At 37.9% G+C, this 72,089-nt stretch overlaps 5 protein-coding genes across 6 annotated transcripts in view; 3 read left to right on the top strand and 2 right to left on the bottom strand.

The window, feature by feature from the left end:
- Positions 1-11,198, top strand: part of LOC105055360 (uncharacterized) — an 11,800-nt gene extending 602 nt beyond the window's left edge. Inside the window, exons 1-4 of one of the 2 annotated variants that reach the window (XR_012138678.1) lie at positions 1-418; positions 1,173-1,461; positions 6,538-6,632; positions 10,695-11,198. The exon at positions 1-418 is cut by the window's left edge and continues 602 nt beyond it. Coding sequence is in view for 1 of the 2 variants with exons in the window: in XM_019848413.3 (XP_019703972.1) it covers positions 1-418; positions 1,173-1,461; positions 10,695-10,729 (742 nt within the window). In the remaining variant the exon portion in view is untranslated. The remainder of the gene's footprint in view (positions 419-1,172; positions 1,462-6,537; positions 6,633-10,694) is intronic. The other variant, XM_019848413.3, reaches the window with a different exon arrangement.
- Positions 11,199-13,585: 2,387 nt separating this feature from the next.
- On the top strand, positions 13,586-18,916 carry LOC109506286 (uncharacterized). Its single transcript, XM_073251176.1, has 3 exons — positions 13,586-14,166; positions 18,207-18,503; positions 18,752-18,916. The coding sequence occupies exons 1-3, from the start codon at positions 13,606-13,608 to the stop codon at positions 18,914-18,916; spliced, it is 1,023 nt and encodes a 340-aa protein (XP_073107277.1). The 5' UTR covers positions 13,586-13,605.
- Positions 18,917-39,583: 20,667 nt separating this feature from the next.
- LOC105055368 (LEAF RUST 10 DISEASE-RESISTANCE LOCUS RECEPTOR-LIKE PROTEIN KINASE-like 1.5) lies at positions 39,584-42,596 on the top strand. The gene has a single exon (XM_010937140.4). It carries the CDS (start codon positions 39,982-39,984, stop codon positions 41,836-41,838), a length of 1,857 nt encoding a protein of 618 aa, XP_010935442.1. The 5' UTR covers positions 39,584-39,981; the 3' UTR covers positions 41,839-42,596.
- A 12,049-nt stretch (positions 42,597-54,645) lies between these two features.
- On the bottom strand, positions 54,646-57,138 carry LOC105055372 (LOB domain-containing protein 22-like). The gene is made up of 3 exons (XM_010937154.3): positions 56,504-57,138; positions 56,336-56,409; positions 54,646-54,767 (listed from the first exon to the last, which is right to left on the bottom strand). The coding sequence occupies exons 1-3, from the start codon at positions 57,136-57,138 to the stop codon at positions 54,646-54,648; spliced, it is 831 nt and encodes a 276-aa protein (XP_010935456.2).
- A 3,597-nt stretch (positions 57,139-60,735) lies between these two features.
- Positions 60,736-71,478, bottom strand: LOC105054133 (uncharacterized). Its single transcript, XM_010935577.4, has 13 exons — positions 71,079-71,478; positions 70,890-70,988; positions 68,401-68,502; positions 68,024-68,167; positions 66,416-66,510; positions 66,180-66,309; positions 66,008-66,112; positions 64,862-64,968; positions 64,727-64,778; positions 62,498-62,587; positions 62,276-62,360; positions 62,132-62,196; positions 60,736-61,027 (listed from the first exon to the last, which is right to left on the bottom strand). Exons 1-13 carry the CDS (start codon positions 71,346-71,348, stop codon positions 60,941-60,943), a joined length of 1,431 nt encoding a protein of 476 aa, XP_010933879.1. The 5' UTR covers positions 71,349-71,478; the 3' UTR covers positions 60,736-60,940.
- Positions 71,479-72,089: the final 611 nt, after the last annotated feature.

Raw genomic sequence — 72,089 nt, 5'->3', positions numbered from 1 at the left:
GGAGATCGTGGACGGGCCCGCCCCGGTTCTGCGCCTCAAGAGCTGCTACGACCGCTACCTCACCGCCTCGAACGAGCCCTTCCTCCTCGGCGTCACCGGCCGCAAGGTCCTCCAGACCGTGCCCCCCCGCCTCGACTCCTCCGTCGAGTGGGAGCCCATCCGCGATGGCGTCCAGGTCAAGCTCAAGACCCGCTACGGCCACTTCCTCCGTGGCAATGGCGGCCTCCCGCCGTGGCGCAACTCCATCACCCATGACATTCCTCATCGCACCGCCACCCAGGATTGGATTCTGTGGGATGTCGATGTCGTCGACATACTCCCGAGCCCCTCTGCCTCGCCGGCCGCGCCGTATCTGCCGGCCGAGCATCACGGAGCTTCCGAGCCTCCAAACATGTCCCCGAAACTGTCCAAGATGGAGGTCTGCTGTCTTCTTCTTTTTTCTTTTTCCTCCTTACAACATCAGATGTATTTGTTTTTTATATATGTATATGTACTTTTCACAATTCTTGGTCGTTCTTGAAATTGCATCCGTTTTAATTGTCCTCAAATTTGCATTCTCTGATGCTGTTTTAAATGGTGATTGGTCTTGAATTTGTATATGTTCTTTTTGTTTTTGCACCTTAACTGTTCTTCATATTGCCTGACTCTCGCATTCTGTCATGTTGTTTTGGTCTTAGTTGGAGTTTTTATCCATCTATTTTTTCTTTTTTCACATCATCGATGCTCTTAAAGCGTTTATTGTATTATTCTAGATGTGGAAATTTGTTCCATTGTTTTTTCTGTCTTAATACTTAGAATGTTATTAAATAGGTATTATTCATCCAGTTTTAACTGTTTGTCATATTGGTTGAATTCACATTCTGACATGTTGTTTTAGTCTTAGTTGGAGTTGAATTCATATTGGTTGTCCATTTTTTCCTTTTTCACATCATTGTTGCTCTTGAAATGCATTTTTTTTAATCTTGCTCTAGATCTGGAAATTTGTTGAGTTCCATTGTTTTTTCTGTTTTAATCTTTAAAATGTTCTTAAATAGGTGTCAAGCTGTCAATTGTCCTCTTTTAAATGTTGGATGTGCTTTAATGGCATTTTTGCGGTGATTGTACCATTTTCAATCATTAATGTTCTCGTGTTTGAAGTATATAGTAACTTTTGAATGCTTTTGTTCTGGCAGTCATCGTCTTCTTTCTCTGGGTCGCTCCACAAAGTGGAGGGTCGGACTATTCACTATACCGTTGCAGACAATGATGGCTCTGTGGACGAGAGCTTTGGGGAGTCTTCCTTCATTTTCAATGGGCTGAGCGTGGAGGAGCTGACTCACAAATTGGAGGAGGAAACAAATCTCAGCGATATAATTGTGTGCTACCGAAATCCAGTGAATGACAAGCTCTGTCCCCTCCATCTGACGCTCCCACCTAACAACATGACGATGCATGTTGTGGTAGTCCAGGCCTCATCCAAAGGTGAAGAGTTGGGCTGCAAATGTTTGTTATAAACTCATGAATCCTTTATTTCTGGGCATAATTATAGACATGGACCTTGGTTAGAAGCTCTGTTTTCATTTACAATTTTTCCCCTTTTAATTGAAAGTCTTGTTACTTTCAAAACATGGGAATCACTTTCTGCTTTACATGTGAAACTAAATTTCAGGTGCTCCTTTTTTACTTATTTCAGCACATTTGGCAGATTATGATTGAATCCAATAATTTTTACCTAAAGCTTATATATCTTAGCTTTGGCAGTTCCTTTGATCATTCGTATTGATGTTCATGTCTGCTTGATTAGATACAGATTTTGAGTAAAATCTGTACTCTGTTATTTCCATCTAGCTTATAGAATATGTAGACTGTTATTAAGTTGATCTTGAGCATGTCTCAATTAATGTCAAGGTTGAGCTGTTCATGAAAAACTTTCTAAGAACTTAGATGTCTTTGATTGTATGTGCGGCTAAACTGGATCTTTAGATCTTAGATTAGCTGATGAAATGCTTTTGAATACTAAACACTTAATTCATTAGATTCATATTTTTTCCTTTTATTTTTTCTGCAAGAGAACATTAGATTGATATCTTGAGGACATACATTCGAATCATAGGTTATATATATATATGTGCTAGGTTCATTAAGCTTCATATGACTGAGCTAAGCAATTCTCAAGCTCAAGAAGCCATCACTTTTTGAACCAATTATTGAGGCTACATGAGCTGCTCAATCATTTGACCGCCAAAGGTTAACATTTAGTTAAGCAGATAAGTATTGAGCTATGCCCTTTTCACAATTTTATGATTGTTCATATCCTTCTAATTGAAAGAACAATGCCTTATGAAGCAGATGGACCAGAATAATTCTAAGTTTGGAAATAGCAGATAAAGATGGTACAAAGGAAGATTATCTCAACCGGGTGACCATCTCTCCTTCGTGACTCTGTTTTTGATTTGGGCTGCTCATTTATCATAAGATGTTCTCCATGGGAAACTCTAATGTGTAATTCTACTTCTCTATAGCATTCATTAGGGTTTTCATTCTCATTATTTGATTAGTTGTTGTGGTCCTCTACTTATCTCCTCTAAGGTGCCCCTCTCTCTTCAATCTTCAAGAGATATTTTCAAGCCTTTCTGTTTGTTGTTCTGTACTTAGACAAATGTTCTGGATATTTGCAAAAGCCAATACTTGGTAGAGGAAAATCCACAGGCAAGGAATGAATTGGAATGATAGCATTCTCTATGACAGTCCAACCTCGCCCCTGCACCGCCCCCCACCCTCCCCCCCTCCTCAACCCACTTTACCTCCCCTCTTTCTATTAATAATTCAAAGTCAAAAATTTACTTTCCTGAATAAACGTTGTCCGTTATTACAAGTAGAAAAAAAATTACTGGTTACATTTAATCAAAAACTCAGCTCTACGTTATGCTTATGTTTCTTCTTTCCATCATACTATTTTAATCAAATTTTTATTTGGTTATTTACTGTTTATTTTTGTCATACTATAATGCACTTTTTTTTATTAGTGAAAGATGGACTTCTTTAAGCAGATTGACCTTTTTTTAAAATTTTTGTAGAGTTGTTTATTTTTTTTCATTATTGTTTTGAGGCACTTTGAATCTTTTTGTTGTTCTAGAATTCCATTTGCTACATGAGAAGTGCTTCCTATTCTTAAATTCCCACATTGACATGTGAGATAAAGTCTGCAAGATGCAATTTGAGTGGGAACATAAGTGAATTGTTGCAGAAGTATAAAACATGCTGCACACTTTTTTTCTAATTTTAAAAATTTGACATATTCTCTATAAAATTTTGAGATGATTTTCAAATATTCGTAAATTTGTTATGTGTAACATGTTTGTATCTTTTTTAGGTTTAATACCTTGATACATTGTCATTATTTTTTATTTTTTGGGACATTCTTTTTGACTCATTGAGTTATGACTAAAATGTTTTCATGGAACATTTAATCTAGAGCTCAATTTTGTTGTATGATGTTTTCACATTTAGGAATGATGTATTTTTCTTTTAATTTTATTTGATTTATATCTTAGTTTCTCCAATGTTATACCCTGACATTCTGCGGTCCTGTCTAGCTAAGCTTTTGGAGTACTAGAAAGTACTTTCTGGCCCTCCAAAAGTAATTTCAGATTGTACGGTGATGTTTGGTAAAAAATCGGAAAGCTGTCTTAGCTTTATCAGAAGCTGAAAAGGTCTACTTGGGAAAAGCTCCATTTTGAAGTTTTTCCAAAAATACTTTCTGGCTAATATCGGAATATTGTTTTGATTTAAACGAAATTTTTTAATGACCAAAATGTCCACTAACAAATTTCATAAATACATCATATATCATGTCATATTATATTAATATACTATAAGTATAATATAATAATAAATTAACATTATAATATATTATAAACATATATATAACATAATGTATTATGATATTATTATATTATAAAAATATAATTTGATATAACAATATTCAATAATAATATAATATCATTATATTATAATAATATAATATAATCCATTATGCTATAATTTATTATTAGATTAGATTATAATCCATTATATTATATTATATTACATTATATATTACATCATAATTATAATAATATTATATTATAGTATTATATTATATTATATGATAATAATATTATACAATAAAATAATATGTTAAAATATAATAATATTTACGTTATAAACATACAATATAATCTATTATGATATTATTATATTATAATAACATAATATATTATAATCTATTATTTGATTAGATTATAACTGATATATTATATTACATTATAAATTATATTATAATTATAACAATATATATTATAATATTATGTTACATTATATGATAATAATATTATATAATATAATAATATTTTAATATATAATAATATATAATATTATATTATATTATTCTCCACTATATAATACTATGCAATGTCCTTTATTGTCTTTTTATCATACCAAAAGCATTTTTTATTTTGATTACCAAATATATGTTAAAGTTGCAAAGCACTTTATAAATATAGTTACTAAACAGCAAATAGATTTTTGTAAAAACTCTACTTTCAAAATCTTTACTTTTCAAAAGCTTTATTTCCAAAAGCTCTACCATCCACATCAGTCCCAAACAGGGCCTTCCACTTATATAAACCAGCAATTTGCTAAGAGCGGGATTTCTTTTCATCCAGTATCTTATAAGGCTTGTGTTTTCTCTAGATGAGTCTCTGACTTGAATCTCCTATTTCTTTAATTGTAACTCAGCTCAAAGAAACTTCCCTTATAAAAATATTATGACAGGATAAAGCTTTTAATAGATTATCATATGGAACTTTGCTAGCTGTGTAATTAAACGAGATTCTGCTAGCCAACTGGCCCTATGGAACTATCCAAATCCTTCACAGTTATTGCATGTTTTCTTCAATTTTTTGCATTATATCATCACTTCTTCCTACTGTTGCTTGAGGGCAATACTCTTTTCAATTGCTTGTCCCAACAGGAGCTCCATAAGTGTATAATATTACTTCTTTATGAAAATGATGAATCTTTGGTCACTACATAGTCCTACGTATGCGAGCTATAACGATTTTTGAATTGTGAAATGGGTGCAGTGTATATGTAAAAGTTACCATTGGTGCTAAGTTGCTGGTTTTATTTCTGGCATTTGGTAGTCTGCCATAAAATCACTTATGGTGATTCTTGCATATGGTTCATCATAAGAAGTTGCCATATAGTGCTGAACGACACATGTCCAATATCATAGTGTCGTGTACTCAATGAAAATGACTAGTCCCAGCCCTGTCTTCTTCTCAGAAAGAAGTATTGTTATATATTTTTTTGTCCTTAAAAGGAGCCATTTATAAACAGTCAGCGACCCAGTATACTATGTCCTGTTAATATGATTTCAGTTTGTGAAGTTTAGATTATGTTATTCTGCATGGGTTCAAACACCACTGATGCAAAACTGTAGCAATATGGGTGCAAGGACATTGAAACCAGCTATGTCAGTATGTACTAGCTGTTCCAGTTTGTACTGGTGCATATTGACATTAATATACTGACCGTACAGGTGGTACCTTACCAATTGTACCAGTTGGTACTGATGGTTTTTCTGTTTTTTTTGAAGCTGTCAGTTTTGATACATACCATCATGACCACTAACATATTGGTATTTTGTCGTTCTGATGAAAAAACAGTACATTATTCAGTACTGGTATTTAAAACCTTGTCATTTGTATGTCAAAATGAAATTTTTAAGACAATAAACTTCAATCAGACATCTATGTGAATTGGACCTAATATCATGATGAGGAAGAATCACGAAGAACAAAGTTAGAAAATTGGCTTCTTAAAATGAGCTAATTCAACTACATCCACGATCTGCCTATTGTAACTGCCTTGACAATTAGGATTCTATATTTTTGTCAAAAAATGCATGCTCCCATTTGGACAACTTCACATAGCCTGTTCGATCGATTATGATTGGAAGAGAGAATAGAAATGATTAAGCGGTTAGTTACAAATGTAAACTCTAGACATATCTGGCTTCCTTGCATTGCTGTTAAGTCATGCTATATTTAGTGCTTGCACAGATAGTTCTGAGCCAAGAAGGCTTGTAATGCTCTGCTGATGATATGCTATAATAGAAAATATGTTGAGCTTAGAATAAGTGCAAGTTTTTAAGTTTCATTGTGAAGGACTGGAAAATATATTAGTTTTTAAGCAGTGGAGCTTTTACACCACCAGTCATTTTTGAATTTGTAAGGTCGGGATGAGATAAATGTCTATAGTGAAGTTAATCATGTTTTAAGTGTTATGAATTTTAAGCTCAGATGTGAATTGACAGTAAGAAATTTTCTAGGTACATGGTTAATGTTTGATTATTTTTGAGTTAAGTAAGAGCTTGCTGAAAGGCTATGTGTGGACAACATGGATGATAACCAAGTTTGTGGTACATTTTTCTCTGTGGCATTTACAGCAAAAGTCCTGTTTTCAATTGAGGGCCACATATATTTGATCATGATTGTTCTCTACGATTTGTAGATGGAGACAAAAGTACCTATTTTTATTGAGGTAGCTCAAAACTATCTGCTGCAATTTCATAAACTTAGAAGTTCCGAGCTAAATGAAAGAAAAATGTAAGTCTTACCAAATAAACAATGCCTCATGCAAGTTTTTTAAAGTGACATATTTGCTTGTACTTTGGTGGGTGTGCGTGCATGTGCCTTTATGTGTGCTTGTGCACATCATACCTGACATGCTGGAGATCTGCTGTGCTCACACATTACATAATTATTGGACTTCTCTGAGCAGTAGAATGCTTCATTACTTTTTCACTGGTTTTAAAAAAGAAAAACTCATACGATGTGACATATGCAGTTAAGAAATTGGCATACGTCAATTTATGTACAAGGATGTCTAAGATTTGCCTTCATATTTGAAGAATTAAAAAACAGTAGCAAGTACCGGCCAATGTTTTACATTATGCAAAGTGGATACTTAAGTACCAATAGTATGGTGGGGCATCCTACCTTCCCGAGTTTGGAGATGGTGGCACCATCCTAAGTTTTAGGACTGGACTGGGATGAGGCATTCACCATCCCAGATGTTGAGATGCATTGTGCCTCCACCCATGAAAAATCTTGAGGATGACCCCATGGATTTCTATGGCTGCAGTCAGTCCTCTTATTAAAGTCATGATGTTAATCAAGGATTAGGACCCTTTGCATTTGGCATTATATGATGTTTCAGAGAATAATGAAATTGCTTGCTGAGATACCGAGCTTAGCAAATCATCAAGTGGACAGTGACAAAGACACGACCTAATGGATTCTGAAGTTTGAAATAATTATAATAAAGGTAGCATTGACACTTAAAAGAGGATATGGAACCTAACCTATATACATACATACATATATATATGTATACATATATACATACATACATATATATATGTATACATACATACATACATATATATATGTATACATATATACATACATATATATATGTATACATATCTACATACATACATATATATATGTATACATATACATATAGATACAGATATGTATACATATACATATACATACAGATATGTATACATACATACATATATATATGTATACATATCTACATACATACATATATATATGTATACATATCTATATATACATACATACATATATATATATATGTATACATATATATACATACACACACACACACATACACACACACATACATACATATATATATATAGATGTATGTATGTGTGTATGTATGTATGTATCTGTGTATGTATGTATGTATGTATCTGTCTGTGTGTGTGTGTACATGTGTATATATATGTATATATATATGTACATGTGTATATATATGTGTGTGTGTGTGTGAGATCATATACAAATGGTACTTCGAACTTGGAACGAGAATGAAGAAATTAATGATACTTCTTTATCTTTTGAGTTGTTCTGTCAGATCGGTCACTCAAGATCTTTAGTCTTCACCCAAATCCAATGAAAAAAACTATATATATATGCATGCATGCATGTATGATGCATGCATGTATGTTTGTATGTATGTATGTATGCATGTATACATACTAGCATACGTGCATATTTATCTACATACATGCATGCATGCATTCATGCATACATAAATGTATGCGTAGTGTACCTGTGTGAGCATCATTGTGGCAGGCTTGCCATGATACAAGGATATGGGCTATGCAGATAGTATATGCATGTTTCCTGTAGCAATTTAGTCATGCATTTAGGTTGCATGTGTCTCATGGAGGACTCCAGTTTGTGTGAAGTGATTGGACATAAAGGGTGTTTCCTCAAAGACCTTTTTAAAAGTTGTGAAATATCTGATGTTGGTGCAAATAGATGACATGATGACCTCATAAAGTTTACCCTAGTATATGGAATAAAGTATTGTTAGCTATAGAACTTATTGTAATCTCAAAGTAGTGACAACAATGCACCGCAGGCTGAAGAGCACCCCCATGTAGTCATTCAATAGTTAGAACTGGATTCAATGTCATTGTTTGCTTTTTTCTTGCATGTTTTAGCAAAATCCAGGATCTTGAGTTGGGAGGAATATGAACTGTTAGATAAGATGAACATCAGACATATCACCTTCGCGAAATTCCTGTGCTCTTGTGACTATTTGTTGATATTCATTCTGCAAGTATTATCAGCAAGATATGGCGCAATAGTATTCCAAAATAACCAATTTTTGCTGATTAACCTGTTATCAGAAAAACCATGGCATGGAAATTATTTATTCTCTTTACAAACTAGATTAGACCTGATAACATCGCTTCCATGCAGTCACCTCTTGAGATGTTTAGTTACTATATTGAGATGCATATGTTTTGCTTGTGTTTACCATAGAGGCTGGACATATGATCAACAAAGATCTTTTCCAATTATCTCAGAGGTTTTGCCAGATCAGTCTATAGAAAACATGTTAGCAGATTATTTTCTCCTTTCAAACCCATATTTGATGTGAGGGTTACTACAGATACCAAAGCAACTGCACCTCTTGGAAAATATCAAATGGTAATTAGATGCAAAGGATATCTTGTTGCGGAATTTGGCCTTTATTGTTGCCATTGATGTGTTTGTTGTCCAGATTTTTTTGGTAAAAGATTGGGATTGATGTGTTAATTATGATTTTTTTGGCCATTGTTCTGGAGACCATTTTTGGCAGTAGTTATGATTTACTCATTATATGGTCTAGACATGCTCTGCATATCCCATCAGGCTATCTGCTTTGATTTGCGTTAATGTGTGCATTTATCTAAAAAATTGGCTTTTGGTTGTGCTTTAAAGCAATGCTGCTGCTTTCCTTTCTTGGTATTATAATTAAAATTCACTTTCATACTTGAATCCTTTGAGACCAACAGCAAGCAGTGTTTTATATTACATGGAGTATGGTGGAGGTCGTACCTTTAGGCCTCTGTTTTAAGTCGTGACATTAATAGAGAATTAGGAACCTTCAGCATTTTGTGGAATTCAGAAGCATGTGAACCTTCTGGCTACCATCCCTTAAATGAAAGGACGAACAGTGTAAACAGTAAGGAATTGTACAGTGACAGGGAAATGGGGCTTAATAACACCCAAGTTTGAAATAAGTTGACCAACGTAAGCATCTGCACTCATAGATGGCAGTGATATGTAACCAATCACTAAGGATAAAGTTATGTGGAAGGGAAAGTTGGCAAGAATTGGAAAAGAGCATGGCGTTGATTAGTGTGATAGCGTATATATATTTATATCACTGTGTACATGCTATGAACACCATGGTGGCAGGCAAACTGCTATACAAGGACAGAGGAAATGAGTTTGTATATTCACACTATAACAGTTCTAGCAGTGCATTAAAGGCTGCACATACCCAATAAGGGAAAACTCCAATTAGGGAAATCTGGTGGGACAATAAAAGGGGATAACCAAAGAACTTTTTGGTCATTGTGAATTAGGATCTGAGATTTGTATCATTGTATGGGCAGACCGTAAGCTCATAAAGATGATTGTGGCATGTGGAATAATGTTTTTTTTGGGTACAGCAAAGATTGTAGGGAGCTACGACAACCAGATAGCTGAATGCTGCAGACTAGAGAACCACCCCCATTAGTCACCAATAGTTATGCTTAGATGCCATGTTTTTCATGCGCTTCTTGCTGATAAATTTCTTGCCATTATAAGATTAACCCAAACATGTGCCTTTGTGACTGTTTATTGTTCTGCAATGTGCATTTGCTATCTGGAATATTTGTATGTTAATATGCATGCATGCATGGCCTGATTGTTAATTATAAGATTGAAGCCAACAGATTCATTAGGGTTTGTTATCCTCTTGACAACCTGACTCCACCTGGTTACAGAACTTTCATGCAACATTGCAGATAGCCTGTTGAAACGTTTATATGTTATGTTGAAATGTATGTCAGTTGATTAGTCCTCTTGTGCTTCAATCTAGTGTTGATAGTGTGCAACAGATGAAATACCCTTTATAAATTTGATCCATAGATTCTTGGAATTGAATGGTTGTTGCTTGCATATGTTTTAGGTGACTAGTTGCTGCATTCTTTTCTTTCTTCATCATCTGATTCTCCAATGTTAATTTGAATCTTTGATGTTGCATTTCTATTAATATTGTTAACATACTTGCTTCTGACCCCCTTTCAGTGGCAAAGACTTTCCCTTGGCCGCTTGCTGGATGAATTTATACATTCGAAATCATATCCAGTGGATCTGTACATTTTGCGATTGCTTTCACATACGGGGGCCTGCAGAATACTATTTTTAGTCATTCTTTGGCATGGATCTTAATCACAGTTTATTCTCTTTTGCTGTTGAATATTTGCTGCCGATGAGGCTGGACATGATATCAGCAAAGATATTTTTCAAATGTGCTGGAGGTTTTGTTGGATCAGTCTTCCAATAATGTTGAAGGATAATGTTCTCCTTGCTGATCCATACTACATGATGTCTCACTCAAGACCAAAACAAACATTGTAGAGTTTTGTTTGTAGTTACAATGTGAAAAGATCTCATGTTTTGATACTAGGTATTTATCTTTGCTATTGATGCACTTGTGGTGCAAACTTATTTGGTGAAAGTTTGGAAAAGCTTGTGGATTAAATTTTGGAAAATTAAGAACTCTAAACTGTGGAAGGTGCTGAGGGTGAAGGCTTCGTGTTTGACATGGGTTATGCTCTTTATTATGCATCTCTGGTCAATCATGTCCCCATCTTTTATAAGATTAGCCTGGAGACCACTTCTACCAATAATCATGACATTCTGTGCAACTCCCTTCAAAGTTTAGGCCCTCAGATTTACTGATGGGAATTGACACTTCTGGGCCCTATACCATGAGTGATTTTATCTTCTAATGTTGGCTACTTGGTTCTTGTGTATGAACGTTGTCAGAATGGACCAATCAAAGCATTTATTGATCCAATGAAGTGGGGTCAGGTGGTAGGTTGTGCTGAAAAGCTTCATTGCGATTATATTCACAACAGGTCATGATTTAAATAAGTGAGATTGACCTCATCATCAAGCATTTCAACTTTGGTGATATTTAAAAGGAGGATGCTCTGGTATTCACGAATGTTTATTACATAACTTGAGATGCCCTAGTATTCATGAATGTTTATTTCATAAGATGGATTATCCTCCTTTTACACACATACATATTGATGTATCTGTTTGTGTGTGTGTATCTGTGTGTGTGTGTGTGTGTGTGTGTGTGAATGTTTGGCTTGCACAAAGTTCTGTATCTGCCATATAGGTGCAAGTATTAATGACCAAATACTAATGTGTTTGGCTATTATTAAGATTTATTGTTTAATTTGCAACAAATTTGGTAATCAAAGCTTTATATTTATTAATTTCTATTATAGAATAATATTTTCTAAGAATAACTTGTACAAAAAAAAAGGGACTGTGCTTCAAATATTGTGCGGAGGCAAGTATCATTGATGCCGGTATAAATGATAGGAGTTTTTGCATAAGGATATTGAGCTTCATCCACCATGTGGATATAGGTGGTATGATGTTTTACTTGACTGTTGTTAAAGTTTATTAATTAATATGGCCCAGTTTGTGCAGAATTCGTCATTCACTACATATTAATTAATATGTCTGTACTAATGATCAGAATTTTGTCATAAGGGCTCTGCATGTGCAGAGTTTTTTATTTATCATATAAATATTATTATTAATAATAAAAAATTTTGCCTGATCAATATTAAAGTTCATTACTCAATATGTAATTAAAAGAGCCTTCTATTTATTATAATCTTTTATATTATTACAATATATTTTAAAAATAATTGAAATAATAAAAAAATATTATACCTTGTATATTGTATAAGGATTGATATTTATGATCATTATAAAATTTAACTATTAAAACTTTTATTTATTATAATTTATTATTTTATTATATTATATTTTAAGAGTTGTTAAGAAAAAAATTATATCTTATGCATTATATGAGATATATGCTAGTTTTGATAGGAACTCTTTTAAGGAACCGCGTACGAGGTACTTGTCATTCTCCATAACTGAATTTTTCATCCCACTTTCAAGACCATATTCGTGATATAGCTGAGTATTATTTTTTTTTTTTTGGGTAAAGGCGTGATACAGCTGAGTTGTTAAGATGTGTGACCATTAGCTAGGTTCCAAAAACCGCTCATGTAATATTTTCTAATAGTACGGTATCGTAGATTTGAATTTATTCGTTTAATATTTTATTTATTTAAATAAAACTTATCTTTCTTTGAAAAATAATTATATGCATTATATCTATGGTATTCCAATCTTTTTTCTGCTATCTCAAAAATACATGTCCGAGCCCCTGGAAAGCGGGTCTCCGTCCCCACCCCCACCCCACCCAACCTTTCCCCTAAAGCACGTGCAAGGTCTTGCTATTTGTAATTCCACGTGACCCCTTCCCTCCCTCACACACAGCCTGCCTTTCCCGCGTTTCCCACCATCCGCATTCTTCGCCTACCGGATTCGGTCACCGCCATCTCCCTCCATCACCGATCGGAACCCATGTCTCCTCACAGCCTCTTCTCACCGGCGAGCCTCCCTGCTGCCCTGCCCCATGCACTCACCGCCCTTCTCCCTCCCCTTCTCTTCCTCACGCGGGTTCGGTCACCTGTCTTCCAGATCCGCTGCTCCTTCCCTGCTCCCTTATCTCCATCCACTTCTTCCCCTTCCTCGTTCTCGACCTTCGCCCCTACTCCCTTCCTCTCTCCTCTTCTCATTGACTCTCTCTTCCCGCCGCCCCTATTGATCTCTCCGGCTCCCCTTCCCGCTTCTCGCCAGACACTTGCTTCCACCTCTCCTCCCTCCGCTCCTGCCCCTTCGCCGCCTCCGCCACCGGTGGCAACTCCCCCGGTGATGGCGCTGCTTTTTCTCTGAACCAAATCAGTCTCCAGGTATTCATGCCACCCCTTATCTCTTCTTACTTCTTCAAATTTTCTTACTTCTCTTACCCTAACCATTTTCTTGGCTTCTTTCCAACCCTTTTGATCAAAAATTCAGATCTTGGAGCCCAACGTTGTTCTATCTTTTGGACGAGATGGATCTGTTCCACAGGGCGAGGCTGGTCCGGCTCCGCAGCCACCTCGACAAGTACTTGATGGCGGACGAGGACGAGAAGCACGTGTTCCAGGACCGCCAAGGCGCCTGCTACAACGTCCGGTGGGCGGTGGAGCTCGTGGAGGGGCGCCACCCCTGGGTGCGCCTCAAGAGCCGGCACGACCTCTACCTCACCGCCTCCAACGAGCCCTTCCTCCTCGGCATCGCCGGCCGCAAGGTCATCCAGGCCGCGCCCACCCGCCTCGACTCTTCCGTCGAGTGGGAGCCCATCCGCGAGGGCTTCCAGGTCATGCTCAAGACCCGCGCCGGCCGCTTCCTCCGCGCCAACGGCGGCCTCCCACCGTGGCGCAACTCGGTCACCCACTACACCCCTCACCGCTCCATCGCCCCGACCTGGATCCTGTGGGACGTCCACATCCTTGATATAACACTCCCCTCGCCCTCCACTTCTCCCACCGTAGCGTTGGATCCGCCGCCGGAGCCTGACAGGGTTTCCCAGTCTTCACCCTCCGATGTGTCCCTGGGACTGTCCAAAACAGAGGTATTGTAATTTTCTTAATTCTTAGTCGTTCTCGAAATTACATTTGAAATTCGTATTTTACACCTTAATCGTGATGGTATTTTGATTTGTAACCGTTCTTGAATTTGCACTGCCTCCCCTTTTTTTTTTGGCACCCTAACTGTTCTTGAATTGACATTCATCATGCTGTTTTATTCTTAATCGTAGTTGAATTCACAACATTCATGTTCTTGAATTGCATTTTGTTGGGTGGATGTCTGGCCAGGACACCACCTCCCAAGATCCTTTCAGTACCATGCGATGCAGCAGGAAGAAAGAATAAACAAAATAAAAAAAAAACAATCAAAATACGTGGATCAGCCACAAAAGGGCTCGCCTCCACGGGGCATGCAAACTTCACTATGAAAAAAAAATTTTACAAGAGGAAACCTCACCCTCAACCTTGTACACCCAATTCTTTCCATTGTGGTAGCCCAAACGGCGGATTCACCTGCTACATTACAATACCTCGCTCCTTATACGGGAGCGGCTCTGGCTGAATATTTTATGTACCGTAAAAAACATACTTTAATAATTTATGATGATCTCTCCAAGCAGGCACAAGCTTATCGACAAATGTCTCTTCTATTAAGAAGGCCCCCTGGTCGTGAAGCTTATCCAGGAGATGTTTTTTATTTGCATTCGCGCCTTTTGGAAAGAGCCGCTAAATCAAATTCTCGTTTAGGTGAAGGGAGTATGACTGCTTTACCAATAATTGAGACTTAATCTGGGGACGTGAAATTTCCCTCACAAAAGCTCTCTATCTCTTGGAGACCCCCCTGAACCCCTGAAGAGCCTGGCGACCGCTGTCCAGGAGCCTCCTGCTCCTTCTCTCACAGCCTCTCGCCTCTCTCTCTCTTCTCGAATTCGTACGGCGCAAGAAAACCAACCCTCCGCCTCTCTGTTTCGTCACAGGAGCTTTTTATAGACCTTAATCACGACTTAGATCATGATTAAGACTCCTTAATCAACCCAAATCACATCCTAGACCGTCGGATCAAGACCGGGAGCCACCCATGCCGTCGGATCGCGCTCCGGTCCACGGAATAGTACCGTGGACCGCGAGAAACGCATCGGAAATACCCACGCGGTCCACAGGCCCCGCCGTGGACCGCCTGGTCCACGGTGGACCGGGGCAAAAGGCCAGCAGGGCCTGGGTCGGCCCGCGCGCGCGGGCCTGGGTCGGCCCGCGCCTGCGTGCGGGCCTGGGCCGCGCTTGCGCGCGGGCCTGCGCCCGGCTGGGCTGCGCGCCCGCCTGGGCCGCACGCCCGCCTGAGCCGCGGGCCTGGGTCGCGCGTCCCACGCGCCGCCGCCTGCGGCTGCGCCACTGCCGCCCGCCGCCGGTCGCCGGCGGTCCTCCGCCGCCTCGAATGTCGTGCCGACTTCAAAAGCTCGTATCTCCTCCATTCGAGCTCCGTTTCGGATGATCTTGGTCTCGTTAGACTCTGTTTTTCGCCGCGAACCTCGCTGTGGGCTCAATATGGACTGAATCTCGAGGCGTCAAATCCTAACAATCTCCATCTCGACTCGATATTCGGCCTCCTCCAAACTCTGAGAGCTTCTGGATCTCCTCGCCCCCATGTCCTGGGGCAATCGCCTGCTGATCATGGATGGGCAAACATGGGAGTCGAGCCAGGCTGCTCGATCCCATCTCCGTCGTATGCTGTGCTCCTCCTGACCTGAGACCTGCTCGGGGCATCGTCATGCGGCAATAGGAATCTCACCTTGCAACGTCGCCTCTCGTCCTCCCGAGTCTCCTGTCTCGTGCCCGATCCACCTCCTGGAGCTCCACCTCGCTCTGGGCTCCGCCTGACTCCCGAAGCTCCACCTCGCACTGGGCTCCCTGCGAGGTAATAATGTCCTCTGCTCCTCTTCTTCCCCTCCAGTACAATCCTATCGTCGCATAGCACCCTCAGGATTCCTCCACCAGCTACCGTCCTGTAGCCTCTCAAATCCAGTCTGCTAAGTAAGATAAGATTCCGTCTGAAATCGGGTATGTATCGGACCTCCCCCAATCTCCTCACTGCACCGTCATGTGTCCTCCAACTGACCGTCCCAATGCCTCTGATCGCACAGCTCGATCCATCCGGCAGATATACAGTGCCCTCACTGTTCTCCAGGGAGTCAAACTGCTCCTCTCTACAACACACATGATAGGGGCATACAGAATCCAATATCCACTGCTGGGAACAAGTAGATACCTCATCAGATATCTTCAAGACATCTCCATCTGAATCGCTGCCGGCCGTCGCTACAGCAGCCACCGTCCAATTTTTAAGTTGAGGGCAATCTCTGGCTAGATGCCCCAACTCCTCACACCGATAACACCTGGTTTTGCTCAAGTCCCTCCTGGACTTGGACCGCCCTCGTTGCGATCTCCTGTCGCTCCGTCTACCGCCTCCTGCACCTTTAGAAGCCACCAAAACTGAGCTACCGCCATCTGAGCTCGAAGCTGGATTCTCCCTCCTGAGAACCTCGTTCTGGAGTATCGCCGCGGTGACCTCATCCATCTTGATAGTGCTCTTCCCCACTAGAAGAGCAGTTACCAAGGACTCGTACGAAGGGGGAAGCGACGCCAGCAAAACCAGCGCCCTGGTCTTTTCCTCAACGTTCTTGCCAACGCTGAGAAGGTCGGTGAGGATCTTCTGGAAGTGGCTGAGATGCTCCTGCACGCTCTGTCCCTCGGTCATCCGCAGTTGGTAAAACTGCCTCCAGAGGAAAAGAGTGTTGGTGAGAGACTTCGCCATGTACAACTCCTCGAGCTTCGACCACAGTACCGTCGGAAAAGTCTCGCTCAGCATATGGATCACCACCTCATCCGCCAGGTACATGCGGATGGTACTCACCGCCTGCATCTGTAGCCGTTTCCAATCCCGCACCTCCATGGTGGTCGGCTTTTCATCGCACAAGAGAGCATCGATCAACCCCTGTTGGATGAGCACGTCCTTCACTCTTGCCTGCCACAAGGAGAAATTACTCTTACCATCGAACTTGTTGATCTCCATCTTAATTGTTCCTGTTTTCTCCATCTTCAGTCTTGCTCAGCCACAAAAGGGCTCGCCTCCACGGAGCATGCAAACTTCACTATGAAAAAGAAATTTTACAAGAGGAGACCTCACTCTCAACCCTTGTACACCCAATTCTCTCTCACTAGAAGTTCCCCACACAAAAGCTCTCTATCTCTTGGAGACCCCCCTGAACCCCTGAAGAGCCTGGCGACCGCTGTCCAGGAACCTCCTGCTCCTTCTCTCACAGCGCTCTCGCCTCTCTCTCTTCTCGGATTCGTACGGCGCGAGAAAACCAACCCTCCGCCTCTCTGTTTCGTCACAGGAGCCTTTTATAGACCTTAATCACGACTTAGATCATGATTAGGACTCCTTAATCAACTCAAATCACGTCCCAGACCGTCGGATCAAGATCGGGAGCCACCCATGCCATCGGATCGCGCTCCAGTCCACGGAATAGTACCGTAGACCACGAGAAACGCGTGGGAAACGCCCACGCGGTCCACAGGCCCCGCCGTGGACCGGGGCAAAAGGCCAGCAGGGCCTGGGCCGACCCGCGCGCGTGGGCCTGGGCCGCGCGTCCCGCACGCTGCCGCCTGCGGCCGCGCCGTTGCCGCCGCCGCCCGCCGCCGGTCGCCAGCGCTCCTCCGCTGCCTCGAATGTCGTGCCGACTTCAAAAGCTCGTATCTCCTTCATCCGAGCTCCGTTTCGGGTGATCTTGGTCTCGTTGGACTCCGTTTTTCACCGCGAACCTCGCTGTGGGCTCAATGTGCGCTGAATCTCGAGGTGTCAAATCCTAACACATTTCTCGTCTTGTTCTGGGTCTTGAAATTTCTTGAATTCCATCAATTATTCTATTTTATTCTTTAGAATGTTCTTAAAAAAGGCATTAATTATCCACTTTTAGATCTTGAATGTCCTTTCATGGTCTTGATTTTGCCTCATGATTATATGATACTTATATCATTGATGTTCTGCTGTTTGGGGTCTCTAATCTGTAGACTGTTATGCTGGCAGTCATCCTCTTCTTTTTCCGGCTCACTGCACATGGTGGAGGGACGAACCATCCACTACACTGTTGCAGATGATAATGGCCACTTGGACGAGAGCGTCGAGGGGTCTTCTTTTATTTTTAATGACCTGAGTGTCAAGCAATTAACGCAAAAATTGGAGGAGGAAACAAATCTCAGTGATATAATTGTCTGCCACCGGAATTCTGCAAATGGGGAGCTTTTTCCTCTTCATCTGGCGCTGCCACCTAACAATGCAGCAATGCATGTTGTGGTCGTCCGGGCATCATCAACAGGTGAATCTGTTCATGACTTGATTTGGTCAGTGCTGCATATGGCCATACCCTTTCTTTTGACCGTTCTTTTTTGTTCCCTAAACTGTAGAATTAAAATTTAATCATTATGAATGCTCTCCAGCTTCTTTAGATTATTGAGATTGTTAAAAATTGGGTTGCACATGCCTATTATAACCATAAGAACACACTTGAAGCTTTTTATTCATATGCAATTTTTCCCTGTAAAATGGAAATTTTGTTGACTTTCAGAACATAGGAATCTTTATCTGCTTCACATGGAACACTCAATTTGAGATACTGTATTTGTTGGTTATTTTGCCACCTAGTCTCAGTACCTTTTATCATTTGCAATGGAGTTAATGTCCACTTGATACATATTTTGAACCCATACTTTGTTATTTCCATCTGGCATAAAGAATAAGTAGAATTGTAATTAATCTGATCTTGAGCATTGCTCAGGTAAATTTGAGGCAAAGTTGAGATGTTCATGAGAACTGTTTTCAGAACCTGAGATATTTGATTACATTTGCAGCTAAAACACAATCTTTATATCCTAATTTAAGTGCAGAAATTCTTATTGGTTACTAAAAATTCAGTTCATTAGATTGATATGTTTATTTTCTTCCTGAGAGAATACTAGATTGATATCTTGGGGAAATACATTTAAATAATACATTTCATTAGGATGTATATGTATGTGTGTGTATATAAAATCCTAGGTTATTCAAGCTAAACATGAGTGAGCCAAGGAATTGTCAAGCTTGATTCATTTACTGTTTGAGCAACCCCTTCTTGTGTCAAATATTGAGCTTAACGTGCGCTCACTCATTTGACAGCCCAAAGATTGAGTTAAGCAGATAAGTATTGAGCTGTACCCTTCTCAGAATTTTTATGATCTCTTTCAACTGAAAGAACAATGCCTGGCCAAGCATATACGCCAGATTAATATAAATTCAGAAATAGCAGATAATGATGATACAGATGAAGATTCTGTTACCTGTCTGATTGTGTCCTTCTCCTTACTAACGCTTTTATTGATTGGTGCTGCTCATTTGTCACAAGATGACCTTATATGTCTGTTTCCAGTGGCGAGATTTTGATTCTGATTGTTCGACGAACTCTTTTTGTCTTCTACTTATCCCCTCCAAGGAGCCCCCTCTCTTCAATCTTCAAGAGACCTTAGAAGAACCAAAAGTTTCCGGTTTGTTTTTCTGTACTTAACAGTTGCATTAGGACGTAAACATTTTGGATATCTACAAAATACTTGCTAGAAGAAACTCACAGGCTAGCAATAGATTCCAATAGCCTCCTCTATGACAGACCACTCTCATGCGCTCTCTTTTCATTACTAAGTCAAAGCTAAAACTTACTTCTAGGCAACATAAACTATGAAGGAAAATAAATTTTCTCGAGTGAACAGTCTCCTGATTTGAATGATCTCCTTCATTAGCCGCAAACAAACCAATCACTGGTACCATTTAATATTTAAAATCAGTTTCAGCTATATGGCTATATGTGATGCTTATTTTTTAACTTTCCATCAGTATGGTTAAACCAAAATCTTGTGGTTCCTTGTTATTTTGGTCACACTGCAGTGTCCCTTTACATTACATTAGTAAAGGACCTTTGAATAGGTTGGCCTTCTTCTAAAAAAATAGCGTTTTTCACATTATTTCTCTGAGACATTTTGAGCCTTTCTGTTGTTTAGAACTACTTGCATTTGCTAAATGAGAAGAACTTCTATTCTTAAATGTCCACATTTATCATTGAGATGAAATCTATGCCATGGAGTTCTGAGCGTAGGACATAAATGAATTGTAGCAGAATTGTGAACATACTCGCACTCATTTCATCTAATTCTGAAAAATTATCTTGTTTTCTATGAATTTGGAATGACTTTCAACGTATTCATAAATTTGTTATTCAGAAACTCTTTGTGCCTTTTTTCTGTGCCTTTTCTATTTATTTTCATTCTTTTTCTGGACAATTTTCTTGACTTCATTGAATTGTGTCCCAAACATTTCTGTTAAAGATTTATTCCTGAGCTTGATTTTTTTAAATGATGTTCAACATTTAGGATTGATACATGTTTCTTTTAATTTTATTTGGTTTGACTTTCATCTTGATCTCTCCAGTGTTGTGCCTGACATTCTCGACTTAGATAGACTAGAAATTGGCTTAGGAGCAGGACCTTTTCTATTGCCCTGCTATAAAGTAAATTTTGTATTTAGTGCATTGGCTGGATAGTTCAAAAGCCAAGAATGTCTTGCAATGCTGGTGATGATATGCTGTAGTAGAAAGTATGTTGCATTTGGACTAAGAGCAGGCTTAAAAGTGTCATTTTGGATGATAAGAAAATAGAAGCTCGTAATCAAACTAGAAAAGTTTTACACCACCAGTCATTTTCAAATTTGTAATGTTGGGATGGGATGAGCAAATTTTTTGATAGAGTTGTTAAAGTATCTTGCCTCTACATGAAAGGAGAGGCCACCTATAAGTCAACCCAAAGTGGGAGCAAGCAATCTGAAGGTCAAGGCTGCTCGTCAAGTCAGTGCAGCAAGGGAAAAGACAATAAATCTTCAGAGGGCCCAGCTGAACACAACCCTCCAAATTGGGGTTGGGCTGTTTTGTGTGTGGGTGGGGGGGGGGGGGGAGGGGTTAACCTCTCACTCACTTTTGGGTGGTGAAATAGAGCTTGAAGTGTACATTTCAAAATGATGGCATTGAAGATATCTATATACATGGTCATGATTATTCTAGACTGTGTTTCGGGGTTCTTTTGCTATACATGAGCATTTGTGCCATAAGGCCCAGGGTAAGAGACAAAAATCATATGGGATGGGCACCATGAAAAGAAATATGGTATGGGCTTCTGATTTTGCCACTCTTCCCAAGTACCCATCTTAAAGAAGGAACATAAAAGTCAAAGACTCTTACTAACGGAGGTGTTAGTCTTGTAGTTAAAAAAAATATGACATCCTTTCTTCTTATTTTTAGAATATGCATTTTACTAATATATACTACATAGCCTGATAATCCACACTAAGCAAATTAATCATCTAACAAGTCAATACAGATATCTAGATAATTGATGCACAGTTTCCAAAATATAGTAATCAATAATCATCATTACAGAATACATAATTAGATGATACACACCCAATAAATTAATCATTAAGCAAGTCAATATACACCTCTAGATAAATCGATACACAATTTTTAAAATATGAAGTTCACCAATACACAATATATAACCAGAATACTGCATATTTCTTTGATATATAGCCAGTAATGATCAAATACACATCTTTAAGTAAAATGCATGGTTTAGGAACTTACAATATATATTACAAAGTCGATAAGTGTGTATCACCAGGTTATGTAGTGTATATTTGTGAACACGATGTTTTAAAAATTGCGTATGAATTTGCTTGAAGATGTGTATTGGGTTGCTACATGATTAATTTTCTAAATATGTATCATCTAACATGTATTGTGTATTGGTGAACTCTATATTCTGAAAACAATGTATCAATTTATCTAGAAGTGTGTATTGACTTGTTAGTTAATTAATTTGCGTGATGTGTATTATCTGGCTATGTAGTATATATCAATAAAAAGTATATTCTAAAAATAAGGAGGAAAGAGAATGTCATATTTTTTTTAATTACCAGACTAGTGGCTCTGTTAATAAAAAGAATCTTTGACTTTATGTTCCTTCTTTAAGATAGGTACTTGGGAAGATATGACAAAATCAGAAGCCCACACCATATTTCTTTTTATGGTGCCCGCCCCATATGTTTTTTGTTCAGGGTAAGATAGCAATGTCTTCAGTTTCTTCATGAGCTGAACTGAGCTTATCCATTAAGCAAAAACTGCTTTCTTCACTCTCATCCCTTGACTTGCAATACTGCAAAGTTGGACCTCCCTACTCACTAGCTTGACTACATTGACCTATTGGAGCGTCCTTTTTTCATGAAAGCTTTGGCAAGGAACCTTTTTGAGTTAGGACATCAAACAAAATCAAATGCATTTCAAAGGTTAAAAATCGAAATATACATACATATGTATGTACATATGTATATGTATGTACCTATGTATGTACATACGTACATACATATGTATGTATGTATGTATGTATGTATGTATGTATGTACATATAGCAGTTTATTTACACATTTGGTTTCATATATATGATAAATGAGAGAACTCTGATTTTTGCGAAATGGTTGGACATAAAAGGGTGTCACCTGAAACCTTAATCGAAGTTCTGAAACATTGATAGAAAAAGATGGCATCAGCACCTCATAAAGACAGCCCTAATATATGCTGTAAAGTTTTGTTAGCTATAGCAATTATTGTACCCTAATGTGGTGGCAACAATTGGACACCTACATGCTGTAGATTGAACAAACATCCCCATGTAGTCATTAAATAATTACGATTAGATGCCTATTTGATTGTGTGTTTCTCTCTTGTTGCTAAATTTCTTGATTTATGCAGAATCCTGGGTGAGGAACTTTTCAACTGTTAGATGGAATTCTGCTTCCAAGAGAATCTTAAAGAGGCAGACATATCTACCTCGATAAAATTCCTGTACTCCTGTGACTATTTATTGATATTCATTCTACAAGTATTATCAGCACGATATGAAATGCATTACAAAAACCGCCATATTTTGCTGCTAAATTAGTTATCAGAAAAACCCAGTAACATACAGTTGCTTGTTCTCCTTAAAAACTAGATTAGACCTGATTCTAAAACTTTTATGCTCTTGAAATGTTTGCTATGTTGTGTTGAGATTCATGCCTATTGCTGAGTCTTTGTTTGCTTGCAATCTGCTGCTGCATTTGTTTAATGAATGAAACATCCTTTCCAAATCTCTGTTATATAGACTTTTTGTAATTGTATAATCATTGCACTGCATATATTTTAGCTGACATATGGTTCATTTGATCTGAATTCTAGATTTCATTTCTATAAATGCTTGTTGAGAAATTTCTAAACTTTCCAGTGGCAAGGACTTTCACTGACCAATTAAATTAAATCCATAAAGTCGAAGTAATATGCTCTTGTTCTGGACTTCATACCCTTCCGTACACATACAGAGGCTTGTCAGATGCTATGTTCAGTCATTCTTTTCAAGTTGGCCTGGATCTCATTACCGTGTATTGTCCTTGGTTATTGAATATCTGCTCCAAAGAGTTGGGAGATGGTGGATATGTCATTAGTGTGGAGGTTTTGTTGGATAAATATATAAAAATACGTTGAAAGATGAATTCCCCCCTTTTCCAACCCACACTTGATGTGAGTCTTAATATTGATACAAAAGCAACCACTTGTCTTGGAATATTTCAATTAGTAATTAGATGTGAAGGATATCATTTTCTGGTATTTGATCTTCATTGCCGCCCTTGATGTATTTTTCTCTGGTTTTTTTTATTATTTTTAATTTTAATTTTTTTTATAAATTTTTTTGTAATAGATTAGTGGAAAGTATATTGGTTGTTATAGCTTTCTAGATGGACTATGAAAAAAGCTTGAGCTTTGGGCAAATCAGAATTCTAGACCTCTGCTTTTGAATGTGCTACATATGAACTATGAAGGCATCTCATGCTTTACAGGGTTCATGTTCTTTGTTTCTGGCAAGTTGTTTATGATCCAGTCTTTTTTTGGACAGTTTTTGGCAGCAGTTGTCATTGGCGCCTCCTATAGCCCTAGGTATTTTCTACGTGCCTCTTTAGACTATCGACTTTGATGCATGGCTATAATGAACATCAAAACATGAATTTTTACAGACCTGTGCTATACTAATCAGTGCCATTTATCTTAAAAGTTGGCTTTTCGTTGTTGTAAAGCCGGGCTGCTGCGTCTTCATGTGCCTTCTATATCATATTTAAGATTCACCTACATATTCAGAAGCCTTCAAAAATAGTTGAAACCAATGTTTTACATCAAATTATGGTGGAGGTTGTGCCTTTAGAGCTCTATTTAAAGTAGTGACACCAATTGGGAATTAGGATCTTTACCTTCAGCATCATATAGAATTTCAAAGCATGTGAAACCTGCTTGCTACCATCTTTCATATGAAGGATGAACTGAGTAAACAGTAATGTATAAGCTGAGAAGGGATGGCCCAACAGACAGCCAAGCTTGAAATAAGTATTAATCAACGATTGTCAGTATATACACATACAGAAGACAGTGCTACGGAAACAGCTGTGGATGAAGTTACATGGAAGTTTAGATGAGCATGTTATTTTTTGAACCAGAGAATGTTATTTATTAGTGCAATTGTCCAACAACAAACATATACACTATAAACATGGTGTGGAGCACTACAATGGCAGGCAATCTGCAATGGCAGGATAGAGGCAATGATAAATAAAACATCCACACGCTTGCACGCACACAGACACATCATGAACATACACACTAGCAGTTTTAATAAATCTGATCAGATGATAGAAGTGGACCACCAAAGAGAACCTTGATGGTAGTTGTGAAAGAAGATCTGAGATTGCTGCGAACAAATTACAAGGTTGACTTATAAAAGATGACCCTGGTTGATGGAACAATGTTTCGTTGGCTATAGGAAATACTCTTCGAAAGGAGAGACGAGAACCTGATAACTGATCAAACACCCCTACATAGTTATCAATAGTTACGATTGGATACAAGGTTATCATGCATTTATTTCTTTTGAGAAATTCTTTGTATACTGCCGCTGGTGTAGAAAAAATGCATCATCTTATTTAATTGGGTCACATAGCTATCACTTTCCAACATGTATTTAATACTTGTAGTTCTACTTTTTTTTATTTAAAATTTTAAATAACAAAAATATCTCTATTTTTTTGAAAAAATTATAACATTCTATGGTCGTATTATGATATTTTATGATCAAATTATGACTTGCTGCACATAATGTTATAATTTTTTTTCAGAAATCATAAAGAGAGAAGCATATTTTCGTCATTAAAAATTTATAAATTTTTTGAGCGACAAAAATACCTCTTTTTTATTATGACATTCTGTGAAAAAATTATGGCATTCTGTACAGAAATTTATAATTTCACCACAGGATGTCATAATATCGACACAAGATGTCATAATTTTTTCAGATGTGAAGAGATATTTTCGTTATTCAAAATTTCAAATGAAAAAGTGAAACTGCAAGCATTAAATTCGCATTGGAAAGTGGTTGGACAAAAATATTTCTTCTACGTTATGATATTCTGGGGACAAATTATGATTTCATGTGCAGAAAGTAATAATTTGACCACAAAATATTATAATATCACCACAAGATGTCATGACCTTTTTCAAAGAAGAAAGATATTTTCGTCATTTAAAAATTCAAATGAAAAAATAAAACTGCAGGTATTAAATGGTGTGGAAAAGCGACGGCCACATAGACCAATGGGGCAAGGTGGTGGTGTATAACTTCTCTACTCTTTTTTTGCCAAATTCTTGGTTTCTATATAATTTTTAAAGTGAAGAATTTTTTAACTCTTAAGGCCTACTTGGATGGCTAGAATCAGTATTTTATAAGAAGAGTATTTTTTTGTACACCACATTCGGTGTAGAAAAATACACCGTCCCATCTAATTGGACTATATAGCCACAACTTTCTAATACATATTTAATGCCTGTAGTTTTATTTTTTCATTTAAAATTTTGAGTGACGAAAATATCTCTTCTGAAAAAATTATGACATATTGTGGCCATATTATGATATCCTACGGTCAAATTACAACTTTCTACTGATAATTTGGCCATATGACATCATAAGGAAGGGAGGCGCATTTTCGTTATTTAAAATTTTCATAAATTTTGAATGATGAAAATACCTTTTCCTCTTTATAACTTCTGGTAGAAAAATTATGACATCTTATATACAGAAAGCCATAATTTAACCGTAAAATATCATAATATAGCCACAAGATGTCATAGTTTTTTCAAAATAAAAGGGATATTTTTATCATTCAAAATCTCAAACGAAAAAGTAAAATTATGGACATTAAATATGTATTAAAAAGTGGTGGCTACGTGCTCCAATGTGATTGGATGGTGCATTTCATGTTAATTTTATTGCACCACATGTGGTGCACAAAGATTTTTTCTCCATGAGAATCATTGGTTTGGATCACTACAACTCCCTAAATGGGACTGGACTAGGCCTTTTATAAATAGCTAGAGAGCCATTATAGCAGATCGTTTTTATCTTCTGAAATTTGGGCCGGGCTATGAATGATTATCTAAATGTCATTTAAGTGGTTGTATTAGCCTGACCCCATAATTTTCATAGGATTTTGAATCCAGTCATCCAAAAAAGCCCTCAGATTGCCCTTGTGAGGTGACCTTCCATACTGACAGACTTCAACGTCAATAAAATAACCATGACATTTGATTGTTTATTTTTCATTGGCACATGCAATGTGCATTTGTTATCCACAACACGTGCATGTAGCTATCAAGAATTAAAATACCAAGTGGGTTGATGCATATATATATATATATATACACACACTAATTTGTTGCCTCATCGGTACAGACAAGCTCCAGTTGAATGAAAAGCTTTTGCCTGAACCGTCCAAACTGACAGTTTATCGAGTGGTTTCAGGGTAGATCCGAACCGCTCCCAAATAAGTGGTACGCCTAGATACCGCCCATAAATGAGTTAAAGGTTGACTCTCTTATTGTCGACCACATGAGAAGGAAGAGGAGAGGAAGAGAGAATAAATTGCTGAGCGCGTTTGACGCTAGATCAACCAATTTGCACCTTTTTGAGCTACAAATTCACTCTAGCTAGGTAATTTTCTTCCCTATATCCTTTGTTAAATTCACAACAATTTGACCACTAACATCATCAAAATTGGCGGTTAATTTCACTAAAAAAGCGAGATCAAAACTTACTTGATCATCGGATTCATGCCCTAAAGCATGAATCTATGATCAAAATGAACAAGTTTTGGTGCTTTGAGATTAATGTTAAACCTATGCCAAAATTTGTGTCAACTTAAAAAATGACCTAAAAAATTACTGTTTATTTAGGATGATTTTTGGATATGTTGTTGAGAAGGGGGTTATCTACAATTTAAATGGAGTAACCTTTTCAAGTTATTAATTGTTAACAAATAATATCTTTGAAAATTAAATCTTAAAATAAAAATATTAATTTTAAGAAAAGGTAGCATGTTTGCATTGATAATGCACCCATGTTACCAATATTTGATTTGCAGTTAGTGGTATTCAGGCATCCATAGGTTCTGCAAGTGAAGGCTCGAAAATTATAAATTTCAATAGTCTAAGAAGAACCCTTTGTTTAAGTTTATTTTTCTTATATCTTTGCACATTAAACCAATCTGCAAAGGCCCTCATTTAAAAAGCTTTTGAATTTATTTTAAAATTAAAAAACTATTTTCACTTAATTATTTATAAAAAAATTATAAAATGATCTAAATATATACTATTAATAATTAAGCAGTATTTGCTCATGTAACCAGTGTATTTGCAGAAAAATGTAATTTTATTATCTGCTTTTAATTAACTAAAACTATATATGATATAAAATACTGTTAAGTCATAAAAAAGACAGAAGATAGGTTAATGCACTATAGGAAATAAGGCGATGTTCTGAAGAAGCATGCGATAAACACATACTTCAGCCACTTTATAAAAGTTTTGAAAAATTAGAAAATTGATAAAATATGGATAAGCTACTCCCTAGTACCTAATCATTTATGATAATGGTGATCATTTAAATGTATTTAGATTGAAAGTGCTATTGTTCTAAGACCATATTATAAATATATTTTTCTTGGTTTATTTTTATTTCTGTTACTAATTTTAACATATATTTTAGGTTGAGTGATGTAATGTTATTTAATTATGTATGCTGTTGACTTCATGATACACAGAAAACCTTGATTATATAACTTAATTTGATATTCTCATCTTATTTCTTCTGAAAGCAAACATTTAGACAAGAAACCATAATAAGAAATGGATTTAGTTATGCAACAAATCTTAAACGATTTAGAGGCTTTCAATTTTCTCCTAAACTTTAATTTACTACAATTAGTTCATCCAACTTTCAGATATATATTTAATTTGGATCGATTTTGGTTGTGAATTCTGTCTGACTACTATCATGATGAAATTATCATGTAATATCATGTGATTTGCTTATATGATATAAGGGGATGATGCATAAGGTAACATCATACGAAAATTCTATCATGACAATTAGATAAAATTTATGATCAGGATTTGAATTAAATAAATTTAAAAGTTGAATGATCTAATTATACTAAATTAAAGTTTCAGACAAAATTAAAAAATCTCAATTAATTAAATTTTTTTTATATAATTAATATTAAAAATAAAAACCAGAGTTTAGGGTTTAAAAATGGTTAATTCATGTTCATGTTGGAGATATTTATGCGGACTTATTGATATCCTTTATTGATATTATCCTAAATAAGGATGCATGTGGTTCCCATCCTTGGTTGATATGGTATTGTGGTCAATTTTTTGAACTTTGGTATGAGTGTAGATATGAGAAAATGGACTAAATAATTATAAGATCGAAACCAGCAAAATCATCGCTGTCTTGATAATCAGACTCGACCAAGTTGCTATACTTCAAGTAAACCACCTCTTGAGATGTTTTGTATGTTATGCCGAGATGCATGTCTGTTGTATAGTCCTCCACTACAACATAATGTTGATTGTGCATAACTGCTAAGGTATCTACTCTAGTCTGATTTACAGGCTCTTGCAATTGCATAGTTATTACTTGCATTTGTTCAATTGATTTTACTGTACACGGTTTGGTTGGTGCAGTATTTTCCTTCATGTATAATGCTTAGAGGTTGACACGAATCTTCTAGGTTTCATTTCCATAGATTCGAGGTTTCATTTCCATAATAAACAAACTTCTAACCTGTTCGGCGGCGCAGAATTTCTCATGGACAATTGCTCAATTATTTTATTCGCTCAAAATCACATGCACTTGAATCATACATTCTACCATTCTATTCCCTTTTTTTTTTTCTTTTTTTCCTTTTTTTTTTTTTGCACTTGAATCACACGTTCTACTCCCCCACATCCCCTCCCTCCCAAAGGAAATGGTTGGTGAACCCAACCTCACATTTTATTGATTAATGAAATGCCCTCAAATTGTATTAGTGAGGTCCTTTTTATTTGAATAGAAATTTTCTTCTAGCTCAAAGAGAAGTTATAAGTTATCTACTATTCTATGGAGATCCACACTCTTTATTTGAGTTGGACTCCTCTTCTGGCCAGAAGAGAATGAAAACTTTGTTTCTTTTGACCATAAAATCTGGCCCAAATCAAGTTAGATTCATCTTCTAATTAATAAGAAATAAATTATTAAAAAATAATTTAAAAAATATCAAAGTTGGATAGAAGTTAGATCTCGACTCCTATATCAACTTTACTTCAATCACATTATTAAATTTTTTTTCTGGATTAGAAGTTATGACTTCTCGAATTTTTGGTACCCAATTAAATCCTAAACATAGTAGAACATGCTTTTGAAGCATGTACAAACCTATTTAGAATTGCAAGATTGATCTATGGCAGGCTAGATGATCCTCTTGAATTAGAGCTCTTTTTGTTTGAGAAAATCATTTTCCATTAGGATAATGCATGCTTTCTCATCCAACGACCAAGCCTCTTAATTTTCTAATTTCAGTTCATGATCAGTTCTGAAGTATCCATCTCTTTCAGTATCAACAAAACAAAGTTTTCATCATCTCCAGACATTGGAGAAAATTTTCTGATAGGAGCTAACAAGTATTGAATCCAAAGACAGAAGTTGAGTCAGAAACTCTTTTGAGTTGTGTGACTTTCTCCTCCAATTGAGCGAGACAATACTCCATATCATCATCCACCATTATAGAAGCCATCCTCTTCTTTGTCCATTGATGCACTCCAAAGTACCAAAATCTTCTTTTAGTAAATTATATTCTTTCAAGTCCTAGTAAGTTATATTCTATCAACTCCAATAGATTCATCAATTAGGGATGGCTACTCTGCCTTAGCACTGGTGCTTTGGAAGGAAATTAGTCTCTCCCCCCCCCCCCCAAAAAAAAAGGAAAAAAAAAAAAAAAACAAGATCATGGAAAGATTTAAATGGAAGGGGCTGGAGTGTTCTCTTCTGTTATCCTATATGCAAGACTGGACCTAAAATATTTGATCATCTACTCTTGAAATGCAATTTCTTAGTCACGATGGCACATAATTTATCAAAAAATTTCTGAGGAGACATCACTGCAAGTGCTTATAGGAGCAGTTGCTGCTGGTGCATGGTTTGGCATTGGAGTCGACATATTTGAAGTAGCTAGATGCTGGCATTGAACTAGATGGAAGTGAATGAACCTGCAAATCAAGTCCTTTGGAGTTGTTTCCAGTGTCCTATATTTGATCATCTACTCTTGATATACAATTTCTTAGTCACAATCTGGGACATAATTAACCAAAAAGTTTTTAAGGAGACATCACTGCAAGTGCTTATAGGAGCTATTGCTATTGGTGCATGATCTGGCATTGGAGTCGGTAGATTTGAAGTAGCTAGATGCCGGTGTCAAACTAGATGGAAGTGAATGGCCGAACTTGCAAATCAAATCCTTTGCTAGAGTTGTTTCCAGCGAGGACCCTCCTGAAGGAAAAGAAAGCTTGTTTCTTTGGAGAGAACGTAGCGGATAGCCAGGATGCATCTAAAAATTTTTCATAATAACTTGATAAAGATCATATCTTTACCTCATACACAAAAAAATTTGAATCAAATCCCAAAGATTCTGAATCTCAAGCCTCGCGTAGGTCTGAATCCACAAATCCTCTACTTCGCACGCATGCCAAACTTCATAGGAAAGTGAGATGAAGCCTCGGATTGAAGCACCTTTGCAAGGCAACAAAGGGAGGGGAGAGAGCTTCTAGTGTGATGCCTCACACCAGCAAGAGGGATGCCCAAGAGGCCTTGATGCCGTAGAGAGGTGGGATGCCCAAGGGAGCTCACGTCAAGAGGGAAGAGGACACCCACTACTCTTTCACGGCTCCTCTCTCTCTCTTTCTCATCTTAGCATACAATTCAATTGTTATGCCATGATAGTTAGAGATTCTTTCTATTTATAAATGATTTTTTATGATCCATAAGACTAAGATTCTTAATTCAAACAGACTTTGAATTAATCTATATCTTATCAAAAAAGGATTTCTAAAGGAGAAAGAAGGATTTTTCATGATCCATAAAACTAAGTGCTCTCATGCACCCACGCCTACACCCAAGTGTGGGGCGGCACCATGCAGCACCCCACCACCTCTTGATCAGCCATAAAGAGAGAGAGTCTCAGTAAAAATAGACTCTAAGGATCTAATCCAAATATAAATCAATTCGAATCTAATTCGAACATGATTCGAATCAATTTCGAATAGCCTGTCAATCTCAAACTATTTAAGATTTAGGATCAAGTCTAATTTAGATTTATGAATCTAATTAAGTCTAATTAAATCAGATCTAATCTAAAATTAATTAGCACTTAAATTCAATCTTTCATAGACTTCTTGGATCAAAGATCAAATCTCGTTCATCTCCAGAATTGAATTTGAATCTCATGTTTAGTACTAGCTAGACATAGTCAACTGTTTAATCTCGTATGATCCATAACTTAGTTCTCAATAAAGTTAATCTATATATTTAATCAAGTCATATACTTTTAAATTGACTATATAGACTTAAGTCAATCCTTTCTTACGTTGTTTAACTTAGTACATGACTCTATTGGTTCAAACACTAAGTCTATAGCACAAAAATTATTTTCTGTACTAATTGAAGTTACCATCTAGCAATAGTTTTTGATATCCAGATAGATCAAATTATCGTAGGACAATATTCAAGAACCTATGCATATGGTTACTGCATAATTCATCCCTTTAATCTTGAATGCTTTAGGACAATCTAGGGTTAAACTGTCAATCCTGATGAATCATCCACATTATATTCCAACCTTTCAAATCTATCACATGGATTATTCTGATCAAGATTTTACTAAATTAAAATACAGTGATGCATCAGTTTCTATAATTCAGAGGGATCAATTCCGTCTTGATCCACACATAAACTTCACAAGTACTTGACTGTACTCAGTAGCCTTCCGTCACTGCATTAGAAATGCAAGTAGTCCGGCACCAAAGCACAGTGAGTTACTTATAAGTTACTATGGTGATCTCAAGTCTGAGGGATACTTATGCCCATATACTTGGTGAGCTGCTTTTGACAGCAAAGCACTCAGCAGGTGAGTCATTTGTTCAGTGATGATATACTCTTATATCTCATCTGTATGCCATACCAGTATCTTCATACCTTTTAGTTTAGAGGACAACCAACCCATATGGCACACAATGACCTTCACTCGATAAATATCATCATCTTTTAATAACGTATCATTTGGTCACGAATATATTTAAGAACTATATGACAAATCCTCCTTTATCAATTACTTCATAGTTCTAAGAACTTCATCATAATACAAGAGTTCTAACAAGGAAGATGTAATTTTGTGATGAAAGATGCTAAAATAATTTTTATTTGTTGATTAATAATTCATATACATATGACAAAATGAGCACAATCGTCCAAATGATTGACTTCAGGATATATTTTTCAATACCTCCGACGCTCAACTTAGTCTCTAGAGAAGTGGAAAGGAGGAAGAGAATAGAGTTTGAGTGCATACCTGGGCATCCCTATTGCCCCCTATTTATAGATAAGGGTGGCTGGCTATCACTACAAAGGAGATAAAAGTGGTTAGGAGAATTACGCTGCTTCTATCTTCTCTGATTGGAGTGAGCTATCGTCCATTGGATCTGAGACATATCCACATAACAATCGTCAGGAATCTTGATCTGGTACCTTGGCTTGACAAACACCGACGCAGGTAGGTCGATGCTTTACCAAGACATGGTGAACATTAGTCTTAACCAAGGTAAACTAACATCCCATATCAAATGCCCCCACTCTCAAGTCAAAGCTAAAGATAGCTTGGGCAAAGAGAGTAAGAAACTGGCCGAAATGACTATTAGATTAGGTTGGACTTATTTTGCTTATTCATTGCAAGGACACATGGCGGGGCTTGATTGGGTGAAACAAACCATTGTCTGTCTCAGTGCGCTGTCAATGACGACCTGTGGGAGCTTGGTCTAACCTATCCCAAGCCAATATGTGTTGGTCGTCCAATGGGGCTAGCCGAACTAGTACTAAATCTGGGCCACTTCTAACTTCTATAAATAAGAGTATGCCAATATTTGCTCCAACCCTTTTCATTGTGCTAAGACTGATAATTTTTGGTTAGCGTGCAATGACCCCAGAGTTCTTTCGATGATTCCTATAGCATTCTTTAGCACTCCTCAAGTGACCGAGCTTTGATAATTGTCGGCTTTTTCGAGATTAACCCAGTTAGGCTCGGCTCATTTTTATTTTTAAATTTTTTTTCTTCTTTTTTCAATATTATTCCTCGAGATAAGTGGTGCCACTAGCTTGGTAGGAAGCTGGTTGATCGACCAGGACCCACTTGAGAGTTGTGGGATTGCATCTTCCTTGAGGTATGAGTCTGAGGAGCTAGAGATTGGAGCCAAAGAGTCCTTTGGCCCCAAATGCTTCTAATCGGTCCTCAGCCTGGAGGACTTGGAGCTGATCCATCTTCAGTTTTGAGTCTCATCCGAATATTGCTTGAAAGCCCCAGGCCTAAGCGGTCAGATCAGTGATCCACCAAGAGGTCAACTCAGACTCTACGAAGAGTCCTCAAGAGCCAGCTTGAGGCTTCCTCTGCATCCATTTTTTGTTCGTCTTCTTGATGAAGACCATATTTGCTAGCTAATCTAGGTGGACGACCTTCTTGATGAACCTTGCCTTGCTGAGCTTGTCGATCTCATCGGTAATTGCTCTTTGGCATTCTAAGGCAAAGCTCCTTTTTTTCTGCTTGACTGGTCGTTGTCTGAGGTCCACATTTAGTTGGTGCACTAGGACTTCAAAATCAATGCCATGCATATCTGAGGTAGATCAAGCGAAGACATCTATGCTCTCCTGTTGGAAAGAAATGAGCTGATGTTTGGTTACCTCATCTAGCTATGAACTGATATGAACCACTTTGGTGGTGTTTCCTTCCTCGAGCAATACTGAGATCAGATCTTTGGCTAGTTTACTACACTACAGAGAGCCTCAGGCAATTTTGCTTTCCAAATAATTGTTATGTAGCATTGCCATCCAAGTGCTCAATTTTATCAGATTTCTTCAAATCCTTATTTTATCAGGAATCTCACCAACAAGTGGTCAGTTGAGACAATGGCTCGGAGTGCATTTAGCCTTGATAGTCTGAAGATTGCATTATATGCTGACAGGATCTTGACGACCAAAAAATCGAGTTGCACTATTGATTGCTAGATTGGTCAGCCACTATAATTGATAATGTAATGAATCCTATGGTGGAGACTGCATCCCTCAAAAATTTAACGAGAGGGGAGTTGACCTTTGCTAGTTGATCCAAGGTGAAACCTATCATAAAAGAAGTATTGTAGAATAATATATCGGCAAAGCTTCCATTATCAATTAGGATGCAGCGTATTTCATAATTGACTATATTTAAAGTTACAATGACTACATCATTATACGGAGATTGGATTACCTTGGAATCTATATTGGAAAGGTGGTAGTGTCTTCAGTTTTTTGCTTCTTGGCCTATGATGCTTCAGTCCCTTACCTGTAAGCATCAGTCTAGCCACCGAACTACCCCCGATTATGGTGTTAATGACTCCAACAGCAGGTCAGTTGTCTATATTTTCTTTGAGCCAAGGTAGTTCAGGTCAGGCTTCATTTTGTTTACTTCGATCTCTGAGGTACTTGTCGAGACATCCTCATCAAATAAGTTTTTCAATCTCATTCTTGAGTTGGATGAATTTCTTAGTGTCATGCCTATGGTCATGATGAAATAGACAGTATTTCTTTAGATCACATAAGATCGATGGAGTTTGCATCCTCCTCAACCTCAATAGCTGCCCATTGTCCTTGATCTCCATCAAGATCGGTGTCCTTGAGGCATTCAACTAAGTGTAAGTAGCAAACCTCCTCGGTAGAGAGCATGACCGTCAACCTTGAGGTGGAGTCATAGATCGGCATGTCTGAGGAGGAATTTGGGTTTACTACGAGCTTCTCTCATGTTAGTCATCATGTCTTGGCCCACTCTTCTTTTCTGTGTTTTCTTCTCCCTTTTCCTTGGCCTTTCTCTCAAAGGAACCTCCATGTAGCTCTATAGCCTCTCGACATTGGCATATTTTTCTACTCGAGCTAGCATTTCAGTGAAATCCTTTGGGTACCTCTTCTATAGGGAGAAGAGGATCTAGAATTTTAGAAGATCATCCTTTACAACAGACATGGCAACTAATTGATTGAGATCGTGTACTTTAAGTGTAGCTACATTGAAATGGCTCATATAATCCCTAAGGAATTCTCCTTTTCTTTGCTTGATGTTCACCAGAGAGTTGGATCCACAGTGTTGCCTTTGACTACTGACTAAATGGGCCACAAATAACTGGCTGAGCTATTCAAAGGAATGGATTCAGCTCGGTTGGAGGCTTAAATACCAGTATCAAGCTGCCTTCCGCAAAGTAGAAGGAAAGGCTCGACAGACAATCGCATTGGTGGCTGCATGTAGAAGTATAAAAGCCTTGAAACTTTTTAAGTAGTCCAGTGGGTTGGTTATCCCATTATATGCCTCCAACTATGGCATTTTGAATTGATTTAGGATAAGCTTATCCATGATTCTCTTACTAAAGGGTGGGTCGGCATTGAAGTCAACAATGCCGACAACAATACCAACCTCACCATTTTGTGCCAAGGCTTGATCATGCAACACCTTGATCTATTGGTTCATCTCTTGGAGCCTTCAATCCATATCGGCATCCCGATCAGTACAGTGTTTCAAATACCGAGGTAGAGATCATCCCAAGATAGAATCTTTCTCCGACAAGAGAGTTAAGGAACATCTTTGATGGTCATGTTTCAGACTTCTTGGTTAGCTATTCTGACTTTGTTGCTCTAGTCTAGATTGTGAGAGAGCGATTGAGGAGATTGTTGCTATAGAGGTGCTTGTTGAGGGACTTGCTGCGGAGTCATGGTCGCTTGCTGGATTGTCTAGATGGCCACAGCTAATGTTTGTACTTGCTGGATGAGTAGGTTGAACTATTCAGAGATCACTCCTAGAGCATGTTAGGGTGGTGGAGGCTGGATCTCAGACTAATGGGATGTACTCCAATCTGGATAGGTACCTCGATGGGTTGAGGTGCAACCTCAGTCGGCCTTGATGCCATCCCGTTGGAGTAGCGCAAAGTGTTTGATCCTCCTTTCTGATTCTCATGGTTGTAGTTCTCTTTGCTCCTTTCCAAAATCAAATCTGGATCCTTCTTTTAGTGCCAATCTACTACTGGCATCCAATCTGATGTTGGAGTCAATAAATCTAAAGTAGCTGGATGCTCGTATTGAACTGGAAGGAAGTGAATTTCTGAACCTACAAATCAAGTTCTTTGTTGGAGTGGTTTTCAATGGAGTCTCTTGGATGCTCAAATCAGTCATCAAAAAATAGTGAAAAAAAGGGAGAGAGTCGAGTTTGAGAGTATACTGAGGTGTCCCTATTGTCCCTTATTTATAGATGTGGGTGGCTGGCCATCGCTGCAATGGAGATGAAAGTGGTTGAGAGAATTATATTACTTTTGTCTTACATTGCTGCGATAAGCTGCCGTCCATTGGATCTGGGGTGTATCCTAAGTGTGGACTAGGTATGATAACAATTAGGTGCATAATAGTTGTTTGGAATCTCGATTTGATATCTCAATTCAGTAGGTACCAAGATAGATAGGTCGGTGCTTTATGGGGGTACGGTGAATATTGATCTTAATTCAAGTAAGCTGACATCGCGTATCACAAGCCATCAATCTTTTATGCATCTTGGTTGATTTTAGTGCCTTGCAGTTTTGAGCCAAGTGGTTTCTTTGGACTTTCCTCTATTCTCAGCCTTCAAGCTAATATTTTAAATCTTTGTACTTCTTTCCCCTTCTGATTATGGGAATCTGTACTTGCCTTCACGAGCTTAATGAAGTATGTGGAGCACTACTATTGAAAAAGAAAATTGGTTAGAATCCTGCTGCTGTTTAATATGACTGCAAACGACTTGGATTACTCGCGAACTACTCTAACATAGCTTGAGTCTAAATTCGAATCAACTTGATTATTATCAAATTTGAATCAAATTTAAGTAACTCAAATAATTTTTTGAATCAAATTCGAGCAACAAAATACTTAATTTGAAAACTTACGAACCTACTTGAATATATATATATATATATATATATATATATATATATATATATATATATAATAATAATAATAATATTATTATTATTATTTATAATATATATACTATTAGTTAGCTAAAACTCAATTTGGAGTTCGAATATAGCTTGGTTGATATTTAAGTCGAGTCGAATCGATTTTGAATTTTATCTATTTTTCATCGAATCGAACTCGAACTTCTAACTACTTGATTTGGTTCAACTCGATTGCACCTCTATTACATAGTATAGCTGCAGTTTTCTTTCCGACCTTTTTGTCTTCCATATTATATCTCGTGAAGATTTAAACTAAAATATATGTGGTATATTGAAAAGTTTACGTGGGTTATAAAATTGTTCAAATAACAAAATTAGGTGAACGAGCAAAATGAGTGAAGCAAACTTATCCGCCGGTTTTAAGAAACTATCCTGCTTGAGAGTTGGGACTTCTCCCATGCAGTGGTCCTCTTAAGATGTCTTCCTACTCATGTATCTGTGCATTTAACTGTCAAATTGCTCGATAGAGACGATTATTTCCGGACAACAAATGTTGCTTTCCATAACAAGTCATGTACACCTGCGTTTTTTTTAGATCATAAGTGCTGATTGCTTGGATGAAAAATGCCTTTGTCTTCCAATCAAAGTAATACAGTGCTAGATACGAAGTATGTAGTTGGGCCTGGATGATTGTTCCGATGTCCCATATTTTTAATGCCAAGGTGCGTGCGTGTATACTGAATTGGTTAGTGTAGGCACCTGCTTCTAATATTCGAGAGTAGGCCATCTGGCTAGATGTGACATTTCAAAGAATAAAACTGGTGATCGGTTTAATTCAAATCCTATATGAATCCAGAGGATGCAACAAGAAACTCCCAAAAAGCAATAATAATAATAAAATTAACGGATGGAAAGCAGCGTTCACATGGACTGGTGTGCGATCCCCATGGTTCATGGACCCCGGGGAGCACTGGGCGACCTTTACCGGTACTTTGTCCCAAGTCGGTCTCATTCCCCTGGAGACAGAGACGCTGCTGGACGGTTGCCTGCCCAATGACCGGTGCCTACCCTTATCATGGTCATGGAGGTCGGCTCGTAAAGTTGGATGCTTGCTGATCCAAGTAGGCAAGTATCCAACCAAGCTGTCGCAAAGCTGTCACCTCAAGTCAGCTCCTATAGATTTGAAACAATCAGACTAACTCCGCAATCTTGTTTCAACTAATTTAAATTTGATCCTATCGTTAAACAAGTCGATTTCGAATTGCTTCTAATATTTACTCGGAATAAAATATGCTCCAGTATTCACAAATATTGAACCGGATGCGTTTCATAATTTGACGATTATTTTTGATCAATTGTCAACCTAATGGCAACCCAGAATTTGATGGACTCCCAACGTTTGCTTCTTTTTTTTTTTTTGGGTGGGAATCAAATTACTATCAATTTCTCCACCTTTTTCATCTGAAATCGAAATCAGCACCAGAAGCTTAACAGCTTAACCTAACTTGTGAATTAAGCGGAAGATTATCTGAGGACATGAAACATGGGTTTGTGACGGAAACTTGGAAACTATCATTTGGAAACAAACCCAATTCCAGTCTGAATTGCCCCACAAAAAGGTGGTTACTGTCGGTGGCCATGCTAGACTGCACATCAGCGACCGTAAAAACGCAACAAGAAAATCTCAGGAAGCAAAAAAAAAATAAAAAACCCTACAAGAAGAGTCCGACGGAGAAGGAAGAAATATCCAAGAAAAAGCTCGAAGGGACAGCGTCACTGTAGTATACGAAGACGCCGGTACCGAGGTGATAAAGAGAACCACCATGGCACCATCCCGTGCATGACTCCTCCGTCGCCCCTTCCCCCAGGTCCTTCCCGTCTCCGTCAATGGACAAGTCCTCAAGCCCTTTAATTGCCATTATGATATATTTATTACTGCACTGCAGTGACTGCACGTGACCCTTTCCCTCTCTCTTTCTCTCCCCCTCCCCCATCCCCCGATCCGTGTTTCCCAACCTGCCACCACGCTCGTCCCCCAGTTGGATCCGCTCACCTCCCTCTCTCTCTCCCCGGACGGAATCAATGCCGCCGCCTCCTCCATTCCCGCTTCCACTCCTCGTCCTTTCCGCTCTACTCTCCGCGGCGGGTTCGCACCACGCCTGCTCGCCCCCTCCCCACGATGGCCGCACGCCCCACCCGTCCTGCCCCCCGTTCCGTTCACCGCCCTCCTCCTTCCCCTTCTCTTCCTCCCCCGGGTGCGGTCACCCCTCCTTCCAGATCAACTGCTCCTCCCCCCATTCCCTCATCTCTATTCATTCCTCCCCTTTCCTCATCCTCGACCACCACCCCAACACCCTCCTGCTCTCCCCCTCCGTCCCCCATTCCTCCTCCTCTGCTTGTCCTTCTCTCCCCACCGCCCCCGTTAATCTCTCCGGCTCCCCTTTCCGCCTCTCAGCGGACAGCTGCTCCCGCCTCTTCTCCCTCCGCCCCTGCCCCCTCGCCGCCTCGGCGACCTCCTCCTGCCGCCTCTCGAGGTGGCAGCGCCTCCTCCTCTCCAAACCCCACCTCCTTCTCAACTCCTGCTTCCACGCCAGCCTCCCCCGAGCCGCCGCCGCCGCCCCCTGCCAGCACGACGTCTACGCCTCCATCGCCGCTTTCCTGCGCTCCGGCTTCCTGGTCGAGTGGGACTCCACCTCCGACCCCTACTTCTCCAACTGCTCTTCGTGCCGGCGCGCCACCGACGGGATCTGCGGCTTCAACGATTCGTCTTCCTCTAAGGATTTCCTCTGCTTTCCTTCAGCCGATCATCTTGGCCGCCAGCCCAACGGCGGCCCCACCCACCGTCTCCTCATTCTAATCACCACCCTTTTCGCCGTCGCCTGCCTTCTTGTTGTGGTGCTCTCTCTCTGGGCCGCCGCCTCCCTCCGCCGCCGCCGGGACGACCCCTGCGGTGCAGCGGGTGACCCGATGACCGCCTTTCTCCGCCGGCACCACCTCCACCCGCCGGTGTACGCCTACGACCAGCTCCACGTCGCCACTGGCGGCTTCGACCCCCGGCGCAAGATCGGGGACGGCGGGTTCGGGGCGGTGTACCTCGCCCAGCTTGGCGACGGCCGGATCGCCGCCGTGAAGCGGCTCCACCGCCACCACCCGTCGGCGAGCACCAAGTCCTTCTGCAACGAGATCCTGATCCTCTCCTCGCTCCGTCACCCCAACCTCGTCCGCCTCCACGGCTACTGCTGCGACCCCCGCGGCCTCCTCCTAGTGTACGACTACGTCCCCAACGGCACCCTCGCTGACCACCTCCACGGCTCCCGGAGCTCCTACAGCCGGGCCGCTCTCACCTGGGCCATCCGCGTCGACATCGCCCTCCAGACCGCCGCTGCCCTGGAATACCTCCACTTCTCTCTGAAGCCTCCGGTGGTCCACCGGGACATCACGTCGGCCAACATATTCGTGGAGAGAGATATGAGGGTGAAAGTCGGCGACTTTGGTCTCTCGAGGCTGCTCTCGCTGCCGGAGGATTCGTCGTCGGGCTCATCGGAGTACGTCTGCTGCACGGGGCCACAGGGCACGCCGGGGTATTTGGACCCGGATTACCACCGGTCTTTCCGGCTGACGGAGAAGAGCGACGTGTATAGCTTCGGCGTGGTGCTGCTGGAGCTGGTGACGGGGATGAAGGCGGTGGACTTGGGGAGGGACCGGAGGGAGGTGGCGCTGGCCGACCTGGCGGTGGCCAAGATCCAGGTCGGGGCGCTGCACCAGGTGGTGGACCCGGTGCTGCTGCGTCAGGGAAAGGAGGCCATGGCGACTGTGGAGGCGGTCGCCGAGCTCGCATTCAGGTGCGTGGCCGGGGATAAGGATGACCGGCCGGACGCGAGGGAGCTGGTGGAGGAGTTGAAGAGAATTCGCAGTCGATTACACGATGCTCGCATGTAATTGGAGGAGAGGGAAAAAAAAAAAAAAGAACTACCAAGGAGATGCGAGTTCTGATGAATTCTTGTTGGTTGCGTTGGTTCCTACTACTTTCGAGTCCCATTAGCTGGGTAACTACTAAACCGTCTACGCTGTTACTATAGTTTCATGCTCGGATCACCAACCACGGGAAATGAGAAACGAAGCAAAATCTAAGAGATCTTCTCAAGCTTTGGAGATATGTACGAGCCAGTAAAGGAATGAAATTGTGTTCTGCTAAATTCACCTTCTCAGGCTTTGGTTGAAGAGGATTGGAGATTTGAGCTAATAAAGGAATTCTATATTGCCCAAGAAGGAGGGCCTGGTTGGTGATTGGTGAAACACATTATACGTGGTAGAGAAAATCTTTCAAGTCATTGTTTGCATCAAGAGAATGTTATCATATCAGAGTCCTGCATATGGTTAGTCGTGATAGAACTCATCTTATCTCTACGTAATTATGTAATTCCTTATCTTAATTTCCTCTGTTACTTCCTTCATGGATGATGGATCCTTGTTTTATTGGAACTTCTATTTTGTCCATGTTCAGATGGTTGGTGTGGAAGAACACAGGGGTCAGTGACCCAGAGAATTTTGTTTACTCATATGGAATCTTAATGTTCTGCACTATCATCATTTTTTTTTTTTCATATTTGTGTGCTTTCAAGCGTATTTTTGTTGGTTCGCCTGGCATCTACTTATCTTTGTATCGGGATGCAGAGGATGCCACAAAGCAATTAACGTGACAATATTCCATGTTCCATTGGTTGTTGATGCTTATGAGAGGACTACTTACTATTCCAAGTTGATCTTTTCATGCCAACCGTGCTTCAACTTTAGATCAGTCTTATTGTTTATTCTGGTAGCCCTCTCCCGTTATGGAAAAAGGCAAAGACGTTTGGTGCAATTGTTGAGTCTGTACTTGTCTTTAAATAAAGTTGCACTCTGTTGTTGCTGCTCCAAAGCGCTTTGACGAGTAGTGTTCAACACCCTCATGCTTCTCTTTTGACTCGTCGTGAAGATGTCCCTCCACTGCCATTATTATTTCATAAAGCTTAACAAATTTAGAACTTTTGGTAGGCCAAAACATGGAATTTTCGTGTATTCGCCGGCCTTTGGGTCCTCCTAGCTTTCAGCTTAGGAAGCTCACTCAATTGATGTGGCTCTCTAATGTAGCCTCCCATAGTTATTTTGTTCTGGTCGCATATGGTTCAAGCATCAAAGAAAAATGGGGGTGAGTGGCCAAAGCATCTATTAAATATACTGCCAAAGAATCTGCTTAGTATTATAGAGCAATGCACTTGATTTTTGTTTTTGTTTTTTACTTTTTGGGAAATATGATGGTGATATGGTGGTAACGTGTCACTATCAAGATTTGAACTTTATGCCACTCCCGAGTATCAGCCCTCACGAAAGAGGAAAGAGGCGCCAAAGAACTACGCTAATGGTTGCTGACGAAAGAGGCGCCAAACAATTAAGCTAAAAGTTATTGATAATGGTTGCTGATGCTCAGTATTTGTGGCCTTTAAACCAAGCTATTGCAAATCTGTCTGTGGAGGTTCCACATAGAGAGCTATCATGCCAAGTATCACTGGCACAAGCCATGCCTCATGTCTCCTTTCATAGAGAGAGTGTTGAGATAATCTATATATATATATATATATATATGAAGGCAGAAATTGAGAGAAAATAAATTAGCTATTTAGATTGTCAATGTAAACAGCATATTATTATCTGCAATGTGCAATATGTCTAGATTCTCCCACGTAACAATTCTTAAAGCATTGAACGAAAGCATAATATTATTAAAGGATGGAATTAAAGCCTACTTATGTGACTTAACTATTGTTTTTAAAGTCTGATATTACTCTCTTATAGTAAAAGCCCATTTATATATATAGTTGAAATTATGGATGGACGTTGGGAAGGATGGATATTATTTTACTATTTATAAATATATTTTTTAAAAATGATCCATTATGTGATCTAAAATCTATGTGCAACGCGCAGGCTCAAAACCAGTATTCAAAGTAAAATAAAAACACTGTTCAAACTTTTTCATCTGTCCCAAAAGTCGAGAATCTGAATTTTAGTATGTAGATACGAACAAAAATCATATGGGACAAATACTATAAAATATCATATGGGGTGGGCTTCATAATGTGCTATGTATCTCTTAATACTAATTTTAAAAAATAAGTCTAAAAACTAAAGATTTTTTCTACTGATAGAGGTTTTAGTCACGTGATTAAAATATTTTCTTTCTCCCCTACTTTCAACAAATAATGATATATATTATATGACCATATGATATACACTAAATATATAACCATGCAATACATATTGTAAGTTTTTTTAATAGATACCCAACAACGATCTAATATACACCAATAGCTAAATTGATATATAGTTTACCAAACTTAGTATTCACTAATATACAGTATATGATTAGTTGACACATACCTAGTAAAATATTTATTTAATATCTCAATATACATTTCTAGATAAAATGATATATTGTTTTCAAAATATAGTATCTATCAGCATATAGCACATGAGCAAATGATACATACTAGAGAACTTATTGATACATACTGTAAGTTTTTTAATATACATCCAGTAATGACCTAATATACATCTCGAGCTCCTTTCTTCTTTTCCAAATCTCTCTTCTTTTCTAAGATCTTTATATCTAAAAATTCATAGAAACTATATATTATTTGACTTAGAGGTGTGTATTGGAACATCGGATGAATATTTTGCTAGGTGTTTATCAACTGATCATATATTGTATATCAATAAATACTAAGTTCAGCAATCTATGTATCAATTTATCTGTAAGTATGCATTGGATCGTTGCTAGGTGTATATCAACAAAACTTACAGTATATATTAATAAGCCATCTAGTGTATATCATTTGCTCATGCACCATTTACCGATGAATACTATGTTTTGAAAACTGTGTATCACTTTATCTAGAGATATATATTGAAATATTAAATGAATATTTTACTAGATGTGCATTAACTAATCATATACTCTGTACTAGTAAAATTAAGTTCGATAAACTATATATCAATTTAGCTGTAGATGTATTTTAGATCATTTCTGGATGTGTATCAAAAAAGCTTACAATATATATCATGCAGCTATATATTTAGTGTGTATTATATGGTTATATAGTATATATCACTATATACTGAAAATGAGGGAGAAAAAAAATACCTTAATTACGGACTAATAACTCTATTAATAAAAAAAAAATTTAATTTTTAGACTTATTTTTTAAGATTAATATTAAGAGAAATATAGCATACTATGAAGACCGCCTCATATGATATTTTATAGTGCCCGCTTCATATGATTTTTGTTCCATAGATACCTACCACTCACCAAATGCACTTAGAACCTGTCAACTCACTAAAAATGGTTTTCACTATGGATGCCTTGTCTCTTTCATCAGTGTGTTTCCATAGATTTCTACCATATAGCCTCCTGTTATGTACTTAGAGATGCTAATAGAAGTTACTGCCTAGTCTTAACTGTTGTATGCTAACCTAGAAGTTTGCCGGGATGCATCAACCTATCGGGTTTAGCTCTAAATGCCAAATGAAATATGAAAATGTAATATCTGAATCATATCTCAGCCATCATTTTGTCCAATGTCACTACTCTTCATTCCATCATAAAGCACTAGCTAAGATAGTATTACTTATGGATGGCAATTTTAGCCAATCCATCGAGTGTCCGATCCGAATGGAGTAGATTTTGTCTGACTAAATTAGAACCCAAAATGAATATAGATTCTAGAAAAAAAAAAATCCTAAGTAAATTTGAGTTGGATACTAGTAATGGTATGTTCTATCCTGAATCCAATCCGATATAACTTTAATCTATATCTCCGTTTCAAAATTATAATTATTTTATAATATTTATATGTGCCTGACTCGATCTGATTCCTCTTATCTATCCAATCTCATCTAACTCACGCCTCTACTTAATCCAACCTGAGGCAAGTATAGATATGAGATTTTTAAGTAGAGGATAGATATGGGTATTGACCAATCCATCCCATATCTGACTTGTTGCCATCCCTAGTATTTCTTCCACCTCTTTATTAGAAGAAATTATATTTTGCATAGTATACACCATATGGCCATGCATGCTATCTATCATAGCATCTCATTTTTGTGGATCTCAATCATCAAGCATTTATCTTGGTCCATCTCTATAGAAATGAACATTTATGATTGGTGGTGTGCAGCCATGTGATGCACATGGTATACAATCTAATTTCTCCTTGATGCGAGAGGAGGGGTTTGCCTTAAGCATTTTTGGTCCCTTATTGCTATCCTGATATAAAAGTCTTGGTTCCATGATCTTGACTCAGTTCTCCTTGGGAGTTTAGGTCCCATGCGTCGGTGGGGCAGGGGTGTGGGTTAATTAGGATGGTTGATATTAAAAAAAATAGAAAAGAAAAACACCTTGGTTAAAATATGATTGCCCGCTTGTACCCCAAAAAAAAAAAAAATCAAAAGATAATTGAATCCTAACCCAATTTGTCCATCATTCAACACCTTTGTCCCATACTTTATTAATAAACTAGTTTTGAGCCCGCACGTTACACACGAATTTTAGATTATATAGTGGATTATTTTAAAAAAATTATATATAAATAGTAAAATAATATCTATCTAAATTTTTGATATCCATTCATATTTTCAACTACATATATGAGTGAACTTTTATTGCAAGAGGATAATATTATTAGGCTTTAAGAATATCATTTAAGTTACATAAGTAGACTTTAATAACATCATATTTTAATTCAAGACTTGAAAAATTAAGAATTATTAGGTAAGAAAGTCTAGACATGATTGATTTTGATTCAAATGGCATTCATAAGTGATAATATATTACTTAAGTAGATAACCTAAATGGCTAATGCATCTTCTCTCAGTTTTTGCTTTTATATATATATATATATATTAGATACCCTCGAGAGAGATTCTATTCACCTTTTCACTCGATTTATATAAACTTAATGGACCTGCCAAAAGGGGAAAATCGCCATCAAAAGCAAGGACTGAGAACAATTTATTGGGCTAAAACTCCTAATCATTGAATGATAGTGTTCCAAAGAGACCAAAGAGTATCCCGAAGAATTGGGGTACCACCATCAGCCCACTGTTGTGATTTGCAGAACAATATCATAGATATCAAATATATTTCTTCACATTATATGCCTAATAAGTGCATATAGAAAATTTTGGCAAAATCTTATCTACCTTAAATAACTTTAGTATAAGTCGAGATCCTCTCCACTTCACAATTGACTGGAGGACTTTAATCCTCCATCATAGACCATCTATGTATTAAGTGATGACTAATGATGGATGGGGCAGCAGAAAAATTGGAACATGTTTATGCTACGCCCCACTCCGTCACTATTCATGGACAACCTATGATGAGCCAAACTACTCTAATTCAACCATGAACTAAAGGGGATTTGAACTCATATTAAAAGACTGTGTTGGATGGATATATGCTCCTGTCAATAGCATCCTGTAGTGATACACTAGCATATCTTGTCTTTCTCAGTAACAAATTTGGAAACTTGTGAAACATTACGACTATAAATAGTGGTTTTGGAGTTGTTAGATGGAACATATGAATGATAGTCCCATATGGGATTTGTCCAAGAGTAATATTCCATAGCAGAGAGGAGCATCCCTAAATTCTAATGGTATGTTTCCAGCTGTTTCGAAGTGTTTCTTTGTCCTATTCTCTTTGTTCGATCTCCTCCTTAATAGTTCCAATATTCTTCGATTCTCTGTAATATTTGTTAAATTATGTATGTGTATCCTTAGTCGTATTGTATATGAGAAAGTTTGAAAAACTATCAAGATAATTTTTGTTTGTCAAAATACTTGTAAAGTGCTGTTCATTAGAAGTACAACAGTGATGTTAGCTAATGTGCTGAAGGGGCAATCATCTATAATACTTCTCAATATGTTTTGCATTAATTGCCTTTACTTCATAATTTATATTGATAAGGAACTCATTTAATATGTTTAAGAAAACAAAAGCTTAAAAATATTTTTGTTCGTGCATTATTCTTCATCGAATCAATATAAAATGAAGAACCAACAAATCCCAAGTCTAGTGGCGGAATCGTTTTTAAAAAATGCCAAACAAGTGCTTAATTGTACAAGAAACTTTTGTACCATGACATCATGCCAAAGAAAATATAAGTCCTAGTTATTGGTAATCCGTCAGTCCAAGATATACTATTTGAGACCTACATGAAGATTATTCAAATGACAGAAATAACATCCTTTCTTATAACATGCCAATAACCGCTAGCTTAATTTATTTGCACCTCTTTTAATATCATATTTGGAGTGTTTCAATGGAAAGCGGCAAGACCATGGATTTGAAATGCCGCTTGGCGCTTGCTAGCTCCGGTGGCAAGTAATGCTCCAAGTGATTGCATTATTGAGGCCTAGAGTCTGATCCCGGCCAACCTGCCTCCCCCAAGAAGAAGCCTAGTGTCTTTAAGCTCTCTGGGCACCTGTGATGGGGAGGAAAGACAATCCTTTGAAGAAGAACCTGATGCAATTTTCATTCTAATGGACCATGGGAGTAGAAGAAATCTTCTGGAATATGTTGATGATTCCCCAGAGTTCCATGAGCCATGAATTCATAGACTAGAAACCTCTGATCATCTCCAATGTAATGTTCGATCGAAGATATTAGTGTGCAGGAGGATGTGGTGGCTATGAAATGGACCGCGTGCAGGAAGTGGGGATCGCTGCTCTTTTACAAGCATAAGTTGCGAAGCTACAACTGAGGTTGATCATGGATCCGATATCAGTGTTGTGATGTACTGCATCAAAAAAGATTTTAGTGTTTTGATATAATTGTTCATAGTTAACAATCCAGTGTATTTCAAATGCTTTTCTCTGTTCATAAAGCATTATAAAATTGACTTTCTGAATTATTTGAGAAATGCTATTCCGAAGTGCAGTTGTTAGAGGTTGCTTTCAATGCACACTGCCATTTCAGCATGTTTGGAATCGATGTGGGAAAATAATTTTCTTTTATATTTATAGACATATCTCTCTTTATGTATTTCACTGCGCCGTAAGATATGGAAATAGCAGCATATAGAATAAGAATTGACAAGTCTTGCATCCTTGCATCATGATAGAAAGAGAGGCTAATTTGGGCTCGTCACTACTAGTATTTTCCCTGGTGAAGAGACAAGGATTTATGTTCAGTCATAGCTCGGGTCAAGAGGGTGATCATATCATTCCTTCAGAAAAATAAAAAGAAAAAAGGATGACTAATCAAAGTCTTGTAATTAGCCAGTCTTATTGAAATTGACATACCTCAATATAATTATGTAATTTTACTTACCTCAGTATAATAATGCAATTACTTCTTCCCTGGTACTCCCTACATGCATCCGCCCTTCACTAGTTTCATGTTCCTTATTTATAGATGGTTAGTGTGGAAGAATATAGGGCCACTAATCCAAAGAATTTTGTTTCCTGCAATGGAATCGCCTTGTTGGACATCCCTAATTTGTTCCAAGTCATCGGGTACTATCGGTTACATAGCCCCTACCATTTTAGTGATTTTACTTTGCTTTTGCCTTGTTGGTTTTGTCAGGCAATGTTAAGTATGCCTAGAGTTTACTAGCTCTAAAAAGATAAAAAGGGATCTTTTCCCAGAGCAGAATGAGTGAAGCAAGTGGAGCTGAATAATTTGATTATTGTAGGAGACTAATTTGAGTCTAAATCGACTTACTATAATTATTTCTATAAAAAGTTGTTAAGCATACCTTCAACTATGCTTCATTTTGTGAGAATCTGTGCAGCATGTGTTTAGTCCTGCACAAAATTTTTAAATCAGAAAGCAGCTGACATTGAGATGATCAACTTGCTTTATCTCGGCCCATACGAGGAATCAGAAAATTTTGAGTGAGTCAGATTTTTTGACATGGACCTCGACTTTTGAATGGATATAGATATCTCGATTAATATGATAAATTTGATATTAAGAACCATATTTAATTGTGGATTTCAGGATTTATTATGAAATGTCCCCTTGAGAAAGCAAAAGGTTGCGGAAGATTTTAGAATACGTACGGATACCATTGAAGTAGATTGGAAATCACCGGATCAATATTTCTGCAAAAATATATTTCAATCAAAATTGATTCTGTCAAAGATTTTTCATAGATCAAATCAAAAATCCAACGTAACAGAAAGGAACGAGAGGAAATCACAAAAAGACATAAATATGATGGACGCACATACGTGGATCTTCATTGGAATTAATTTTGATCGGAATTTATTTTTGTAGAAATACTGATCCGGTGATCTCTAATCTACTCCAATCATATTCGTATGCGATCAAAAAAATTTTGTAATAAAAAATATCAACTGATATGAAATATCGTATCAGTCAATAGCTTGGATATTATCAATTTATATCAGTCGAGACTTTTAGATATATCTTATCAGGAGGTGCCTGCTACCGATACATGCTTGTGTCTCGTGCTATACGGTTGACGCACATGCCAAGGGGAGGAGGGCAGAGAGGCCGGCGGGCGTTCCCCCTCATCAATTAATCATAGTCAAACCATCCCTAAAAAAAGATTAATAGTCAAACCAAGAGATAAAAAATTCCCCTGAGGAATCTGGACACTTTTTCCCATCAAAAAAATAATCTGGACACTTTCTGTGGTACCCTTCTAGATGCCTAATATAATTGCTTTTGTTATATACCCAATAATTACATATATAAAATTTTCATAAAATCTTATCTCTTGTATATGAATCCCAAGAGAGTTGGGATCGTCTCCAATTTAAGGTTGAACTTGATAAATATACTTCTCGATCATAGACCATTCATATATCAGATGATGGTCTCTAAGGCTAAAAATGGGCTCAGGCCGGCCCGAGGCCCATCGGATCGGACCGATTTCGGATCGAGTTTCGGATTCAGTCCGAAACCATTCAAATTGAGCTCGGATCAAAAAAATAGGATCCGTTTTACTTACAGACTGGACTTAGGCCTATCTTTGGTCCGGTTCGGATCCGGCCCGGACTCGAGCCCGAATTTTAGCCCAATCATAAGCCCAAATTTTAAGGCTTCTATCCGGCATTCCATCCTTCAATCTCCCTTTCGAATCTCGATTTTTTTTATCGAGGTCTGATCTCGAAGAGCTCTAGCCCCATCCGTCGACCATTACCGTCCTCACTCCCGATCCTTCCTGCTCTCCTATCGGCCGCTGGTCTTCACCGTCACTCTCCTTCTGGTCTTCAGCGGCATCGGGCTCCCCCTTCCAATCTCCCTCAGGTGCTCTTCTTTTCACAAGTCTGTCTTCGTCGTGCCCATTCTTCTCCAGACCGTCGCTCCCTCGAGCTTCGACTGTCGCTCCCAAGCCCCCGTCTCCCTTCGACTGCCGCTCTCTCGGGTTTAGACCGTTGCTCCCAAGCCCCCATCTCCCCCTGACCGCCGTTCCCAAGCTCCACTGCCCAGTCTCCCTCGAGCACCCCGACCTCTCTCAGAGAATTCGACAAGCTCTTCGACAGTTTCGGCGAGGCCTACAGCCGGTCTCGCCGCCCATACCAGTCTCGACCGTAACTGCTGCTGTCTGGCTCCTCACTGCACACGCCCACGTCCTTGAGACTAGCGTCATTTTCATCGAAATCGATGGTGTCGCCCAAGCCAAGCTTGAGCTCCAGGAGCCAGGAGGTCGTCGTCGTCGCCGAAGGCCTAGCAGGCATCGTCATCATTGTGGCTAGCCACCGGAATGGGTTAGGGCTTATAGGACTTTAGATTTTTTTTTTTAATTTTTTAAGAGGGAATCAAGAGTGATGTTGGTGGTGGGTTGGCCCAATCTATTCGGGCCAGGCTCGGATCGAACTCGGACCTGGATCTTTTAAAAATTTTCAGACTTACGTTCGGCCCAAATCCCGATAAAAAATTTCGGACTGAGCTCGGATTGGGGTCTGGCTCGGTCCGGCCCGGCCCACTTCTAGCCCCAATGGTCCCTGATGAAGTGGGGCAATGACGAAACACAACATGTAAATCATTGGTCTCGCTCCATCATAGACCATCCAGCTGTACACTAATGTCCTATGATGGAGAGCTAGACTCCTATGGTTCAATTGCAAATTAGAGATGATCCAAACTCATTTAAGAGACAATCCTAGATGGAGATATTCTCGTGTCGATATGCTAACGTATCTGGATTTCAATGCCAAATTTGGACATTAGTGAAACATCAACCATACAGAGTGGTCATAGATTGTTACATAGACCATGTGAATGATAGCTAAGCATGGGACTTTCTTTGAGGGTGATGTTTCACTGCGGAGAGGAGAATCCCTAAATTCTAATGGTATATTTCAAGTCATTTTCTCCTTCCAATTTCCTATCCAATGTTCTCCATTTTCTATTCTTTCGTATATATCAGTCTCTGCTTCTCTCTAATATTTGTGAAATGGAATCCATTCAAAATGATATTTCTAAGATAATGAATACACATCCTTACTAGTATTGCAGATGACTGCAAGTTTATTTTAAGCATGAAAGTGCTATAGAAAAGATATGTGGAAAAACTATAACGCATTGCTGGCCTAAATGGGATGCAACTGCTTCTTTGAAAAAAATCTATAGGCCCCATTTGGTTGAGGTATATCAAATTATGGAATAATCTAACAATTCATTTGAATCAATTATCCAAAAAAATGATTGCTAAAAAAAATAATTTTTACTATATTTAGTTAGTCAAAAAATTATTCGAAAAAATGACACTAAAAAAAAAATTATTATGTTTGATTGGAGGTAATCCTACACAGAAATATGATGAAATTTATAAATATATTTTTTAATATAAAATATTTTTTTAATATTAAGATAGCATTATCATTTTCGATTAGTTTTTATAGAATGACTATAATCATAAAATCTTTTATATAATATCATCTTCATTTTAATTTTTTTGTAAAGATATTTTTATTGAATGAATTTGAAAAGATATCAGGATAAATTCAATGGTTACATACGCAACTTTATTGAGGATATTTTTATTAAGTATGGATTATCACCATTTAGAAATTTATCAGATATCAATAGCCCATAATATTTATTTTATCTTCTCTCTTTAAAAAATAAACATGGGCCCATCAATTTTTTTATTATCTCTCTCTTCCATTTTCATACCAAACATGATAATCTGATATGAAATTTATTTTTTCATGCCAGATTATCTTCAACCAAATGGACACTAGAGGTATTTTGAGAAATTTTTTTTTCTTTTAGATTATTTATGGACCGAGCTTTTAAATTTTGTAGTCATTTTTTATCTTATGAAACGAATCCATGAGAAACCCATGTTTATTCTAAAAACTGAAAAGAAAAAAATTATCATGATTAATTTAGCTTCAAAGTTAAAATAGAATGAAAATAAGTAGTAAAAATATATTTTAAATTAATAAATGTACTTGAAGTACTCATAATTTTTCTATTCATAAAGAGTAAAACTATGATGTTGAGTAATATGCTAGAGCACAATTATCTTATAATATGAAATATCTTCTCAATGTCTTTTTTATTTCCTTCATGATTTATAATCTCATTTAATCATTCATATATAGAATTTAATTTGATAAGGGACTAATATAGTATCAAATTTTTTTAACAATACCAATGAATTAAAAGCCTAGATCTTTTTCGAACAAGTTTGCGCGCGTTAGGTGCCTCTCACGTTATTCTCCATTCAATCATTCAGCAAAAAAAAAACCGTTAAATCCATAGATATACAAGAAACTTGCATATCATAATTTATGCAAAATAAAATAGAGGTTTTAATACTTGTTAATAATCGGTCAATTCATGTTGGCATGCAACTTTCTATCAAGATTATTAGAACCATAAACACGCAACATTTTTTTACTTCTTTGCCACCCTATTCTTTTCAACGAAGTGCAAGAAGGAAAGCAATCGATAGTTCATATCATCTTTGAAGCAAGCTTAATTAACAATGGAGCTTTTTATCAATTTTTAAGAGAGAGGAGCAAGCCTGTGGATACGAAAGACCACTTGCTACCTCCCGTCGCAACCGATGTTCCAAATGATTGCAAAATGGAGATCCAGAGTCCGATCCCAAGCAATCCACCTCCTCCCAAATTGGTTGCCGCTCCACGGTGCCACTTGGGAGGCATTTTCAAGCCTTTCTCGCCTTCGGGGCCATTGGCGTTGCGTGCAAGTTCTCCGTGCATGGCAATGGTTTTAAGTTTCCCAACGCCTCACTCACGCGTGGCCTGGGCTATGCCAACCGATTGATTCTACCAAAAACTAACAACATAGGTATATGGATATATAAAACTGATTCGTATTATAATTTATGTATAATATTATTATACATAATCATAATTATTTTATATAACTATTAAATGATATTCATGGGTAGCAATGATACATATTATTGATATATTTATGATTATAATAGTCCATCAATTATTATAATTTTAAATTATTTTGTTCTCTTACAGTAATTACTCTTATACTAATCCAATAATAATTTAACAACACTTGCATTACAATTATATCGGTTCATTTTTTTAAGGAATAACCTTACAGATCAATTAGAAGGTATCACATGCTTTTAAACATCATACAACCAAATAGTTTGCAATTGCATTTGTAGTTTTCAACTATAAATTTCAGATACAAACAATTTTGCAAATCTAATTTTGATTGCAATTTTTTCAATTGCAGCCTGCATGCATACGGATCACGATCCCGAAGATTGCAACTAAAATTGCAAGTTCTGTCATTTTAACCTGCATTGTTAATGCAAGGTTTCGACAATTGCAATTGGAATTACAACCTGCAAATGAATTACCAGCTATCAAAAAGCTAAATTATTTATTTGCAGTTCCAATTATAGCAATTGAAAATACCACTTGTCTACTCACAAAACAAACAGCCTGCTATATATATAAACACCATATTGTGGATCTAACATAAATGTTTATAATAAAGCAAGAACTTTATATATAGACCTGGACCTACCTGCCGTGGAACCTTGATCCAAATGGTGATCATAAAATCAGAGACATACACAAAATTTAGAGGCAGAACTGGGTTGATAGAGGATGGACCGTTTACAGTGCATGTACAGCACCACAAGTGCTGTGCAGCTATGGATGGTCGCTATCAAGAGTCGGAGAGCCACTAAATAAGGTGGTCTTCGAGTATATGTCATATCATATATGACATGCATGTATTGTTTTGATCAATATTCATTTTCTGATGGTGGCTATCCAGATATGCATGGCACTTTGCAATGCATGGGCCTGCACCATAGAGGATCCTGGTTGGGGTTGATGACCCGCGACCTAATTTACTGTCCCATCTTAGACTAAGAAAAGACCATCTGACACAGACCTAGGAAGTGATAGGTCAGAAGTCTCAAATTCAAGACCTGAAGACAAATCAAAATTGATCTGGTTCAAGCTGGATCATAACCAGTCCCAACCAACGTACATGCTCTAACCAATTCAAAGCCTCTATCATGCCTCATATGGATCAAACCAAATAACGCTCCACGGAAGGGTACCATCCACTAATTGAAGAGGCCCGTCCCTATTGACAAACGAAAAATGCCTTTTTTTTTTTTTGGGGGGGTAAAACAAACGAAAAATGCTTTGGGGCGCCCACTAGTGCACATAGAGTTCCTTCCACGTACTTAATGCAGGCTTGGGTGCTCCATATTCAACCACATCTCACGTATCAATTTCTGCGAGTCGGACCAATCCGTCTTGGTATATCGTAGCTTGGAGGAACCTGTTGTGTTCATGATATGGGCGGCTAGCTCATAGCATTGCTTTTGATAAATTGGTCACCTGCCAAAGAACTTACTTATATCAGGTCAGGACCAATGCTACGCACTGAACCCATGTTCCTGTTCTAAAAGGAAAATTTGAAAACAAGAGGATCAGATAGGTCTGCACTTGTATATTGGCCACCACCTTTCCATTTCTCATCGATGGTAAGCACTTGAAGTGGTCCAGAGGGGCGTCAGTCCCAAGGACTCCTCGATTTCTCTACCTGGTGACATACTTCATGGTTTCAACAGACATTTATCAACCATAGTTCTTATCTTCAAATATCATAAACCTGGAATTATTTTTTTTTATAAAAAAGAAAAAGATAGAGGCTTGTTCAGCTGAAGGTTATTTAGAGAAGTATGTTAAGAAAAAACAAGATAGCCATACGTCAATACCAGTGTTCTTATTTTATTCACATTTCAAGTAGTGATTCTTGACTCAGAGTAGAAAGTATATGAAAGTTGTGCATCCAATAAAAAGAAAAAACAAATGAACCAGAATATCTGAAACTGAAAGTATGGATTTCACTCTTGTCAGTTCATGTCGACAGTGGTAAGAGTAAAACATGCTGCGGCTCTTTTTAGCTCATTCTCTGAAACGTGTTCCTGCTGCACTGTTTCCTTCAGCGACAACTCAGAACTATCAAAAATAAAAAAATAAAAAACCGATAATCAGATATAGCCTTAATATAAAACTTTATTCTACATCAAAACGACAAAGTAACTGATCAAACCTTGATTCATAGACTCGACCTTCCTCTATAGTGTCAAAGTATGGTGATATTTCATCATATTCGTGCTCCACTCCTAATGGAGTCTGGAAACCTGAACCTGTAACCGCGATCACTGAATTACTGGCACTGCCACTGTTGTAGGAATTATGAGCCCAAAATTCTTCGACATGCTTGTTGTCAGTGTTATTAGGTAGAGCATCGAAAGGCAGATAATTAGATGTATTGACAGTTAAAGGAGAGGAGGATGATGAAGACAATGAAGCGAAATGCAGTTCCGACGACTGATGGTGGTGGCGATAGAGAGAAAGCTGTGCATTGATGGCATCCAGCTCTAATTGCGTGTGCTGAATCTGAAGATGGAGGGTGAAAATAAGACCTAGACAGCCGTGTACAGGATAGCGATCACGAACATTGGCCTCATAGATGATAGAACGCATGGCCTCCGCCTTATGCGGCGGTTCGAGTTTGTTGAGTATTTTAATGATGTTGCTAACACCGAAGAGACGGTGGGCATTCTGGAACTGCTTGGGCTGCTCGGGAGGGAAGTAAGGAGCGAGCGGACAATCGGCGGAGCATCTGCGACGCTGGTATTTGCACGCCGCGCATGCCTGGCTCGTGCCGCCCTTCACCGTCATCAGTTGGCTGCCTTCTCTCTATGAGAAGGGGAGGTTGGTGGTGTTTTTGAAGGTTTTAGAGAGCTCAGAGGGAAAAGAGAAGGGGAAGGGGTTGCGGAAGATCCAGACGGGATCTGGAAGGGGGTGGTGGTTCCGGATTTGGCGTGGGGGTGAAGAAAAACGTGTAAAAAAAACACAATGGTTGGGAATGAACGGTAGTTTTGAGTGAAGACGGAGTCAAGGGTAAGAAGTTAGGACGGTTCTCCCAGGCCTCGTGTGCCAGGGGAGCCGAGACGTGGCTGTCGTCGTGGAGGTTGGACTTCGCACGTGCGACGGATTTTAAGAAGCTTGTGCCATGTTTAAGCCCATGTGATGAACTGCCTTCTGGTTTCAAAGGTCCAAAACGGGAACAAAGCTACCCATTAATTGATATCTAAAGCCGAAAGGACGTTATGACGTTGGGTGCCGTACCCATAATTAACCTATTTAGCATGCCACAAAAATTTAAGGCCCCCAACTATATATTACCAAAACTAATCTAGATATATTCCATAAATTTTATAAGTACAAAATTGAATACCCAAAGTAAATCAAAGAAAAATACACATTAACATAAATTAAATTATCAAAATCTATCATTTCAAACCAATACAACAACATCAAAAATTACTGTTACAAAAAAAAAAAACAGAAACAAAAATTAATCAAAAAATGTCAAAATAACTCTAAAAGATTATCAAAGCTTCCTTGCTAAAATATATATATATATATTTTTTATGGGATTATCAAACTATTCTCCACCAAAAGAACTCTTTTTTTAAGAGATTGCAAGTGAGTTGGCCAATTTTTCCTTCTGGATTGAAAAATAATTTTATCTCCAAATTTCAAACCAACATTATTGTGTCTTGAGATGATCTTGAAAACATATCTCAAAAAATGAGTTTAATATTATTGGATTGAATGGTGATTTTAAGAAGAACGATGATCTGAGATCATTGTCTGATCACCAAGATGCAACTAAATATATTGATTTCATCACCTACATCTCAAAAATAATTTTAATATCACTGGGTTGAATGATGATTTTAAGAGGAACGATGATCTAAAATTATTACCATATGAGATCACCAAGATACAACCAAATATATTGATCTCAACACCTCCATCTACAACACTATTGATATTAGGGTCGTCGCTCCATATCAAACATCACCTTAGTGCATACAAAGTTATAATCGTTGAAGTTTTGATGAGGGACTAGAAGGTTGCATTTTAATTGTAATTTTTAAAGCATGAGTTTGAATCCGATGGTGAAGCTTTGGCATTTTCAGATTGATGCTCTTGAGCTAGATAGAGTTTCAAGCAATGAATTATTTATTTATGACGTGCTCTTTTGCTATTTTTCTGTCATGCTGATCAAATTAAGTGATCCAAATCAAGGATTTTGTGATCCAAATCATACAATCAAATTCATCAGACAAGTAACCATTTAGACTGTCATCTTCTAGTAAATGATGAGACCAGAAAATTTGATGTTTTAATTCTATGGACTCTACCAAAATATTTTGATGAACTGCGTGGATTGGAGTGGTCGTAACATGGTAAGGTGTAGGGCATATGTCCTATTTAATAAGATTTGCGAGATGATAAGTTCAGAGGAGTTATTTTTAGCAATCCAAATAGAGTTCAACTAAAGGCAAATTACTTCAATAGAAAACTAGAAAAATCTAAAGTTCCCTCTCGCATGTTTTAGCGGCTTACTTTTCCTCTCAAAATCACCAACTTAAATAGGATGAAAACAAATGCCTTTTTCACTCTCTGAATTTATGATGGTTACCAAATTACTAAAGATCAATTTAGATGTCTAGGATTTATAAACTTAAAATAAAATTCATGATAGGATGTAGGATTGATCCAATAAAATTATACATCAAATTCTATTGGAAAAAAAATCCCATATAAACTAATCCTATCCTATATTTAAATGATAAATTAGAATTCCTTCCCTCCCTTCTTCCTCTTCTCCTCTCTCTCTATCCCTTCTTTTGCCAAAATAATAAACTTATCCATATCAAATTATTATATTAATCATTATAATTATAAAATAATTCATTTTAAGAAAAAGATATCATATCCTTGTGTATCTTTAGAATTTAAAATTAAAACACATCCGGATTTGGGACGTACTTGAAATTTTCTCCTACAGATTTGATATTTGCACCTCGAGTAGCAGCTATTTGAATCTAATTATATATATATTTAAAAAATTTTATAAAAATTTTGATCATGAATGCAACTTGACCCGATCTAACCCTCTTATCTAGTCGATCCGACTAGACCCAAGACAGATATTAGATGGATATAGGTAAAATTTTTAGTTGATCATTTAGCAGTACCCTATTGGATAGGGAGAAGAGTTTGGGATTTAAAATTTACTCCTTGGGTACCGACTACCTGAACACACACACACCCCTTGGGTACCGACTACTTGAACACATACATATAGGGGGCGTATTAAGTGAGAGGAGTGACTTAATATGAGAGGTGAGAAGACATAATAATAACCCTTGGATCCACATCAACGGATCAAATGAGTACCGTGCGCACTCACGTGCGCGCATTAAAAAAGTTAAAAAAGAAAGGAATGGATAAACCATAAGAATATTTGGATAATTTAAACAGCTACATTCTCATCTGAATCATTGATGTGAATCCAAGGATTATTATCATGTCCTCTCACCTCTCACATTAAGCCACTTCTCTCACTTGATACACTTTCTATACACACACACATACATATATATATATATATACATATATATGCACACACACACACATATATATGTGTGTATGTACGCATATGTGCATATATGTATATATATATAGATATGTATGTGTGTGTGTGTATATATATATATAAAGACATAGAAAGTCATATATATTATTCAAGATTCATAAAATAAAAAAAAATTATTATTATTTTCTAATATTTTATATGACTTCTTATGAATCTTATAACATTCTGAATAATATTTTGACATCTTGTTGCTTGATATAGTATCATCTGTCCGTAATATTACTTTCCGACAATTATTCATAGAATACAAAAAGATGTCATATTATTATTATAGATGTCAAATGGTATGACATCCTATTGATTGTTATGATATCATATTATTATCTATAATATTCTAACCACGCATAAGCAAAATAGAATAAAAGATGATGTCTTGAAGGAAAAAAATATTTTTGTCAAAAAAAATTAAAAAAAAATTGAAATATAATAAATACATGCCTCATATTGTGCTGCGTAGTCAAATCTGATAAAGTGGTATGCTTTTTCTCCACCGAAGGCAATGGACAAAAATTTCTCTTTCCGTTTTCTCCTCTGACCAGACACAGCAAACTAAACCATACGTTGGTAAGAGCCAGACCCTTTCACCACTTGGAAACGGCACTATAGTAATTTAGATGGATCAGCAAACATGAAACTAGCATTGTCCAGAATTGCTGGTCCAATGTGATATTGGAATGCAACATGCGACAGATTAGATAGGTAAAATGAACATTGATGGAGTTCATCTTAGGTGAGTCATATGATATTAATAATTTTCAGAACATTGCAGATAAATGATACCCGACCCCAAAAGACCCCCCTCCCACCCCAGCCCCACTTTGCTCTTTTCAACAAAATGCACATTAATAGCATCTTTCTGTCACAGAAATAAAACCATTAATGACATACTGATAAAAACTAAGTGCCTTCTGGGGATCGACATCATTACCCATAAATGAAGGATCGAACAACTTACTTCCAGTCCGTTTATTTAAAATAAGCGCGCTCTAGAGCCTTTGCCTTTTCAGCTGCAACGGAAGCATCTGGTCTGCCCTCCATGGTATATGCCGTCGCCTGGACAAGCCATGCAAATTATGATGAATATATTGTGTAAAGAAATCCCCCACATAATTCCTATAGGCAGCATGATGCAGCGGATTTACAATAGCTTCTAGACGAAATGCGAAGCAACCTTTTAGTTTGTTAATATATGCATAAGACCATCTGTTCATGCAAGCACTTTATATATTGACACCGCAAGGAATCAATTTTATCTTATTATTGTACGTATGGTATGCCTAGAAACTGTGTACCAGCTTGCAGCTATATAATTACAAACATAGTTCCCAGAAAGTATGTAATCATGATTAATAGGTTTCAATGAAAATGCATCTAGCCATAAGAATTTCAGATGCAATCAGACATGAGGAACCAAGAGAAACAAGTGAGGGAAGACCAAATCATGTGGATGCATCTCAAAAAAAAAAACACATGATGCAGAACATGCCTAAATTTATTTGTGTAAAATTTGTGAAAAGTAGAGAAAAGAATGACAATGAGGGAGAACAAATTTTAATGGTCGACTGACGTGGAAGACTTCCATCAAAAAAAAAAAAAACAAATGACGTTGAAGACAAACAAAGGCTCATTCATCAAGCAAAGAGATCCAAAATTCCAATTACTGGATATGCTTGCAAGTCAGGATAATCCAATAGTTCTTTAAACAAGAGAACTGAAAAAGACTCCAAATGACATGCAACAAAGATGTCACAAGCCAAGAATCGCAAAGGTTAGCTTTTAATATAGTCAAGGCAAATCTAGAAAGTTGTGCAAACTTCAAGGCTCTGTTCAAGGTTCCAACACAATAAGTTCATGCCTTGCACTTCGAACTTGCATACTGTTTATATGACCGCCAAGATTTTAAACCCTGTGATACCCATGGACGCAAATGACAAAGAGGCAAGATGTGTTAGCTAGCTCTCTCTCTCTCTACATGTATTGTGGGCATTTAATTGTCTTTACACATAATATGAATTTGGAACCTTTGCTTTTTGAACCAATAAGGGTTTTTGCATATGATTGCTAAAATTTTGCTACATTGGTCCGTGCAGAGATCAAAATCAAAACGAGAAAGAAAAATACGAAAGCAAATCCAGAGGATCTGATTATAGAGCATACCAGCAAGCGCCACAAGAAAGGTGCCCCATCCCTCATGCTAACTTGTTTCTCAATTTCTTCAATTGCTGTAGTGCAAAAATAATATCAGTTCTGCAAAGAAAAGGGGGAAAAACTTAGGATTAAACTCACAAAACTTTTGCCTACCCTTGGAGGCTTGTCCAACTTTCAACAAAACAACGAACCAAACTTCATTGAAGACATCAAGTTGTTCATCAGATGCTCCAATCATCTATAACATATATATATATATATATATATATATATATAGAGAGAGAGAGAGAGAGAGAGAGAACAAACTCATTCAGATCCTGGCAGAATGAAAATTCTTTAATTATAGAATGATTATATTGTAGGAAGTAGTCATACTTTGAAGTCAATGGCATTAAATTTTGGACCAAGAATGTCAAATACTTTCTGATAATTGCCCCTTCCATATTCGTAAATGGCTTCTGCAAGCTGACATCAAATTGAAAATAAGTTCAGTGGATTAATCAATTTTCCAGCAAGATGGAGCTAAACATTTTCACCGGCCCAAATAAGAAGTGTTTCCTTATTAGTTTAAAAGAAAAAAAGGATTCAGACTTTGATATAATGGCAGAAATATTGTTATCAAATATTAATGATGATTTAAGTACTAAAGAGTAATTCGTTGAAATGCAAGGATTTGCAATAACAATAGCAGTATATAACAATAAAAACAACAATTTGAATCATGGGTGGCACCTAGCACTACCTAACAAGTCATAAGCAATACCAACAAATATAAAATGTCTCAAACAATCTCCATGTGGCCATGAAATTCCTCCAAAATAGGCCGATGTTATCTGAAACACACAAATGGCTGCCTTGGCTTACTATTTCAGTTTAGTCTACTGAAAAACCCTGAAACTTTTTAGCAAAAGATTTCACTTCAGAGAGATAAAAACCACAAGATCCACAAGGCTTCAACATGAACTCAAACCATGAAATCTATATGAATGCCCTCTAAGAATAAATTTCCAAGAATACTGAGGAATAAATGTTCCTTCACATAACCAAAGCTCATCCATGCTCATGTAAGACCTTCATAAAGGATAACAATTATGTATGCTTCTTTCCAACTTCGCTCTCTAATCAATTAAATAGGCCTATAGATCACAAGTTATAGCCATTAATCTGCAACTCAATCTAAATGTAAATTTTAATTCCTAGACTCCTAACTCTCTTAGATTCTTTAAATAATAAATATAGAAAAAGTCCTAACTATAGAGAGCAAGCCTTGGCACAACAGTAAGATTGTCCCAAGGTGACTTAGAGGTCATAGGTTCGAAATACAGAAACAGCCTCTTCGCACATGAGGATAAGGCTGCATACATCTGACCCTCCTCAAACCTTGGAATGGTGTGAACCTTGTGCACTTGGCTGCCCTTTTAAAAAAGGTCCTAATTGTTATGTGTCTAAAGTTCTTCTTGAATTTAAACTTGTGAAGGAAACCTAGAATACACCAAATGCGATCAGGTCTCATACTAAAGGACTAGGAAAAATTCTTCTGCCTCTATATCGGATGAAACTTGAAACTAGTCTATCATATTTATTATACTGAAAATGATAGGACAACAGGATGCTTTCACATTGCCAACTCTAATAGAACTAAATAATAGATCTATTATCCTATCACTCAAGGATTGGGGAACCATTCCAAACCATCCGATTCGGGGTTTATCGAGTCGTGATGGTGGCATACCGAGACAAGTCCAGCAATCAAAATGAGAAACCAAAGAAGGAGAAGGAAAGAGAGGAAAAGAGAGGGGAGAGCGAAGGAGAGGGAGAGAGAGAGAAGGTCGCTGAAGGGCCGCCGAGCCCATGGCGCCGCTGCCGAGGCTACTGAAAATATGGAGGGGCTCGGCCTCCTCGCAATCAAAACAGGGGCTTCGACCCCTATTTCGTTTACTTCATGGTTTCATTTCCTTTTTTCTCTTTTGTAATTTTCTATGAAGTCGGCAATACCTGAAAATAGTAAAAAGAAAAACAAAAATGAAGTGGGCAACACCGTTGCCGACTTCATCCAATAAAAGCAAAATAAAAAACAAAACAGAAGTTGAAGCCCTTGTGTCAATCGGAAGGAGGGCGGAGACCCTCCTCCGACTTTCAAGCAGTGTCGGCCCCTCCCTCTCCTTTCCCCCCCCTCTCCCTTTTCCTCTCTCCCATTCTTCCTCCGCCCTCTCTACTATGTCGGTTCAAGCTGGGATGGAACAGCACGAGACGCACCAAACCATGCGGCTGGCCGGCCGATCCAGGCCCCAGCACAATGAACCATGCTATCACTTCTACCTATCAGTGTGCTTGAGGGAGCTCCTCACGTTTAAGCATCCTGTTGTCCTATAAGTGAGCAACAATGAGTCTAGGATGTTTTACTGCACCAAACATGTGCTGACCTCTAACACAAAAATATCAGGTCAGTGTAGGTGTGAAGGTAAAGCAACAAAACATAGCAACCATTAACAATCTTTGGTATAAAAAGGTTTCAAAAAAATGCTACACAAATGCTAATGTAAATCTGAATATTTCTGAGACATGATAAATCAACAAGAAAACAGAGTTGTAAATGATGCCCACCAGTATCCCTCTTTGCATCTTGTGTTGTTTCTTTTTGCTCACTGAATAGATCCTAATAACAATAAACAGTTATTAGAATAACAGGATAATATGTCATGGTTCCCACAAATTATAAAAATGTGGGTCACTTCCTACCTTGACCTCATGGATTTGAGTAAGTCCTGTGCTTTATGCACCTTGTGTGTGCTAGCTAAGGCCCACAATGCTGACAGATCAAGCAACCACTCCATATGCCATATAGACTGCAGAGGTACAGTGCACACAGAATATTAGTTGATCCACAATTAAGCATAAAAGAGCATACCACAATGTGCTTCAGTTACAATTATTTTTTCAAAGTTTTTAAGTACAAATTTTGGTACCTGTACCAGTATGCAACTGCTACATCTTGTAACAGATATTAGTGCGGTATATACCTTCATAACAACACTCAATACAAGGGGTATGCTGGTGCTAGTTCCCAACCAGTATGGTACATTAGTCAAAACCATGATTCTTTCCTTTTAGCTTTTTCCTGCCCTTCAACTCATCTCAAGGGTTTCTAGTACTGTTTATAACCAAGAACCGTAATAGCTTTAGCATCGACTGAATGATGGTAATTGATGTTTATGCTACATCAAACAATTAACAGAACATGTGAACAGGGCTTGTGCCAGTGGTCATACCTATCTACTTAGCAAACCGAGGTTCTAGGTTAAATTCCCGAATGGTGCATCCCAAAAAACCTGGACCTAGATAATCAGTGTATGTAGGTATCCCTCCCTTTCTCTCAAAACAGAGGGGGGCAGGCAGCAAACATGAACGGCTACGGCCAAACATATAAACCCGGTTTACTATGCTTACAAAACAGAAGTATACAACATTGATAGAATGGGGGTGGGTAAGAAAGCTGATATAAGTACTGAGGTATGATTTTCTCACAAGCCTAGACAGGTAGGATCACTTGAAAGGCAAAGGTAGTAGATCAAGAAAAATAAAAGCTGCATATTCCATATTTGACAAAAAAATAAATAAATATTACTCCAGATACACCAAGTATGGTCTTGATTAACTATGATAAAATAGTACTATAGAGGGCAGATTGCAAGCAATAGGAAGTTAATAAAAGATTCTAGCCACTTGGTGCTAGAAAAAGCTTTCTGGATTTTAGTCTGTTTGTATACAGCTATTCAACAAGCCTAGGTCATCTTTGTATGAAATGGTGCTTCATTTAGACTTTGCATGCAGAAAGCAAAGATCTTTTATATGCAAGATAAGTTTTCATGGTCAAAAATTAGTTACCTTATCCTCAAGTCTATCTGCTAGTGTCAACAACCTATCCTCGATATAACTTGTGTTGTCCCGCACATAGACCCGCATCAACAAGCCTAGAGCATTCAGATATACCTGAAACATGAGATGGTTTTGAGTACTGCAGACCAGGATGAGCTGAGAAGAATATCTATAATTATACCTCTGCTGGCTCAGCATCGCTTCGTTCCAGTTCCTTCCAGATATGGTGATCATAAACTTCTAGAACTTTGGGCAGTGGGGCATCACCTTCTAGATAACAAACAGCAACATGCCACCAATTGTGAGTACACCTGAAAATAAAATCAGCAAAGCATCTAAAATGCTTGAAGGAAAACCCGTGCTTTATTTCCTGGAAATTTGAAAATTTACAACATATTATGATCGAAACCTCCATACATGAATGAGGAACAGGAACTCCATGAGGAAGAACAAGCTTCCATGAAATCCACAGCTTCTTTAAAACAACATTTGTACTGAAAAACATGGCATAGCTTCACGGAGAGAGAGGTCAATTTTAGAATCTATGAGACACAATACATATAAATGTTTGGAATCACTTCTTATTACAAAAGCTATAATTTAAGAAATAAAGAAAAAAGAGGTTATGGAGTTGCACTGGATAGTAATTCTGTGTGCCAAGAGTTAAAAATGGACTTCAAGAGGCATATATATAGTATGTTATGGTGATTGCTTCATGTAACTGTTCACATATACTCTAAGGTGCATGAGGAGTGATAAATTGAAGGAAAGCCCAGTGAGTGGTAAATTTAGTGTATCTCGCAAGATAGTGGAGTTTAAGGTCTAAAGGGCTACAGGCATCTTGTGTGTTGTGAAAATTCAAGCTAAAGGAAAGGACCCACTGACCGAATGCTAGAGCTGTCACAGTTCTATAATTTCCAGCTGACAAGAAAGATTTCACTTGTAAGGGACCTTTTCCCAATTTGCAAGAATTGAAAATAACTCTCCACTCGCATCGACTAATGCAGTTAGTCTCTTCCTTTCTTACTGCTATCTCCTGCCTCTTGTTCTTCTTTATGGCCATTTCTCAGTTCCTTTTCTATCACTGAAGCCGCTAGTGATAAAAGTTCATCCATAGTGAAGTTTGACAATGAATGCACATTAACAGACATCAACCAACCAAGTAATAAGGTACTTGGGCCTCTATTTCTTTTTTGAATTCTCTAACCATGTTGGGCACTACTGCATCCTAAGAGATATACAGCTCCGTTCGCAAATCCAAAGTCATAATTTTATATTTCCCAGTCTACTCCCAAATGTCGAGTCATGAGGTTGCAACAAGCATAAGTCTATGGTGTTCCATGTACCCATCCCAAAAGCACTAGAGAAAATGTCTTGCCTGACTTACCTATCAGTATCATTTTTCATATGACATAAAAGGTCCCTTTGAAATTATTACAAATCATAAGTCTTCACATAAAAGAACCTCAAAGCACAAGTAGGGGATGCAAATACATTGCAGATACTGATAACTTATCAATATTAAAGAGGTGATATGGAATAGAGCATCACAAACCATGTTTTTGTCCAACAATTTTTCCTATGAGAAAGGAAAAGGGAAAGGGCAGATAGAAAAAACTAAAAAATACATAGCCAAACATGCAACAATTGTAAATCTCATAGTCATAGTCATAGTCACAAAGAATCTCTGAAACATAATGAGCTTAACATATTTTTTGTAATTCCATCACTCATTTTTTGTACTACACTTTGACTAAGCATTTCCACAATATACAGTTATCAGATTTTTTGCACTTTTCTCTGTGCACTGCACCATTGTTCTTGGTATTTAACAATTTGATCATCCTTTGCACTTTAAGACCAAACATGGGTTTTCATCAGGTCCCAAAATCCATAAAGTACAAGTTGTATGCATGTCATGACTTATTATTCAAGCAAACAATAATTGAAAAGTAATTATTTGAGAATTGAACATATGGCCATATGGATGTTTACCTTATGAAGACCCTACAAGATTTCACTTACATTATGTTGTGACCACAAGTCATGCTTGTTGATGTCAAATCCTTTCCTTGCAGCCGTCTCAGCTTCAGACATTTGTCCAAGCTCTAACAATGGAAAAGCAAGCATGCCATAGATGTAATTCTGATCTTCATTTTGTGGCAGTACCTAATTAATGATTGACTATTAGTGCTTGCAAAGAAACGAGCGTCACTACATTAGTTATTAATATATTAATTATGTAGTACAATAAAATAAACAGAGGCTTCTGCATGAACACAAGCTTTTTGTTGATTATTAAAATAATTTAGGAGGCTGAAGGCTGAAAATGAGGATAAGACTAGAAGTTATTGCAGAGCAGCTAGATCTTAACATTTTACATGCTTTTACATTAAGGCAACCTGTTCAACTAGATTCAGTGATAAATCAGCCCGACCCATGTAGAAGCATAGGACCTGAGCCCTCTTAAGTGACACCAGATCTTTAGGGAACTCCCTCAGCAACTGCAAAAGCAAGCATCACAGTAAGCAATGATGGCTCCAAGCCCTCCACAGAAAATATTGACTTTCCTCAAGAATAAAAACAATATGATAACAAATTGATGCACAAATTAATTATTTAAAAAAAAAAAAACTCTCATTTCCTCATTAATCAATAACTATTAATATAAAAACTATCTAAAAGATTACATTAACAATCAGTAACCATTCAGAAGGGACAATAATAAGATGTGCCTTATGACAGCTAATTGAACATTCATATTTTGGAAGGAACAAGTTGACCACAAGTGGATTGAAGAGAAATTGACTGATCACCTAAGAAAAAGTACAAAGTTGACTAAATCACTCATGGCTTTGAGCTCCAATTACAATCACATGAAGCATGGCACCCCTGATCCATGGAGATGGAATCAGATAGCTTCGGTTTTACAAAAGTGAATGAAGGCAGGAAGTTCCTGATTGGGATATAATTTTCCACAAAGCAAGCAAAACAATGTTGCTGCCACTAATTCACTCAATCGATGCTTGGAGGAGAGCGCAAGAAATTTTTTGCCATCTAAAGCATTATATCCTGCCAAACTTGAAGAAGAGAAAATTTTTTCCTTTTCATAGATAATCAGCACATAGTTAATGTCAAAGTAAATAAGATAATCAGCACACAGTTAATGTCAAAGTAAAATATTTAGCCATAAACTTGTTCCCAGGAGATACAGCCACCTGACATTGGAAAAACAAAATTGTCCATAATTTGATTAATGCAGAAAGTGAAAGATCATTCCCAAAGAAAATTCCTAAGAGAACAGGATGCACTATATCGGTGACCCATAGGAAACTTCTTAGAGAAAGAATGCAATATCAACAACAGAAGAGATTAACACTCTGCGACGGTAAGAAAGCAGCAGAATTGCAGCAGACCAGGTCTCCACAGGAACAATCCAAACAAGGAACCACTATGATGCCACATGTATCAGTACACCTTCCTACAGATGAATCAAAAGAACCATCAGACTGTTGCATGTCTCTCCTACAAACTTGAGAACCTTAAAGATGCAGCCATTGAAAGAATAATTATGGCTCCAATCTATCAGCATTTCTTGATTAGTGACAGCAATGTACAAAATGATATCATGTTAAAAGAGGGTCAACCAATTATTGGATGTAATATAAAATCACAAGAACATCTAAAACAGCCTATCATTGCAGCTTCACCAATCATAAAGTTTACCACAACGGATTCCCTGGTTAGAGGATTTCCACAACAAGTGGATAGGATTATCTATTTGCGGCCTTGAAATTAAGTGCTTTCAAATAGGAAATCAAACATCAGAATCTAATCAAACCAAGCATCAGTTTACTGAGAATCAAATTTTATGAAGGGAAACAAATGAGTGTTTCCAAGAGTATCCCAAATCGAAGAGTCTTGTGTGGACAAGAGAGCATCCCTTTTTCCAACAAGAACCCATCATATAAAGCATAGAATTTTCACTTCTTGTCTTTATGTCTTCTGTTGATCTTGTAGAACTATCATATTGGGGTAGACTTGTGTATTCTATTTTAAGTAAGATTGGTGTCTATGGTATAAGTTTGGTAAGGAAGTCATACTAAATTTTGTTATAAAGATATTTTGGTTTCCCTTCACAAGAGATTCCAGCAGGATCAAACTTTCATCATTTTTAGAAGGTTCTTTCTTTTCTTTTTAAATAGTTATTGGGAGATGATTAAGATCTCCAAAGAGAATCTTTTCACATTGCAATCAGAATTTGGAAAATTTTAATAAAACAATGGTTCTCTCAGATGCATTAAATGCCCCAGTTAAATTAGAAGGATATCGTTCCCTTTGAATTAATGAAATAATAGAAATTTATTTGTAAAATAATATCATTTCTTCATCAATTCTCTCGTTAGCATTAGCATGAAAAACAACACATTCATTTAAGCTCATGTCGCTAAAACGCTATAAACAAGACAGTTGAATACCAACTTCTTACTGCCTTTGGTAGAGAAGCAAGAAACCAACACAGGATTCTTATGTAATCCCCAAAAATTCCAAAACTCAGGACTTGGATGATCAAGAATCGACACAATTTGAGGAATTCTTTAACTCTGCAAGCAAGTTTTTAATGAAGCACACTTTTAATCAAATTGCCTTCCCTAATGAAATCAAGAATCAGTAGAATACAATAGAAAGCACAGTTTCTTGGACGTAGAAAGTGGATTGGCAAGTGGACACAATTTGAGGGATTCTTTAAACTCTGCAAGCAGATTTTTAATGAAGCACACTTTTAATCAAATTGCCTACTCTAATGAAAGCAAGAATCAGTAGAATGCAATAAAAAGCACCGTTTCTTGGACGTGGAAAGTAGATTGGCAAGTGTTTAGGGGTACCAAACCTCCATATGTCGCTCAACGGCAGTGTCGTCATTCTTCTCGTCTCCCACCAAGCAAGAAATCGCTCTGAAGACCGCTTTCTCGTACGAAGTGGCATTCTCCTGAATCAATTCAAGAAACAACGACAAAAATCCAAAACTTTCCCAGGAAAAACATCAAGAAAAGGAGAGAAAGGGGGGAGAGAGAAGTACGAGGGAGGAAGCGGCAGCGGCGAGGAGGGAGGAAGCTTTGGAGGGGTTCTTGGGGGCGAGGAAGTGGGCGGCGAGGACGTTGGCGAGGACACAGGAGGGATCGTGGAGCAGGGCTTGGAGGATGACAGCCCGGTTCCGGCCGTAGGAGAGGAACTCCTCATAGTAGGAGTCAACGGCGGCGATGCAGGCGTCGGAGGTCGTCCTCACAGGGTGTCCCCACTGGTCCGATCGCGTCGGCGCCGTCGCCGTCGCCGCGGATTCTCCGTCCATCGCTCTTCAAGCCTCTCTCTCTGGTTAAGTCGTTTGGGGTTCTGAATTCCACCACCGAATACTTGCTACTTGGAAGCACCGCGGATATCTCGTGACAGGACGAAGCTCGCATACATCCCCGTTGACATCGCCTGTCCTGGCAACAGTTGATGGCAAACGAGTGGGGTCTACGCTTCTTGTCGTTTGGTAGTGTAAATGTGTAATATTGTGTTGCATGCTGAGAGATTATTCCTATGATGACCATGTTTAATAATGCTATCAAAACACTACAGCCTTTGTCCGTTGCCATAAGCTTTATTTGCAGCGGGACCTCGTTTATGCCGCGGGTGCCACGTCTCGTTCCTTAGATGGTTGTTATTGGTTAACTAGGTTGGGATCCGTCCATCCTTATCCGATCTTTGCTGGTTTCCACTTACCTAGCTTTTTCAAAAAAAAATATCAGATTCAAAATTTAGGACATAACACGAATACACTACTGAAAGCTGTAGCCCATAATAATACGAAACTAACAATCATAATTTTGAATAAAATTAAAAATCAAATCTATCATTAATTGATTAATTAAATAAATATTGGTTCAAGATAACTAAATCCAAAATAAAATATCAAAATCAATATTTTAAAATTCATAAATAGTTGATTATAATTTCGTAACTATCCAATAAACTAAATTCGATTATAAAATTTTCAAACTCGCTAGTGCAGATCTCTAAGTCTGGATCATCCATCATTCCTAGTAAT

This window comes from Elaeis guineensis, chromosome 2, assembly GCF_000442705.2.
Source record: "Elaeis guineensis isolate ETL-2024a chromosome 2, EG11, whole genome shotgun sequence".
NCBI classification, from domain to species: domain Eukaryota; kingdom Viridiplantae; phylum Streptophyta; class Magnoliopsida; order Arecales; family Arecaceae; genus Elaeis; species Elaeis guineensis.
The sequence above is the reverse complement of the archived record's forward strand: the minus strand, read 5'-3'. Positions and strand labels throughout refer to the sequence as shown.

Bases quoted from the DNA above. Each gene is read 5' to 3' on its own strand.
- LOC105055368 (XM_010937140.4), top strand. From the start codon at position 39,982: ATGCCGCCGCCTCCTCCATTCCCGCTTCCACTCCTCGTCCTTTCCGCT.
- LOC105055372 (XM_010937154.3), bottom strand. From the start codon at position 57,138: ATGACGGTGAAGGGCGGCACGAGCCAGGCATGCGCGGCGTGCAAATAC. The intron at 56,410-56,503 runs GTTTGATCAGTT...TATTTTTGATAG, and splicing joins GGTCGAGTCTATGAATCAAG to TTCTGAGTTGTCGCTGAAGG. The intron at 54,768-56,335 runs GTTTTACTCTTA...ATTCATTTGCAG, and splicing joins GCTAAAAAGAGCCGCAGCAT to GTTGTAATTCCAATTGCAAT.
- LOC105054133 (XM_010935577.4), bottom strand. From the start codon at position 71,348: ATGGACGGAGAATCCGCGGCGACGGCGACGGCGCCGACGCGATCGGAC. The intron at 68,503-70,889 runs GTTTGGTACCCC...TTGCTTTTGCAG, and splicing joins CCGTTGAGCGACATATGGAG to TTGCTGAGGGAGTTCCCTAA. The intron at 66,511-68,023 runs GTAAGTGAAATC...CTCTCCGTGAAG, and splicing joins ACTTGTGGTCACAACATAAT to CTATGCCATGTTTTTCAGTA.
- LOC109506286 (XM_073251176.1), top strand. From the start codon at position 13,606: ATGGATCTGTTCCACAGGGCGAGGCTGGTCCGGCTCCGCAGCCACCTC. The intron at 14,167-18,206 runs GTATTGTAATTT...TTATGCTGGCAG, and splicing joins TGGGACTGTCCAAAACAGAG to TCATCCTCTTCTTTTTCCGG. The intron at 18,504-18,751 runs GTTCATGACTTG...TTCAGAACATAG, and splicing joins CATCATCAACAGGTGAATCT to GAATCTTTATCTGCTTCACA.